This window comes from Cynocephalus volans, chromosome 11 (genome assembly GCF_027409185.1).
Source record: "Cynocephalus volans isolate mCynVol1 chromosome 11, mCynVol1.pri, whole genome shotgun sequence".
NCBI lineage: Eukaryota > Metazoa > Chordata > Mammalia > Dermoptera > Cynocephalidae > Cynocephalus > Cynocephalus volans.
Window position 1 is genome coordinate 89,022,631 of NC_084470.1, and position 72,089 is coordinate 89,094,719.

The 72,089-nt window shown below is 37.5% G+C and overlaps 1 pseudogene; it reads right to left on the reverse strand.

Annotated features, from left to right (window-relative positions):
* Nucleotides 1-7,577: 7,577 nt before the first annotated feature.
* On the reverse strand, nucleotides 7,578-14,382 carry LOC134390140 (ret finger protein-like 3; annotated as a pseudogene).
* Between the last annotated feature and the right edge of the window lie 57,707 nt (nucleotides 14,383-72,089).

Here is a 72,089-nt window from a genome sequence, read left to right on the forward strand (position 1 = left end):
TTTGCAATTCTGAATTAGTAAGAAAGGTGATAACCCCCTCAGGCAAGTTAAAAGGGAGGTTGAGGATAAGCGTGGAAGGAATGAAGTTAAGGTTAAGGTTAAGGTTAATCCTTGTAGAAAAATCATAGCCAACTAAGACGGGGGTAGGAGCTGTTCCTTGGAGTTTCATCTTTTTAATTCTACATACGTCTGTTATAAATCTTATTTAGTGACTCACGATTAGATCTATGAAACTGTACCTGAGGGTCAGATATGCATCAGATATCTCTTTAGAGTTGCTCAGTATAGAGACTTGATGAATGTTGACTAAGTCTTTATTAGAAAAATTGTCTATAAATTCTGATGCATTTTTAACAACTTACTGAAGTGATTTCAAAATAAAACCAAGGATTACGAATTAAACATGTAATTTCTCAAAATTTTAGCACTTATCAGCTTTTATTTTCCTTCGACTCTTCTAGACAGACTAAATAAATCTAAATTTGACTTTCATCTTTGTTAATTTGTCTTAAATCAATTTTTGATTGAATCATTAGTTATTAATGTCACTGCAATTTCCTCTTCTGTTCAGATGCCAATTTGGAACAAAAATCTCTATTCTATGTTTGTCTTCAATTGTTTGAACATTTGATTTTTTAATAAATGCTTGTATACAAGGAGAATGAACTCTTAAACAAATGCAAATAAAAACCCAAGCAAAACTACCTATCTGAAAATAAGCTGCTAATTTGTATGTATTGCAAGCTATAGACAATAATTTACCTTAGTTTATGCAAACAGTGCTTTTTTTAAGAAAAAAATTCACTGAAAGGATAGTTGCATTAAATAAATTCCCAGAGTAAAGGAGGTCTTTATAAAGGCAATGTCTTTGTTGATCCAACAGTTTTTTCCTGTAGTTAGTAGTTTTTCACTTAAAGAGACTTAATTTTTTGTCACATAGATTTAAGTAGATTTGAAAGGGGCCTATTTATTATATGATCAATTAATATTTTGTTGATTGCCTACTCAGTATGGAATGCTTTTGCAGTTGTAAAGACAGCAATCTTGTCCTCAGAAAGCATATACTCAAGAAGGGGAGAAAGTATAACTCAATTCATTATAACACAGAATGTGACATCACAGAAGATCACATCGCAGAAGATCAAGATCGCTCCTCCTTGACTTATGATGGGATTAAGTCCCGATAAACCCAGCAGAAATTGAAAATATTGTAAGTCAAAATGCATTTAATACATCTAACCTACAGAACATCACAGCTTAGCTTAGCCTAACTTAAACATGCTCAGCACACTTACATTAGCCTAAAGTTAGGAAAACCATCTAACACAAAGCCTATTTTATGATAGAGTGTTGAATATCTCATGTAATTTATTTAATACTGTACTGAAAGTGAAAAACAGAATGGTTGTATGGGTACTTGAAGGACAGTTTCTATTGAGTATGCATTGCTCAGCTGAAAAATCTTTAAGGTGAACCATAATAAGTCAACTTATATTCCAGTCAACTTATATTCCAGTATGCAGAGATGATCCAGATAAAGTCTCAATCACATTGATTGAGGTAATCAGAAATGAATTCTTGAAAAAATCTGTATTTGAAACGATCCTTAAAGGATGGGTAGGTTTTGCACCATCAGAAAAAGAGGAATAGGTGACCTAGGAAGAGAATATAAAACATGCCCTCTTTTGACAGTTGTAGCCTTCCTGGTGTCACTAGGGTAAGGGTAGACATGAAGACATTTAAAGGTATTTCAAGTCAGCTTTACTTGCCACTTGCCTAGCATGTGTAAGGCAATAGATTTTAGTATCACAACATCATCACCATCTTCATCTCCAAAGTTTGTGTGCATTAAATTGGGTACATATGAACAAACAGATTTTTCCTATTGTTGCCACAAATTCCTATTCTTTCTTTCTGAAGTCGGAAAACTGAGGACACTGTTCAGGGAAGAAGAAAATAAGTCACTTGAATTAGAACATACAGAATGTTTTAAAAAAATAATTAAAGGAAAGCTGGAATTCTTTTATTGGACAAAAGCATTGTTAAACCTTTTGCCAAATGAATCTGCCATGTCCCTGGAATGTTGGGGGCAGATTCATGTTAAGATTTGTGATTCAGGAAGATTCATTTATTACCAAAATGTAGGTTGTATTGAAGAGGAACAATAATGGAGATGGTTAATATTTGATGTGGTTCCATTTAGAGAATGTCAAAACATTAAGCATCCAGGCTCCATAACACAGACTTAATTTTTTATAGCATATTACAGTTTGTAATAAATTTTCCCACTTATTTTCTTATTTCATTCTCACAATATTTTAAGGTGGTAGGTAGGAGAGATAGTTTGCTCTCCTCTAAAATGAAAGTATTGCTGAAACTTGAAAATAAAAAGAATTGACCTAAAGTCACTCAATTAGATAACAGTGGGGGCGAGTTGTTAAATTGCAAATCTAGTTGTGTTTCTACTGTTCTCTGTTATGATGTCCTATAAAGTTTAACATTTCTCATTATATCCATGATAATTACTGTCTCCCCCAACACTTCCCTTGTCCTGAATAAAAAATAATTTTGAGGTGTTTATTTAAAATTATAGAATAGGTAACATATGCATATTGTACACTTTGAAAATATAAAAAAATGTGGAGTGAAATGTAGGTCTCCCTTCTTCCCCTCTCCACAGAGTCACTCAGTTTCCTTCCTACACAAATAAGTTGCTAGTATCTTGTGTATTCCTCCAGAAATATTCCATATCTTTACGGTCATATTGATGTGTCTTTAAATATTTTTACACACAAGCAGACACACACAAAAAGCACCTTGCTTTTTTTCATTTGGCAATACCTGGGAGGTTGTTCTATAATATTCCATCCTTTTAAATGACTGAATAGCTTGCCATTGTTCAGGTGTACCATGATTTATATAACCAGTCCCCTGTGACCACATTTATGGTTTTGCCAGCTTTTTGCTAAAATAATCAAAGATGAAATAAATATTTATTTACCCATGTCATTTTTGCACATGAACTAGTCTATCAATAGGTGAGAATTATTTTTAAAGTGCAAGTTCTGCAGGCCCCATTAGTTGAAGGTTTTCAGCTAAGTAAGTCGCTGATTTTTAAGCTGCACCTTAGTAGAAATAAATAAATACATGGCGAGTAAGGCATTTTTACCTGAAAATTACTATTTTTTGTTGTGTTCAGCTTGCAGATGAAAGTGGTCATCATGTTAGTTACTTAGGTCATTCTAGCCTCTTTCTACAAGGGATTGGGGTGTGTTATTTCATGCTTCTCAAATGTTAATGTATATGGGAATCATCTAGGGGTCTTGTTAAAATGAGCACTCCGCATTTGTAGATCTGGTGTGGAGCCTGAGAGCCCATGTTTCTGACAAGTTGCAAAGTGATAGCAACACTGCTGCACTGAGCACTATGAGAGGATGAACCGGGGAAGGGCACGAGAGAGGGGCTAGTGAGGAAGTCAGTGGGTCAGAAACAAAAAGAGCTAAGGTTTAGATATAACTTTCCCAATAATTATTTAAACTATAACTTCTCCAATTAGCCACTGAAGGCTGTTTAATCATCTGTTAAATTGGTATAAAAATTCTAATTTATCCTACCCACATCAGAGTTGAGTTGAAACTTCACTGATGTAAGCTCAGTTTGTGACACGTGAGAGAGTTAAAAGAATGTGCAGAGGCAATACTACTGATTTCATACAGTAACTTGTTTCTGGAAAGAGATTAGGTGATCAGAAACTCCCAAAGCTTAACCTGCTTTAATTAATGGGAAAAAAATGTAATAGCATACACAGGTGTGTATAGAGCAAGAGCACAACTACGTAGATATGAGTGCATAGAAAAAATTGGAGGAAAAACTCTTAATAGTATTGTCTCAGGGAGAAAGAATGACACTTGCAGGTTTTCCTCTTATTCTTCATGATAGTTCTTCAGTTCTATGTATTCTATAAAAGAGTGTATATCACTTTTACGAAGAGAAAAAAACAATTAAAAGGTAAGTAGACTAAAAATTTGTTTACTCTCCTTTGTATAGATTTGGGATACATTGCAAACTTGCATCATTGTAAGAGAAAGAGACAATAATGAGCTATTTATGGACTTCTTACTATATACCAAACACTGGGTCCAATCCTTCACATATGTGAGCTCTTCAGTGTAGCCCTGTACATTAGCCACATAATGATACCCGATGCATCAGGAAAAAGTCTTTTTAACATACGGATAAGATCTCATTTCTCCCCTGTGAGAGATCCTCCAATAATCTCCCACCTCTTCATAGTCTACAAGGTCTAGTGGAAGCTAACCTCAGCCTGTGTCCCACCCTGTCCCTTCTTGCTAGCTCTGTTCCAGCTACAGTGGCCTTGTTTCTGTTCCTAAAATCCATCAGCTCCATTCTCACCTCAGAGCCTTTGAACTAGCCACTGAATGTGCTGGAATAACTTACCTCCCCAACATGCACAACTTACAACCATCCTCAGTTGTGGCTCTGCCAAAAACAAACTTCAATGACCTTACTTTTTAATATAGCATCCCACTTTCATTGGTATTCTTAATTTTTCTTACAGGGGCTGGAACTATTTAAAATTAAATCATGTATCTGTTTACTGTAATATCTTCATACTCCACTAGAATATGAACTTCTGGAAGGCAGGGACTTTGTCTTAGTTCTAGCTAATGACCTGATAGAGAACATGTGGTGAATTTGTGAATTTAGAGCCCATTCTGGTTCTTGCTTATCATAGATTCCAATTAGCTCAGGACCTGGATTTACATGAATGTATGTGTGTGCATTTGGAGCAGTTTTTGGTAGTTCTCAGTGTGTCCTTTCCAACGAGAACACATTCCTCAGGATCAAGGTGGTAGACGAAAGGGAAGGAGCTAATTTCACTCTCCCAAATGTTGTATCCCAATATCACTGGGGTGTAGGGAAAGAAAAGTAGTATAAAAAGAGTACATAGTGTAAATACCTCTTCACATTCACCTTGCCATGCTTGAATCAGGAATAGATGAGTTATGAATGCTTCCATGGGTAAAAGCAAATTTAAAAAATTTAAAAAATTGCTTATGATTGACACTTGAAATACCTTCAGGCTGAATGAGTCAATAAATCCATTTGCCTTTAAATTTAGAATATTCTTCTCTTACCCTTCTCTATATTCTGAATACCATACAATTTAAAATTGTATATAAAAATTCTACTCTGGTTGTGGACAGACTCAACAGACAGTTTTTTTTATGAAAAAGCTATCAAAAAAAGAGAGACTTTTATGTTCAAAAAAACACATTGCTTATTAGCTTTCCTGGGCTTCTGGGATGCTCTAGAATGGAAATAATTCCTTCAAAACCTTATGGTATACAGAGTCAGGACACTGATGAAATTTTAATATCAAAAGGGCTTTGCAAATGTTTTTTAGATGATGACTCTATTATTTATAAGTCTTGAAGTGAGTTGACCAGGGGAAGAATTTCTGTGACTATATTTAAATCTGTGGTTTGAAGTAGGATATTGAGGAAGAAAAGTTTAAAGAAAAGATGTGGAGGAAAAATTATAGGTCAGAAGGATGAATAAGAAACTATAGGACTATGTCCTTGAAACTCAGAAAGCTCCCAACAAAAGGCGTCAAGTACTAGACACCACCTTTACATTCATTTTGGCATCTTCTGTCATGGGAATAGCTGTTAATTTCATTAAAAAGTGATTTTTCAACTGGTATTTTTATTATATTCATTTAGCAGTCTCAAAAAAGATGAGCACAAAAACATTTATTTAGCAAGAAGAGATAGACTTGCTATCCAAAACATACCAAAGAGTGGACTCCACAGTCCAGGACTGAATGATAAATATTTTTTAGTATGTATCACGCTGTCAAAATTTCCTTTGGTTTAGCAAATTGCCTGAACAATTACAGATTACTTTTATCATGACGGGATGAATCTTCTAGACAGTTCTTAAAATCTTCACAGTTCATAAACCACAATAAAACTCTTATTTATCTTCCTGAAAATGATCCCATTAATTCAGCAGACCTTTCTCATAGTCTTTGAAACATCTAGCAAGATGTTAGTGGTTGTTCACAGCCTTGAAAATAAGCCATTCGTATTAGCCCACCTCAGTCTGTGGCTAGTACAGCTTCTGTTGAAAATATACAAATTAGAATGCAAGATAATTGTTTTCTAGCCTATTCAGCAAAATAAAGTTTTAAATTTTAATGAAACTTGTAGATAGGTCCTGTCTTTACAGCTACTCTCCAAACAAGGTTTTTAAAGAATATATTTACTGCAAGTGTCAGAGATAACAGTCTTGTCTTCCTCTTAGTGCTTTTACAACATTCAGTGAAATAGAATAAGTATATCAGTTGGAATTGCCTTCAATTTAAAACAATGGAAAACCAGATTAATTGTGGTTTACACATAGAACTTGATTTTCTCAGATAACAAGACATCAAGCAGGATGACTGCTGTAGGTGCCCATGACACCATAAGGGACTCAGCTCTCCTACCTCCTCTGCCATCCAAAATAACCTTGGCTTTTGACTTCAATCTGATTTATACTTTGGGAGTCTACTTACAATTTTATTTGAAGAAAGGCTTCTGGTACCCTTGGAAAAAAATTTTAATACTCTAAGAAGCAAGTCTTTAATTTAGTCATATGTTTCTTGATAAAACTTGTCCCAGTGACCAAGGTTTTGCAAAATTTGGCAATCTCATAAAACCAATGTTTTGCATACCTGATCGAAAGTCCTATAACAGGGTTTAACAAAGGGCCAGACGATAAATATTTTAGGCTTTGTGGACTAAAAAGTCTCTCTGTCACAACTACCCAGCTCTGCCTTTTTAGTGAATTAAGCAGCACAGAAAATATGCAAATGAAGGGTGTGGCTGTGTTCCAATAAAACTTTATTTACATAAACAGTTGGAGGACATGGTTTAGTCTAAAGAAATAGTGTACAGGTAGCTGTTAACCACATTAAAAACTGTAGGGAAATTTTGTGATGTGATATCATGACCCCTCTCATCTCAGGTACTATGCCCATGCTGCTGTCCTGTGGAAAATTTTCACCTCTCCTCTACTATGGCTAATTATTGCTTATTTTTAATTTCTCCACTTAAGCATCACAATCCCGGAAAAGGTTCCTTGATTAGGTCAATTCTTGAACTGCATGATTTAATCTCATACTCTTAGAATTTATAACAATCATATATTTATATCATTAGTTGATTAATTCTTTCTTTTCCCACATCCAAATTTTTCTTTAATTCATAACCTCCACAATACATGAAGTCGAACTTACAGAAAGAAAAAGTAAAACATTTGGAAACCAAGCTAAGAAAACATGACATATCTATAGGAAACAAAATGTAAACACAAAAGTCAACGAATCTTACAGTTTCAATAATCAACACTTGAAACTCAATTTATATTCTAATGAATGTAATTAGGTTAATTACATCATGGAACATTCTATATTTTTCTGCTGTGACTTTGTATAATATTTATAACAAGCAGAAAGTTCCTAGGTCTAACCACTAAATAATTTTCTATTCATGTTTCTCTGCAGTGGTTTACTTGTCCTCCACAGGGTGGACTGGAGATTTGGCAGTGGCTGTGTTCATCACAGGACAGATGCTCAGGACACTCTGATCACCATTAGGTGGAATTGATGGGCTCAGTGACTCAGCAGCAGAAATTCTCGTGAATGTAAAGATGTGGGAAACACCTTCAATGTTGAAAAAGGAAGCGTTTCCCATGCCCATATCCAGGAAAATCCCCACTTGGTGTAACTCAGGGTCCACACAGAGAGCAGTTGGATGCCTTGTGCTGGCATAGAAGTAGCCTCCACCCCTCAAACTCACAGTCCAGAATCCAAGCTCTGGAATCAGTTAGATCTGTCCTTGTCAATGAACAAATTCTTTACAAACTCCCAGGTCCTATTTTGAGCTTGTCCCCATGTCCACCTCCCAGGAATGGCAGCCAGAGGTGAAAGAAGGGAAGTCCAGGACATGAGGTGTGTGTTGAATCTCTGAGCAAGCAATGGCAAGTTCTGCTTCAAACGTCCACATTGGATGCTCCTCAGGTCATTGGAAATCATGAGGCAGTTGTTGGCTGTGTCAACATCTAAGGTCACATCCACTTGGATCTTCCACGTCCTTGGGTTCATCTGTAGAATGTCTTTCAGATGAGGCTCCAGTTCATTGATGGTGGCAACCAGCTTCCCCAGCTGCCGAGTGGGCCTGATGTCATTCTTCGGAGAGGCCAAGGCATGGAAGTAGCAAAATAAATCCTCCCTACTGGGTTCTTTCTGCAGTGAATTGATGCAGTTGAGGCAGAGTATGCACCACACTTCAGGTACATTGGTTTGTCAAGGTAGGCTGGGCAGGCAGGGCATCTTTCCTCTTGTAAGAATTCAGCCTTGTCCATGCTTCTGTGCTAGAATCTCCTCTGTCCCCCAGCTGCTTCCAACAGTAAGTAGCTCAGGTGTTGTAAGAAAGGGACATACAGAGGCCTTTAATTGATGAGTCTCTCTCCTTCCTCTTAATCACACCCTGCCATGCCTCTTTAACTGAGTCAGATTTTGGTTTAGGTTATAGTAGGAATTAAGGTTTTCATAGGTGATACATCTCCAATAACAGTAACCTTAATAAAATCCTTAATCCTGACTATATATTTTCCTCAATATGAAGATAAGATTAAATTGCCATCACTTAATATTAGATTAGACCTAATGTACTAATTTCACAAGTTTATTTTAGAGATTATTCTATCAATTGTCAGTAGGGATGTTTCCTCTGATGTGTGTTATACACTCAAGCTTTGCTTGTAATCCTAAAATAGATTATTCAGTATAATCACATTTAGGATTTTACAAAAATGCATAAATTTATTTATATACAACAGAACCAAAAGTAATTGGTGTATGCATCACATTGGGGAAATTGTAGGTAGTTCTAATATACTTCCATTTGTTTATTTCTGGTATAAAGAAAAATTGATAATTCCTGAAATAATTTATAATCGTGAAAAATGATCATGAAACTCTTCATGGGTTTTAGGCACTTCACAGAGTGTTAGTATGAAATTCAGAGACAAAACACAGGGAACATTTTTTTGTAGTACTTATGTTCTCAAATAGAAATTAACAGTAAAGTTAGTTGTACTTTCTTTCATATGTACTAATCCTGAACATTTTCCTTTTAATCCCTTTCTGTGTATTGAGATCTTCACAGATTTGTTTTTAAATTTCAAATAATTAGAAAATAATCTTATTATTTTTCCTACCTCACACTTTATCACATACTAAATAAATTTTCTCTTTTTGCATACTTTAAAAAAACAAAACACCTAATTTAGGACCATTTTAAACATGATTGCAGATGGGATTAGATGACTCAGAGAGATTCATGTCTTCAGTAAAAGAGATGGTGAATCTGCAGATGTCATGGAAATGGCTAGGTTAAGTGACTAAATTAATTTGTATTGAATTCATAAAATAATAGCTTTGTTTTCAAATTTCAAACAACTTGAATATAATCTTACTATTTCCTCCACCTAAAAGTATGTAAAATATTTAATAATTTTTTCTATATATACATTTTAAAATTATTTTTAATTTACACATAACAAGCATACATATTTATGGATTGCAGAGAGATATTTTGATACATAAATATGGAATGATCAAATCAGGGTAGATGGCATATTCAAATCAGGGTGGATAGCATACTCATCACCTAACACACTTAGCATTTCTTTGTGTTGGGAACATACAAAAGCCTCCTTTCCAGCCGTTTGAAAGAATGCAAAGCATTCATTCTAAAGATTATTGATCAATGATCATCTTCTAGGATGTAAGTCATTGAGGATGGGGACAATTCCTGTTTTGCTTTGTTGTTGTTTGCTAGTCAATTGGTTTTGTTTGGCCTTTTTACTCACTGCTTCATCTGCAGCCTGCCAAGGTACCTGGCATCTACTAGGCACTCCAATATTTGTTGAATGGATTAGTTGATTACTTTATATATATTACATTGGATATGTAAAAAATAAGACAGAATTTCATAAGATATGGCTAATGAACTCGTAAACTTGTAAGCTGGAATAAGTTACTTTTCTAGTCCATTGTCTCTTAAATGCCACTAAAACCAGAGCCTAAGAAATATGGTATAAAACCTACTTGTTAGCATCCTAAATGTTTAGCTGATGTCATTGGGGATGTTCTAATTTACTGTCATATTTGAAAATTGTTTAAAACTTGAGTAATGAAGTAGCTAGATATCAGCGACTGATATGTGAGTTAAATCATTTGTGTTCCTTTCCCCAGGAACTTTGGCTTATTTCTTGTGTTATTCAGGACACAGTGAAAATTCTATAGAGCAGCCCATAAAGTCCCTAATATCTGTTCACAATATATTACTCCAGTCATTAACCATTTATATTGTTATTCTACTACACAAATCTACTTTTGTCTACCTGGTTTATTTGTTTTTTGGACCTTATCTTCAGGTTTTCCTAACTCTGTAACTGTCTCTATTCTGGACTTTTAAGTGAATTTATTGTCTCATTTACCTTGCACTTTCTAAGTTAATTCAACTGCTTATTTTTCATGAAACTATTTTCCAACTAAAATACAAATTAATTTCGTAAAATTATTTTATTGCTTAACTCATATTTTTGCCACAATCTCTTAGGGAATATATGAGATATCGTGGATACTTAATGAAAATATTTTGAATATTGAGGAGGAAGGTCCAGATGATAAAGAAAAATTTTTATAGCTCCCATTTGCCATATATATGATAAATATTTCTTACCAACGTGGACCACCCTACAATTAAAATATAATTTAACTGGAATGAGTCTGTCATTCACCTTAACTTGTATAAATGTCTATCTGCTAATTTTCATTATTTTAGTTAAAGTTGTCTATGATTGAATGTTATTAACTTTGAAGGGATAAAACATCTGTGAAGGTAGAACTTCTATGGTTTATCTACTTAAGATCTGGTGTTTATGTGATGAGGGATGATTAAGATATTTCTTTAAAATAAAGTTTGTTTGTTTAGAACCAAGAAACATATCAAAATGAGCAGAAAAGGTCAGCCTCATTAAACTAAACTCAATCTAAATGAGCTGGTTTCACTTTCTACAACATTCATTCTTCTTTAATGACTAGAAAAATAAAAAAAGTATTTCTTGTTGCAGCCTAATGGAATGTGGAGAAAGAAAGGGAGACCAAACTCAGAGCAGCTTATTTTCATGTTTATCCATTCGGATGAGGTGATCCATCTGTGGCTTAAGCTACTTTTCTGATTGGGGAGGGGAGGGGAGAAGATATATGGCTTTTTGAGTTATTCTAAAATAATTTAAACTTTATTGAATTCTGATTTCAGAAGTTCACTTCATTTTTGTTCACTTGGATTCTGTATCTAAGGAGAAATTAAGGCAGTGTTTTGAGCTGATTTTCAAGTCAAAGCAGTAGCTAGTGAGGACAGTATCCTCTTAAGGTAACTGACAACTCTCTCCTTGTACAATCATGTGCTGCCTAGCAATGTTTCCATCAATGATGGACCACATATACAATGGTGGTCCCATAAGATTATAATACCATATTTTTGCTATGCCTTCTCTATGTCTACATACATTTAGATACAAAAACACCATGGTGTTACAATTGCCTACAGTATTCAGTACAATAACATGCTGTATGGGTTTGTAGCCTAGGAACCATAGACTATACCATGTAGCCTAGGTGTGTTGTAGGCTGTACCACCTAGGTTTGTGTAAGTGCACTCTGTGATGTTCAGACAATGACAAAATTGCCTCATAACCCACTTCTCTGAACACATTACCATCATTAAGCAATGAATGATTGTTTTCAAAGATTAACCTTAATAGGGTATATATATATATATATATGTGTGTGTGTGTGTGTGTTTGTGTGTGTGTGTATGTTTACATTATGTATACATAAATTTGTGTGCTATTCTATGGCCTTTATTCTTATATATATCCTAAAATGGATGCCATTGTAAATTGCTTTAGAGAATGGTAAACAAAGACTAGAAGTTAAGATTTTAAATCACTGTTTCAGAGCACAGTGATAAAAATAACCTAGTAAGACTTCAGCTTATGAGGTGGGCAGCAGAGGGAGACGACCCTGGATGGTTTGGATTGGACTACACCATGAAAAGTACTGATGCAAAAGTGAAGAATTCTAGTTGGTGGGGAGTTGCAAATTAAGAATGGTGGTTGGGAAGGACAGTGCCATCGTGGGATCTTTCTTTTAGCTTGATTAATCTGAGGGTGGCCCACATAGTAACATGATGGGAAGGCCCTGGGGATGAGTGTAACAGCAGGTAAGCTCTCAGTGTGGTCTACCAATGGTAAGGAAGAGGAATGATTGAACTAAGCAACATCTGGAAGAAAGACATGAAGTCTTGGCTATTAAATGGTGAGAATAAAGAAGCCCACAAACAGGACACGACTGGTCTTTCAATAGCTAGAGTGACAAGTAAATTGCCAAGCAAGCAAGGCATACTGTTCAGTCAATCAAAGCCCTCTGATATCAACACAAAATACACTTCTAAAGCCACCATGCCTCTCCCTCCCACACTTCCACACCGTAGTTCACCCTTACTCAAATAAACAGTGTTTGGCTTTTTAGTTTCGGATTATGAGTGTGGTCTCTTTTCTTGGTGATGGTTCCCCCATTTTATCAATGCCTTCTCTCAACCCTCCAATATCCCTTGGCTTTCTGTCTTGTCTCCTTCTGCTTAATTACTCAGCTTCTCAAAAGAGTGATTTTATGTTGATGCCTTTATTTTCTTAATGTCTCTTTCCTCCCGAGTTGTGACAATGGAGCTGCCTAAGGGGGATTAGTGAGAAATTAATTAAGGGTCACAAAGATTGATTATGTTTTGTAAACATGAGTACACTAATTATCCTAATTTGATCACCACACATTGCACACATGTATTGATATTCAAATCTGTACCCCACAAATATATATAATCAATTATGTTTCAATAAAAAAAGATTCAATATATAATAAATAAAAAAATAATAAATGAATGAATGAATGAACAACCCCTTCTTCCGAAGAAGTATAAATAACAATTGTATTAGTCTGCGTGGGCTGCCATAACAAATTCTACAGGCTGGATGGCTTCAACATCAGAAATTTATTTTTTCCACATTTCTGGAGGTGAGAAGTCCAAGATCAAGGTGCTGGCAGGGTTGTTTTCCTCAGAGGCCTCTCTCCTTGGTTTGTAGGTGGCCACCTCTTTCTGCCTCTTACACGGTCATCCCTCTGTGCACATGCACTTTCAATGTCTTTCTGTGTGTCCTAATCTCCTCTTCTTATAAGGACACCAATTATATTAGATCGGGGGCTACCCTAACAACCTCATTTTAACCTCATTACCTGTTTAAAGGACTTATCTCCAAATATAGTTGCATTCTGAGGCACTGAAAGTTAGAGCTTCCAACCTATGAGTTTTGGGGTACACAGTTCAACCCGTAACAACACTTGCATTAAATCACTGAGCATGTAGTTTAATGGAAAAAAACACAATTTGCCAAAAGCAAACCTCTCTTACACACACATAAAAATATGGAGGCTACATAGTATTGGTAACATGATTTTAAAGATCATTTCTGATGAAACTATTATCTAATAACCCCTTCATTTTATGGTATACATTACAAAACCAAAATTATCACAAAAAGCATAAAATAAATGGATCCCCATAAAAATCTCACTCATTGTTCTTATTTTTGTCATTGCTGTATGTCAGTGAGAACTTAATCATAGACTGGCTCTGGTCATCTGAAAACCACTGATTTATAGTACTCATTTTATCTTCATGTTTATATATATTTTTTTTCTGTCTTTATACATTTATATTTTCTGGGGTCGTCAAGCTGGCACCTGCTTCTGAAGTCCATAATCCATCCCATAGCTTCAGACCTCAAGCCAAGTTCAGGCTACTTTCTCAGGATTTCCTTTTCTGACACCTTTGCCAACACATCCGGGCTTCTTAACACCCTCCATCCCTAATTGCTGAAACTGAGAGACAAAGCTAGAATCTTATTTTTGAACTCCCCACCTCTCTCTTCTATTTCTCTTTCTGAACCTTCTCTCTGGGGCTCATTCTCTGTATCTTCCTAGGAGATATTCTTCTTCCCATCCATGGGATAAATATAGCATCAGAACATAAAGGAATGTTAATTATTTTACAATTAACAGTACAGAAGAGTTTGATGTCCTCACCTTCGCTGCACATCCCTGGAAGCTGTGACCACTGATGTGTGCTTCTCACACTCTCCAACATCATCATGACACCTTGCAGGAAGCAGGAGCTCAACTAACATCGGTTAAGTCGAGGATGGCAAGAATGACTGAAAGGGAATGATATTTGACTTTTTGGGTCAAAAATCTCAAACACAGTATTAATATAACTATATGCTGCCTGAGAAAATAAATTCCTATTTTCCTTATTTTTGCAATGGGAGTAACAACTGTACACAAGGTTTTGCGAGAAAGAAATGAAATACATATATGAATGTGCTTCTAAACTATAACTTGCTATTCAAACTTTCATACCCACATGAAGGAAATGAAATAGAACAAATATCAAATAATCACATTAAAAGATCACACGAATGAATTTTATTTGGGCAATAGCTTAGAGTTTTACAGTTTACAAAACAATTATTTCAAAGAAAATGAAAGGTTTTATTTTGTATCCATTCTCATTTGGCATATTTTTGGCAGTTTTCAAGAGGCTAAAATGGCACATTTTGTGTTGATATAGCCTGGGAAGAAAACTTAAGTCTAGTGGCCAAAAAGAATTAGGTGTTGAGGCAAGAATAAAATACTGATGCTTCCTTTTATATTTTCCCATTGAAGCTATTTTTTCAAAACTCTATAAGCCATTTTTCACATGTCACTAAAATTTAAACTGCTACTGGGTATAGAACTTAAAATAAATGGCTTTTTGAAAACTCAAAATAGTGCAGGTTTGGCTTAGTTGGACCCAAAATGGATTTTTAAACATTGGTTGGAAAATTGACTTCTCATCCTAGTGCTATTATTACATGTGTTTTAATAGGTTGTCTTTAAAAATTTACTCTGAAATAATGTTTATTAATCTTTCACACTGAAAATCTTTTAAAATTATTGTTATTACTATTATTAGTACTTTGGCACATATCTATACTGTACGTAGATTTGTTGGGATGAGTAGATGTATTACTCAGGATTCTCCAGAGAAAAATAACCAATTTTATATATATACATACACACACACACACACACACACACACACACGTATGTGCTTGTGTGTGTATGTACACATACACATATATAAAGATATAAGGAATTGACCCACTTGACTAGGAAAGATAACAAGGCCAAAACCTACAGGGTGGTCCAGAAGGCTGGAGACCCAGGAGGGTCAATGTTCCAGTTTGAGTCTGAAGGCAGGTCTGCTGGAGAATTATCTCTTGTTCAGAGGATGCTGGTCTTTTTGTTTTATTCAGGACTTCAACTGATTGGATGAGGCCCACTCACATTACGGAGAGCAATCTGCTTTACTCAAAGTCACAAACTTAATGTTAATCTCATCTAAAAATACCCTCACAAAAACATTCTGAATAATGTTTGAGCAAATATCTGGGCACTCCATGGCTCAGCCAAGTTGACACATAAAATTAACCACAGTAGGTTATGAATGATTTTGCAAGTGCATGTTACGTGTCTGCCAAAAAAGCTATGAAATATTTTATTTTATAGCACCACAATTCATAAATCTCGTTCCAAATGACACAAAATCTTGTTTTGAATGGTAGTCTTGTTCAGAAGAATGAATTCTTTTTGAAAAGAAAATGATGGCAATTTTGTCTATCTAGCATGTGATGGTTTTTGAGGCACTTTCACATGCATTAGCATTTCTTATCTATCAGCACCATTTTCTTCAAAGCCTTGGCTTCAGGTCTTGCCACCAAGTTATTGACTATGTCTAACACAAGAGAAGTGAAGTCAAAGGTCAAACAATTATGCAATAAAGCAGCATGAACAATATTTGCCAAGTACAATCCTATCTTTAATTGAAACTTCTTCAGCCTTAGTTATGTACACAATGCCTCAGCTTGCCTAGCCATGTTGCACAAGATTGTGATGTCCATATTGGAGCAGCTTTTATTCATCTTTGAATCTCCAGCATCTGTAGTTGTTATTGGAACATAGGAGTGAAATAAAGGTGTTACAGGTGAGAGTGAATCAATTTATGATCAAATTATCTCAAGAACTTTCTTCTTCCTTCTTCTCTTTAAGCAAGCTCTAGACCTAAAATAATACTAATTCTAGATGAATTAGTAGATGTGTGCACCTGTTCGCTTTTTGCTACATTGCCAAAGTGCTGGCTCCTTCTCCTGTCTCACATTTAATTCCTTGCTCAACCTTTTCCAATTTGGTTTGACCCAACTACTCTTTTAGAATGACCCATGATTTTCTAATGTTTAATTAAGTGGCTTCTTTTTATTTATTTTTATTAATTTACATCTCCAAATGTAGACCTTCATATCTGTTTCCTTGAAGAATACTTCTAAATGTATATGTCCATGCCCGTAATATTCAAGAAGACTGCATCAGAAAATAATAATCTTCACAAAAAAAGTGTGTTTTTCTCTTACATTCCCCATTTCCAGCACAGATATGTGACGCCTTCATTAACAGAAAGTCAGAAACATCTCTTGTTCCCTTCTGAACAATAGTTCAGTTTATATCCGTTATATTTCAAATCCAATGTCTCTCTGCTTCTAGGTTTTCTCACTCTTAATTCATTCTGCATACTGCTTCAATAGACATCTTTCTAAAGCATTAAAGTCCCACTCAAAATATTTCACAGATTTTTGAAAAAATAATACTGTGGTATGAGATAGGGACAAATTCACAGAAATAGGGCATAAATCCTGTTACCAATAATGAACACAAAGTTAGAACAAATTTGACTTGATAATGAGTCCCTGAACTGTTGACCTCAAAATCCTTATGTTGTATGTGGCTAAGGACAGGACATATCCCAGGGCCTGAGTTAAAAATATTTAGAAGTAAGGGATCAGCTCACCCCCAGTTAGGGGTATGAGAATTCTGGAGCATAAGGATTCTCAAAATCCTTGTGTTGTATGTGGCTAAGGACAGGACATATCCCAGGGCCTGAGTTAAAAATATTTAGAAGTAAGTGATCAACTCACCCCCAGTTAGGGGTATGAGAATTCTGGAGCAGAAGTAAAGAATGGCGTTATATTTATGTGGTACAATCTGATCACTAGTGATGTGTGCTAGTGCTGACCTACCATATTGAAGTATATTGTGGACTGATATTTGAACATGACAATGTTTGTGAGTGACGTTATCACTCTCTTTGCCAAGTCCCTCTGTAGTTTCTTGAGTTAATGCAAATACTAAAAGATTTTATTCTTTTCTATTTGTAATTGTACATATTGTGGGGTACAGTGTGTTGTTTCAATACATCCATATATTGTACAATTATTCACTTAAGGTAAATAGCATATTTATCACTTAAACAATGATTTTCTTTGTGGTTATTACATTAAAGATCCTCTTTTCCAGCTATTTAGACATATGAAATATTATTAGATATATTCATCCTAGAACACTGGAACTTACTTTTCCTATCTATCTGTACCTTTATATCCATTAATCCACCTCTTTCCCTTTCCCCTTCTCTCTCTTCTCAGCCTCTGGTAACCATTATTCTACTCTCTACTTCTCTGAGAACCACTGTTTCATTATTATTGTTGTTGTTCTTGTTTTTATTGTTTTTGATTCCCATACAAGTGAAATCTTGTGGTATTTGTCTTTCTGTGTTTTTGTGCCTGGCTTATGTCACTTAACATGATGGTCTCCAGTTCCATCCATGTTACTGTCAATGACAGTATTTCATTCTTCTTTATGGCTGATTATTCCTGTGTGTGTGTGTGTGTGTGTGTGAGCGTGCGCGCACACATGTGTGTGTATGTGTGTGTGTGTCTATCACATTTTTTTTATCCATTCATTCATTGATGGGAATTCTAGCAAACATTTAAAGAAGAACTAATATGAATTCTTCTCAAACTCTTCTAAAAAAATTAAATGATTATATTGGCCCTTGGATTATATTGCACATACTGTAATGAGATATCATCAAAGCTAATTGGTAGTTAGTTTTGGCCAAAACGAAGTCAGTGGAGAATTTATAATCACCAAAATCATTATTACTTCTCAATTATATTCTTAATTTTGATCTACTCCCCATCTGTAAATAGAACCATGGAAGAATAACTTCATGTGTTTTATGTCAGCTACCATTAGTCCTAGAATACTTATTTGTTCTTGTAAACTATTGTTACTTGCTGTCTTTAGCATCTGCTCTGATCACGTAGGAGCTGTCATTTTAGCGTAACATTCTCTATTTCTCTCTGCCCTACCTATATTCAGCCTCAATAAAAATCCTTCATGTTAACGAGGCAAAAATCCAGAAGGTGATCACTTGCTGCTCGGTGAGGAAATGAACAGCAACATTTTGTGGCCCTGACCCCTGTGGCTTAAATACTTTTTCAGCTCCCCTAGAGCCATTCGTACATTAAAACTAGCTTTTTAGAATTCAGCCAGTTCGGACTTAGCCTCATTTTCTAACATTTAGAAAGTCAAGTATCTTACTTGTTCAAGTATTTAGCATGGAATGCCAGCAAGCCAAACACCAGGTCAGTGCAGTAAGAATATGGTACGGCAACCAAGAGGGGGAAAAAAAAAATACCCCAACAGTTTTTCAAGAGACACTAAAGTTGTCCCCTAAGTTTATTCTTGCAATTGATCACATTTATGAAAGTAACAGTTATAATGCAAGGAAGATGGTTACAGAATAATGTAAAGAAATCTCTCCATATACCATTTGACAACTTTATTTCCACTACAAACTGGTGTTATAGTGCACATAAGTTATCCTGTTGCAGAATACCACTGGTGGATTATGTTACCGTATGTTATTCATTACAAAAATCGCAATAATGTTGCAGACTATTTATTGACGTATCTAAACACAACTAGAAAAAATGACTTCCTCTGCTAGACCAGCTGTATTTTCTATACTCATCTTGACCATTACTTCTCATAAGGCTTCTTGAAAGATTATTCTCCAGCTGACAGGCTTTCAGAACTGTAATTTGGAGAATAAAATCAGATAACAAATGACTACATTTAAATGTTGGAGCACAGAGTCCATTCTCTTCGTTTCATAAGGTAAATTTTCTCTTCCAGTAAAAAAGATTCTTCTAGCCTCACATTCTATTCCTGTTCTGGTTCTACTGGAAACCTTATGAGTAGATATTTAAACTTTGTAACATAAACATAACAAACACTACTTCTTGATGATGCTGAAAACTGTTACTGAGTTTTTGAGTTTTTATTACATTAACTTTTGTGTATTTTCTTATTCAATTTTCATAACAACCAGATGAGCAAATAGACTTAGAGCCTTACCCACAATTTCAGTGAGTTATATCTGAGCCCAATATGTCTAAATTCAAAGATCTCCCACTGAATTACTTCCATTCTTATTGGTTAGTCCAAACCATTAGGACTATCTTCTGCATGGGATTACCTATTAGAAGTTACTAAGGCCGACATCTTGTGAGCAGAGATCTTTGCCCCTTGAGAGAGAAGACTTACAGGTGGATTGCCCACAGGTTGTCGCCTCTCCCAGGGTGATGGAGACACAAAGGATGACTCAAAGCCCATTTCACCAGAGCAATGAGAGGCCCAGAAGGGGTTAATCCCAGAAGCAATTCCTTCAAGAGAGAAGAATTCCTCGGAATAACCCTGAATCAGACTTTCTCTCAGTTTTTATTGTCCAGGCAAGAAAGTTACAGAAAAGGAACACAGGTGGTTACAAAAAGAACAATGAGATAATTGTTAAGGCAACACTTAGTTACCCAAGTAACTCAAAGAAACAGCTGGAGGCGAGATGTAGAACATACCCCAACCATCAACCTTGAAGCCTTTAGCGCACATACTTTCCCATCATTAGGTTTAGCTGTACCAAGGACAACTGCCCTTAGAGCAAGCATTTTTGCTGTGTTACAATTTTTTATCTACAACAGAAACTTTAGTCCTGGGAAAGTTTTCTGTTTTTCCCAAGCTTAGCATTTCTATGTGCAATACTAAAAAGTTAGGTTATTCCTAAAACTACAGGGCTTTAGCCCTGCTAGAACTAAGGGCTGTTGCCCCACTAAGCTACAACCTGTGGTAAAGGGATTTGGCCCCTCTGAAAACTAAGGACTGTGGTCCTACCAAGCTATAAGTTAGGCCCTGTGAAATACATATGCTTATTAATGTTAGTATCCTCCACAACAGGTGATATAGGAAACAACTAATCAGCAAATATAAATTGCCAGTGGTATATCTGGCTATATAGAGTAAGCAACTACATATCACTGAGTCTTTTTTCTAATAATGGCATTTCATGTGGGTGTTCCATAAATAAGTAAGGTTATGGAAGCCAGTGAGAGACCAACCAAACCTAGAGTACAGATGCATGTAAGAGCAGGTATTTATTGATATTTTATATCAGTCATATGTGAGGCCAATTTTAGAGTTAGTTCTGATGTTCAACTGTCTCCTTATTATAGGAAAGTTTAATTCTGATACCTATTAACTCTTCACAATCCAGTCTGAGCCTCCTAATTCTGTTTTCTTCTTCTGTATTCAACCTACTTATTTTCCGCAACGGCCTATTTCAGCTTTCAGAAACATAGTTATGTGTCATCAGAGATCACTGGTGATGTTGAACAACACTATGCATTGTGCATCTATGCATGTGTGACAGAAGTCTAGAGACTTAAAGTCTATGAAAGTGCTTTGAGAAAAATGCATGCTTTGCATTTTTAAACTGTAGATGTCATGCAGACTCTTACTGATATTCAGGTAGTTTGGAAAAAGTATGAAGAAATGAGGACACACAAAAATAAAATTGAAGCCAAAGAAGAGAAGAAATGTACACTAGATAAAAAAAATTCTATTTCATTTTGATGAAGTGTTTCCAAAGGCCTAAGGAGACTTTTTCTTTTAAGGTCCTATGTTCTTTTTATCTCCTGTGCTTCTGATGTAACTAAGAAAAAAAAAAAAAAAAAAAAAAAAAGAGGGGGAGAACAGAGATATATTTTTCTTTTCTCCTTGAAGTCTGTTTCTTGGTACATATAAATGTAGCACAATGGCCAAAGGAATCGTCACATTTTAAAGGCAAGTATATTTTAAAAGAAAAGCTAACTAGCTTCTTTCTCAAGCTGTATTTCCATCTCATCAATAGTAAAGTAGGTTTCTAAAAGGAGGTCTGAATAAAATAGGAAATTATTGAAACAGTGCATGGATGCTTTTAAGAATGCATACTATTGTTACACTTTGAGACCTCATAGTATTTAAAACGTGACTTTTTTATTATGTCTTTGTCTTGCAAACTTAGCCTAAAATTTAGCTTAAAATAATCATATGGTATTACAGTATACAATTAAAAGGATTTCTATGGTGGTGTGAAAATTTTAACATTGTTTAAATATCTGCTTTTGAGGAAATGTATCATTTCTTTTTCCAGATATAATATGTATAAAACATCTCATCTGGGCCGAATGCCAGGAAGGCACCATGCTTAAGTAATAAGCCCAATTATCTTACTAATAAACAGCAACTAGAAATTGAACCCCTGTTGGCAGATATATAGGCTACTTAAACACTAAGTGGGATTAATTAAACTCTAAAAAGAATTACATTACAAACAAATATAATAATAAATCATTATACAAATACTAAGTATAGCAATTATCTCATTTTCCCCACTTTTTTGCTACTGAAGTTTATGGTTTTGAACTATCATGAGAAAAGTGTATTAAGAACAGTGGAGAGCTTACTTCCAAAGATCATCTGAGATACAAATGTCATATTCCAAACTGATAAAAGATGAATGTGATGATAAATATTTCACTTCAATGCCAAGGGCTATGAACAAGATATTCTCAAGAATGGTATAGGTATTAGGTAAATATTTATACTATAAGGTGTCATGCAGAATCTTTGGGGAGGCTGTAGTGGAGGGCATTTGAAATGATTCAGGTTGAGCACATATAAGAATAAGTTTATGATCAATGTAACATATTTACTTAAAAAGCATTGTTGACTTTGTACAATTTGTTTTCTAATTAATTCAAAGCAATTACACAAGTGCAAACTTTCTATATGATAAAATAAGATTTTTTTTCTTATACAGTGCAGCTCATTTTGTTGAGGTCATTTTAGAATTTTCTGAGATTATTATAATCAAAAAGGAGCTTTAATTTCTAACAACAAATGGTGTACAGAATCTGAGTTTCCACTCTTCTTTTCTCAATAATATTTAATGAAATAGGAGGGATGAGGTAACCCCTCTCCTACTATTAAAAACAAACATAAGGGCCGAGCCGGTGGCGCACTCGGGAGAGTGCGGCGCTGGGAGCGCAGGCAGCGACGCTCCCGCCGCGGGTTCGGACCCTATATAGGACTGGCCAGTGCACTCACTGGCTGAGTGCCGGCCACGAAAAAGACAAAAAAAAAAAAAAAAAAACCTAAACACAAACAAGTAAACAAATATAAAAAATAGCACTAACCAAGCAAGAAGTAGGGAAGGGTCTTATATCATAAATTTCAAAAAAGGTGACCAAAGAAATAAAGGAAATTTCAGAGCAACAACGTGCTGTATTTAGTCATGACATGTTTTATATCTGTACTGATAATTGTAAAATCCTGAAAATTCTAATAATCTTTAATCTCAAAAGAGGAAAACATTATTTCTTTCCTTTTTGTTATATAGAGTGTTGGGGGATTAGTATAAACTACTGATGAGAAGTATGAAAATAGATGTCAATAAGAGGATCTGAATGTTTCTGATACAGTCCTACACTCTGAAGTTAGTGAGAGCTTTGGATGATAGAAAAGGGTCGGGAGAGTGGGTTTCCTCTCCCAAGAGCAGAGCTACCATCAGTTAAAGCAAGTGCTGTCAGAAGTTTTCTAAATCATCAGAAAAAAGAATAGAGATCTGGTCTCCCCACAAAAAATGCCCAAGGTGCCAGCTGAGTTCTTAACTTTCTTCTATCCCCTATCTGCCCTACATACTACAAAAAAGTGAACCGATTACAATCCTTATTTATTAAATTGTAACTTAGAGAAGACAAACAAGTACCACTTAAGTTATAAATGTAGTAAACAAAAATAATCTGAACAAAATTAATTAGAAGAAATAGAAATCTGGACAAAGCCATCCATGTTAGGCAGGAAAAAAATGAAAGGTCACAGAAACTAAGCAAATATGATCTGGTGAAGGTTGGCGGGAGGGGATAAAAACAACACAGTCTGCCAAAAACACGTAAAGATTTCAGTCTGGAATAAAATACAACCCAAGGAGTTAAAAAACATTCCTGTGAGTGTTTAACACCGGGGTAAAACTTCAGTAGAAGGTATTTTCTACTTAAATGGAAGGTATTTTCAGTAAAATGATATTTAAAAATGAGATGACATAGTAATAGCTAATAGAATGGTTACTATGTTCCCAAAAGCAACTTAGAGATATTGATTTACTTTATCTTCACAATAGCCCTGTAAGGTAGGCTTTGTCCCCAACTTATGGATGAGGAAACTGAATCACAAAGACTTTTAGCATAAGGCACAATGTCTTACAGTGAGTAAGTGGTGAAGTCGGAATTTAAATTTAAGCAGTTTGTCCCCAGAGTCTGTGCTCTTAAGTAGTATGATATAATGCCCATTAACACAAAATTATGTGAAAAGGTGTATTGCAGATGTAAGAAAACTAAAGTGATAAAAAAAAAAAGAAAAAGAAAAAGAAAACTAAAGTGATGGGTAAAAAGAACTAATACACAAAGTTAAAACTGAAAAAAGTAGAAAAGTAGAAGCTAATCACCTTTAAGTTGAAAAGTAAAAGTTATCGCTTCCGGCATAACAAACCACCCCCAAAGGTTAGGGACTTAAAAGAGGATCATTCTATTGCTTGTAGTTCTGTGGGACAGTAGTTCAGGATTGATTATGGGCCCTCCCTGTTCAGCATGGTATCAGTTGGGGTTAGAGGATCCAAAATGGCCTCACTTACGTGTGTTGGACCTTAATGGCTACTTAGGTGACTTCTTTCTTTACAGGATTTCTCATAATTTAGTAATTCACTGACTAGATTCTAACAGAATAAAACAAAAATTTGAGAATTAAGTTCAGCCACATATTTTTTTAAATTTTCATATGTTCGTTTTAATAAGAAAAAGAAATAGAGACCATTCGTATTAGTTAGTTTTCTATCACTGATAACAGAATACCCCCAATTGGGTAATTTTTAAAGAAACAGAATTTATTTCTTACAGTTTTGGAGCCCACAACATCCCAGGTCCAGGGGGCACACCTGGTGAGAGTCTTCTTCGTGGGGAGTCCCTGAGGCACATGTAACATCACATGGCAAGGAATGAGAAGGAGCCTTCTTACATGCTTTCTTCCTCTCCTTCTAAAGCCCCCTGACGACTCACTGATAACCCATTAAACCATTAACCCATTAGTCCAGGAATGGATTAATCCATTCACTCGGCATGGTCCTCACAATCCAATTTCCTCTTAAAGGCCCCACCTTTCAAATACCATGTGGGGATTAAGTTCCATGTGAGCTTTGGAGAGGAGAAACATTAGCGTCATAGCACCACTTAAATGTTTATCAATAAAAGAATGCCCAAAACACTTATTAACAATTCCATAGAATACCTAACACAGCCATTATAAAGAAATAAATATTTTGTATATTTACATTTAAATTAATTACTGATAAATTTGAGATTATATCAACCATCTTACTTTTTTCCTGCACTTTGACCTAACTAGTCTCTGCTGGTAATTTGTCACATTGCTGCCTTACTTCAGAAGACATTCTTCCAAAATTAAGAAGGAACCCAATTTTGAAAAGGAATATTAATTCCAGGAATAATTCATCTGTGCAATGACTAGGATATGAGACATATCCTAGGAAAACCATTTAGTTAAAGTTTAAAGAGAGAGTTTTTTTTAGCCACCTAGGCAACAAAAGCAAACCACCTGTAAGGAGAAACATGAGGTTGGCTTAAGACATCTTCAAAGCAGTATTCCATGCTAGAGGACAACGGAACAATGCCATACCTTTCTAGGTATCAGAAAATGCAGTGCAAAACATAGCCAGCCCAAAGGTTTTCCACTATGCAGAGACAAACAGAAATGATCAAACCCAAAAAACACTGGGAAAGCTACAACCGTGAGTTTTTCTAGGGAAAAAAATAAAAGAAACTCAGTAAGAAAAACCAGCCATAAAGATTCAAATCAAAAAGGACCTCAGAAAAGGAAGAACTTGAAGTTGTTGTATTCAAATGAAACACTAAAGGTAAGTAAAATGCCTGTAGAAATATAACAGAATAAATTTGTGCAGGAGTTTATAATAGCAAATATTAAGTAATAAATATGAACGTTGGTAATGAAAAAGAAGTGGGAGTTGATAACACGAGGGATCTTCAGAAGATTCATGAAAGGATTTGCATTATCTTATAATTCGACTTATCCACAAACTCTCTGAAGTACTCTAGTATAAGAGAAGGTCATTGTTGCTTTTTGGGTACAGGGATCTCTCCAAGCCATATGCCAACACAGGTTTTGTTTGTTTCTTTTTCAATTGTTGCATCAAGGGTTACTTTATTTGGGAAAAATTACCTCCTGGGGATATCACAGAAATTCAGAAGTGACTTGTGAATGAGAAGTAATAAGTATTTTTTAAAACTATTTGTTAGATTATATATTAAGCTTTATTTATATTAAATCATAATTTTCACAATAGTAGTGCAAATAAAATAATAATATTCTCATTCTCACTAGGTATATGATTATTTTTAATGGAATATTATACCAAGAGATAGCTTATAATGTCTCCCCAAATTTTCCTATACCTTAAAATCTATAGGTGTTATTTTTTAACTTTCAAACTTTATTTTACCTGAATATCATAAGTTTCGATGGCATAAGGAAAAAATTCAAATGTGTATGTGTGTGTGTCTGTGTGTGTGCAATTTGCTTCTTTTGAAATGGATAAGCATTTTTCATTTACTATGTATTGAATAGTTATTATTTTCTTTCTGGTTGAAAGTTAGCCCGTGTTTTATAAGATAGTTCAGATGGATAGCTAGATGGACAGATAGATTTTGATAAGTAAACTCATTCCATTTTTTGTTATACTGAGCTCCATGTCTGTGGATTTATGGCTACTTTCACTCTTAGTTATTGTAGTTTTATAGGTTTTTGTTACTTATTGGGCATACATTCTTTTTAATATTCTTGATGAAAATGGTACATAAATTTTTTTAGAAGTCAACTCTAAACTGAATTTGCTAAATTCTCCCACTGTAATCCCACTGAGATTTTGATCAAAAGATCATTTAATTCATAAATAAATTTGAAAAGAAATTACATTCCTACAATGTTTAGGATTATGATATGCCTAACAAAATTCACATACCATTGCTTTATATTGGTTTGAATATTGTGTGGTTAATTTTAATTCTGTGTTTTTTGAAGTTCTATTTGCCATTTGAATAATAGCTTTTTTTCCAGGACGTGAATTTTCATTTTTTATTGCTGTTTGATAGAAAAGATATTGCTTTTGTAAATGGCTTTTCAAAACAGCTAACTTACTGTACACTTATCAACATTAGCACATTTTTCAATTATTCTTATGGACTTAGTGTACTTAATTTGAAAATACTTTGTGTTCTTATATTACATATATTACAATATATATTCATTCTTCAGTTTTGCATTTGCTAGTCATGCAAGAATAATCTTGAACAAAAATAATAATAGAATCTGTGTTCACCACTTTTAGATTAATGTTTTTCCATTGAAATTTATATATTTTATTGGTTTTGTATGAATACTATTAATTGCAGTTTTATTCTATGTTTAGTCAAGTCAATAGCAAATGCTGAATTTTGTAAATTATTTCACTGTTTTTAAAAAGAAAATGCTGGATGTCTTTCCTCCTTTTCTTTATTAAGAAGATGGTCTGTATTAATTGATTTCCTAATATAGACTCATCCTTGCATTCCTGGAACAAACCTTATGCATGGCATTTCATTCTTTAGTGTTTATTTTTTTTTATTGTATTTATATATGGTTTTCATTTATACTCCTGGGTGAAATAAGCATTATTTTTTTAGTATAATTTTTGTCAATTGGTGATATTATAATTTTCAAAGACTTAGAATATAATTTGAGATCTTTTCTATCTTTTAATATAACCTTAATGCTTACCATTTATATGTCTCTAATAATTTGAGTAGGCATTTCTATGAAATATAGAGTGAATCCAAAATAGAAGGTAGCATCTGGATACAAAAAAAAAAAAAAAAAAAAAAAAAGACACTGGCTATATTCAGAAAAGCATTTCAGGTTTTTGATTTTTGAGTTTCAGCTGCAACATTCGAAGAATGTGGAAGTTATTGCTCCCATCTTCACAACAGGAAAGAAAAAAGCTGAACAAACCAAAAATCAATGCTTTTCCTTAGATTCATCGGAGAACTAATGTCACAGAGCAAGCCACCACCCTGAAATCTGGAGAGACAGGTGAACATAGAATATGAGAGCTTGGATAAGCTTACCCAGAACCACTGGATGCTCAAACAGTAATTGGCAAATTGATGGAGGCTGAATGTGGGCTAGATTGAAAGTGAAAAACATCTGGGGACCTGGTTCTTGGGGGAGGGGGTACCTGACACTTATCTGGGTTTTACCTCCAGCCATTCCACCCAGTTCGTATGGTGAAGAAATGAGAAAAATACCTTTCTGTTTCAGACAGAGGGAGAGGGAAAGTAATGATCTGAAATATCCCCAGGGAGAAATTTATCATTTTGAAATATTGTCAGAACATTCTCCCTAACAAAGGCCTGCTGTCCAAGGGAAACTAAGTTCCCCGATCTTTATCTGACTAGGGAGAAGAGTAGTTACATAGCGTCAGCATCCTCTAGCCTTGTGGTCTCATATAAAAAAGGGAGGAAAAGGCTAAAAAATGCTCCTGAGTTTTCTGGATTGACATTGGTAGGATGGTGGACTGGTAAGCCCAGGCCCTTGTTTCCCCATAGAAATGTGAAAACAAACAAACAAATTGAAACAACTGGAAACTCTCTAAAATAACCTTGTAGGAGCCATGGAATACAGTTAAAGGTCTATGGCAACCAATCAAATGCCCAATTAAGAAAAAGCCATATTGAAACAGTAGAAAATTTTGTGGAGTTTTTAATAGTGGCCATTGTCCCCCACCCCTGTGGTGCAGCCTGGCCCAGTCTGGGGCGAGTAGCAGCACAATTTCCTATTCCCTCCCTTGAACTGGAGAGAGCAAAAAGGATCTTACTTGCACTGTTATTACCTTTCTGGGGCTGCCTCATTTGGAGAAAACATGCATAACTTGGGTCTCAGGCTGTAGAAAGCTGTGGGAAGTAGCTTTTGAAAACCTCAGAGGGTATACACACCCATAGATGCCTGGGCAAGATTTTACGTGTAGAGAAATACAATACAATATCTAAGGCATCAGTGAGGAGCAGGGGTGAGACAGTGTGGGAAATTAAAATATTTAATAGTTGTGTATGGGATAAATTTTAAAAAGTACACTTACAGGCTTAGGAAATACACATGCCCAGAAAAGAACTGAGAAGACTTTAAAGCCTTCATGCTGGACAGATGTCAAGTTTCACAGAACAACCTCACCAGCATGTCCCTCAGACCTGCAATAGGGTCCTCAGCCATGAGAGCCTAGTCGCCTGATGGGGTGACCCTGGTCTTGGGGGCCTGGACACTGTCTCCTCAGAGACCACTGGCTCCCTTCCTCTGGGGGTCCTCAGACAGGGCCTCCTTTATTTTGCACTCAGCAACTGTTTATTGAGCACCTGCTATGTGCCAGAAACTGTTGCCGGCATGGGGCAAATCAGCGACCAAGAAATGAGGTTCCTTGAACTCATGGTACTTGGGTCCTACTGAAGGGAGACAATCAGCACACACACACACACACACACACACACACACACACACACACACACACACACACACACACACTCACACACACACACACACACACACAGATAGATGAGTGAGATGGTTTAGGAGAGGGAGAAGTTCTGTGAGGCCTCGACAGGATGTGGCAGTGAGAGACTATGGGGTAAAGTTGACTGGGCATTCAGAGAAACTAAACTGAGAAATACTTAGAATTGTATTATTGGCCATGGGAAAAGTTTGGGGAAGCAAGTTACAGACAGAGGGAACTGCAAGGGCAAAGGCTCTGAGGTGGGAACCAGCTTGTTTCGTTGGAAGGACCAGAAGAAAACTGGCCAGTGCGACCTAGACCAAGTGCAAGGAGATGCAACTGGAGACAAGCAGGGGCTGGACAAGCCAGGGCCTTGTGAGGCTCAGGTAGGGTCTGGGCTCCTGGGTCTTGTTCTTAGGACAATGGAAAGCTCTTGGACAGTTTTATGTACCTATTTAAGAGGTCACACAGCTGTGGTGTAGAGAATGGGTTAGAGGTGGTAAGAGAGGCATCGCGGGGACAAGGGGTGATGATGGGCTGCAGTAGGTGGTGATGCGAGAAGGAGTCAGAGTCAGATGCAGGATGTGTGTGAAAGGGTGTAATGATGGTGTGAATGTCAGGGTGAACAGGCAAATGCAAGATGACCCCTAACTTTGTGGCTTACACCATGGGTGCATGAAGGGGTCATCGGTTAAGATGGGGCAGACAAGCCTGTGAGGAAGATCCAAAGTCCAGTTTTTGACGTGCTATGTCTGATCTCTTCAGTCAGGTCCAAATAGGGATACAGAAACCACAGTGAGTGTTTCAACAGAAGGAACTTGGTGCAGGGAATCGGTAGTGCCAGTAAGGGAAGCAGCTGAGAGGGGACAGGTGGGCCAGGGAGACAGCCCAGAAGTGAGCAAGAGCAGGAAGCTGCTGTTGTCACCCCTAGGCTGAAGGGACAAAGCTCAGTGGTGGTGTTAACTGACCCTGGGACCAGGGTCAGCCGGTGAACCTGAAATGACAGGGGCCTGTTCAGAGGGAGCATCAGAGGTGACAACAGCTCTGCCTGAGATGCTGCCCCAGGTGGGTGTGAGGCATCAACATGAGGCGATACCAAGTTTTGTGAAAGAAATGCTGAAGTCACCAAAGTACAGCTCTTTTCCAGACAGTGCTTCCTTGAAGAGTTCTGGCCTCTCCCCAGGGGTGTCTCTTCACCAAGACACCTCCTTGGACTTCTCAGCAAATTCAGCCCTTGGGGATGCCCTCCCCCTAAAGCTAGCCATCTTCTTGAACTTGAGATCCTCATTCTTTCTTAAGACTTCAACCTCCAGCTGCTTTTTTTGGTCCTTTGGCTGGCTGAGCCCTGCATCTTCCCCTTGCTGGAGGCCTCAGTCTGGCAGTCCCTGCCAATGTGTGCATGTCAGAGGTGGCAGGGGCCATGTCCGAAGAGGAGGGGAGCCACTGAATCAACAACTAAAGAGTGTGGGGGAAAAAAAGAAAAAAGAAAAACAGATGTCAGGGCTCAGAACATTCTCTGCTAATTACTGGAAGGTCTTTCCTGACAGTCTGAAAAGAGAGGGAGAGGTGGCTGTGTTTTCAAATGCCCAGTTTTCAATAAAAGATCACAGGCATGCAAAGAAACAGGAAAAGATTATGCACTCAAAGGAAAAAAATAAATCTTCATAAACCATCTCTGAAGAGACCCAGAAATTGGACATTCTAGAGAAAAACTTTAAAACAACTGTCTTAAAACTGCTCAAAGAGCAAAAGGAAAACACAGTCCAAGAAACAAAGGAAATCAGAAAATTATATATGAAAAAAATTAAAACATCAACAAAAAGATAGAAATTATGAAAAGGAATCAAACAGGAATTCTGGAGCTAAAAACACAATAATCAAATTCATCCAAGGGATTCAACCAGTACTCAAACAGGCAGAATAAGGAATCAGCAAACTTGAAAACCAGTAGTTTGAATTAATGAGTCTGAGGAACAAAAGGAAAAAAGAATGAAGAAAAGTGAACAGAGCCTTAAGGAAATTATGCAACACCATCAAATGAATCAATATATATACCACAGGAATCTCAGAAGAAGACAAGAGAGAAAAAGGCAGAGAGACTATTTGAAGAAACAAAGGTGAAAAACTCAAATTGGAAAAAAGAAATGGATATGCAATTTCAAGAAACTCAATGATGTCTAACTCAGATAAACCCAAAGAGACCCACTCTGAGACATATTATAATGAAACTGTTGAAATCAAAAGACAAAGAAAGAATCTTGAAAATGCTAAGAGAAAAGTGGCTTATGAGGTACAAGCGATTCTTAATAAAATCATCAGTATATTTCTCAGAAGAAACGTTGGAGGGCAGAAGACAGAAGCATGATATATCTGAAGGGCTGAAAGAAGACAAAAAACCTGTCAAATGAAAATTCTGTCTCTGGCAATAAATCACTTTTTCCAAAATAAGGAAGAAATTCCCAGATAAACAAAAGTTAAGGGAGTTCATTATAATTAGTCCTGCACTACAAGAAATGCTAAATGGATAGTCATTTTAACAAATGGCGTGGAACAACTGGACATTCATATGCAAAAAAATTTAGACACAGACATTATACATTTCACAAAAACTAACTCAAAATGGATCATAGATATAAATGCAAAACACAAAGCCATACAACTTCTAGAAGGTACCATAGGAGAAAATCTAGATGAACTTGGGCTTGGTCTTTTTTGATACAAAACCAAAAGTACATTTCATGAAAGAAAAAATTGATAACTTGGACTTTATCAAAATTAAAAACTTCTGCTCTGCAAAGGACACTATTAGGGAGTGTGAAAAGACAAGTCCAAACTGTGTGAAAATATTTCCACAGCACTATCTGATTAAGGACCTGTATATAAAATATACAAAGAACTATTAAAACTAACCATAAAAAGATAAACAACAACAACAACAATAAAAAATCTCTGGTATATCCATGCAATAAAATAATATTCAGTGATGAAACAAATGAATTATCAAACAACAAGAAGACAAGGAGGAAACTTAAATGCATACTGCTATATTAAAGAAGTCAGCCTGAAAGGCTACATACCATATGATTCCAATTATATCACGTTTTGGAAAAGGCAAAACAATACAGACAGTGAAAAGATCAGTGTTTGCCAGAGCTGGAGGTGGGAAGGGGAAGGAATGAGTATGGGAAGCACAGATGTTTTGGGCAGTGATACAATTCTGTATGTTACCATAATGGTGGATACATGATGTTATTCATTTGTCAAAACTCGTAGAACTTAACCTTACTGTAATCTATGGACTTTAGCATTAGTTAATAATCATGTACCAATATTGGTTTATTAATTGTAACAAAAGTACTATACTAATGCAACATGTTAATAATAGGGGGAATTTGTTAGGGGTGTGAGAGAAATATATGGGAAACCTCTCTACTATCTGCACAATTTTTCTGTAAATCAAAAACTGTTCTAAAAAATAAAGTCTATTAATTTACATAAAAGGCACCAGGGATGATAGAATAAAAATGAGCAAGACACTTTGTGGTTAACTGATTATCAAAATGTTCACAAGAAACATTTTAAAACTTTGTCTTAATGAATAGACAAAATACCCCATGAATATGATTCTCTGCTGATGAAAGCACTTAGAGCTGAACAGTACAATTTCCCACAAACTTATATGATCTCTTCAATGTCACTTTGGCTTTTCTGATTGTCTTCTGGTCCATTGGTCTCTGGGGACAGCAAATACACTGGCGACTAAGAAGCAGAACGATCTCTACTGGAACAATGAATGCTCCACATTTAATAGAATAAGAGCCAGTTCTTGGAAATACAAAAGTACTTTTTGGAGATCCATTTTGAGTTCATTTTTGTGTATGGTGGGAGGCTATTGTCAAGGATTATATTTTCCCATACAGATGCCTGGTTGTTCCATCATTTGATGAAAAGTATTATCATATCCTATTGAATTACCATAATACATTGTCAAATATCACTTGACCATATGTATGTAGGTATATTTTTGGTCTCTCTTTTTTCCCCTGTTGATCTTTTAGGTATATTATTATGCCAATATCACCCTCTCGTGATTACTGCATCTTTATAGTATGTCTTGAGGTTGGATACTCTAAGTAATCTAAATGTATGCTTTTGTTTCAAAATTCATTTGACTATTTTTGTTCTTTTGAATTTTTATATATAAATTAGAGAATCAGTTTGCCAAATGCCCTGCTGGGATTTTGAATGAAATTGTAATTGAATCTAAATATCACTTTGCAGATAATTGACATGTTAACAGTAATGAATAATTCCAATCCATGAACACAATATATCTTTATATATTTACATCTTTAATTTATCTAAGCAGTGTTTGCAGTTTTCTGTGTACAAATGTGTTAAATATTTTATTGAAATTATTCCTAAGTATTTCTTGATTTTTAATGATACTATAGATGGAATATTTTTAAATTTTACCTTGTCATCGATCATTGTTTCTGTATATAAATATAATTGTTTTTCATAGCTGTAGCTTATCTCCTGTGACCATGCTAAACTCACTTATTTTTCTTAGTGAGGTTTTATTTTTTGTATATTTCATAGGACTTTTTTATGTACATGATCATGTCACCTATAGAGACAATATTATTTTTTTCTTTCTAATTGGTATGACTTTTTTGTTTTGTTTTGTTTTGTTTTGTTTGTGACCGGTAAGGGGATCGTAACCCTTGGCGTGGTGTCGTCTGCACTGTGCTCAGCCAATGAGAGCACCGGCCATCCCTATATAGGATCCGAACCCACAGCCTCGGTGCTCCCAGCACCACTGCGCTCCCAGCGCCGCACTCTCCCGAGTGAGCCACAGGGTCGGCCTGGTATGACTTTTTTTTATTCTTGCCTTATTGTACTGGTCTTTACTAGTATAACGTTACAACGTTGAATATAAATTTCAATGTTGGATAGAAGCTGTATATATCGACATCATTATGTTGTTCAGTATTTTAGGAATAAAATGTTCATTTTCATCTTTAAAAATGGCTTTAACTGTAGGTTCTCTTGTAGGTATCCTTTTTCAGTTTGAGGAAGGCAACTTCTCTGTAGTTTGTTAAGTTTTTTACATCATAAGTGGACATTGAATTTTGCTATTTATTTCTTCTACTGAGAGATAATAATGGGTTTTCTTTTTTATTTTTTTAATACTATAAATTACATTATTGACTTCTCGTGTTTATTGAATTTTACATTCTTGGGATAAATCCTACTTTAGTACTATGTAATATCGTTTCTTATATTGTTGGATTAGATTAGCTAATATATTGATGAATATTTTTGTGACAATGTTAATGATAATTCAGTTCTGTTCTATTCTTTTTTTGGAATATCTTTTTCCAGGTTTAGTATGAGGATTATACTCATATCATAAGATGAATTGCAAAGTGTTTCCTTCTCTATTTTCTAAAAATGTTTTTTTTTTTTTCAAAATGAATATAACTTCTTCACATATCATTCACAGAAATCAACAATAAAACCACCTGAGCTTGTTTTTGGCAGTAAAGATTTCGATCAATTAAAATTCTTTAATCAACACAAAAGGTATTTAGATTTTTTTTTGTCTTCTTGAGGCAAGTTTACTAAGGGTATTTTTTGAGAAATTTAGTGAGTTCATCTATATCGTCAAATTTATTGATATAAAGTTATGCATAATTTTATTGTATTATCATTTCAGTATCTGTTGGATCTGTGGTACTATGTCTCTTTCATTTCCATATAGGTAATTTGTAATTTGTAATTTTCTCTTTCTTTCTTTGATTAGTCTTTTTAGGAATTTATCAATTTTATTGTTCATTGAAAACATATAACTTTTGTCTTCATTGGTTTTCCCTATTATTTATCTTTTTCAATTTATTTTGTTAATTTTCGTTTGTATCATTGTTATTAACTTCCTTCTGCCTATGTTATAGCTTAAGTTTGAAATTTAAATGATCAATTTTTACTTTTTTATTTCTAAGCATTTAAAGTCAAATTTTATTGTAAGCACAGATTTAACTGCATTTTACAAATTTTGATATCTTGTTAGCACAAGATTGTTATTGTTTACATTAAGTTCAAAATATTTTTCTAATTTCCATGATGATGTATTTTTGACCTATTGGTTTTTTTGTAATGTACTGCTCGTTTAGATATTTTTTTTTCAAGTTCTCATTATTTGGTGCTTTTTTGAATATCTAATTTTCATTGATTCTTAATTTAATACATTGTGGGCAGAAAATATACCCTGTAAGACTTTATTCTTTACAAATTTATTGAGATTTATTTTATAGGAAAGCACGTGGTCTATCTTAGTGAAATTTTAAGTGCATAAAAAGCACGCATAAATTTTGCTACTCTTGAATGGAGTATTCTAAATGTATGTGTCAGGTCAATTAGATTGATGTTGTTTAAATCTTCTATATACTTACTTATCTTCTGATTACTTATCCATTTGATATTCAAGTTTTTAAAACACTTACCTATTTTCTATCTGCTTTTTATATTAATTATTGAGAAGAGAGTGTTGAAAGATCTAACTATGGTTACAGATTTATCTGTTGCTTTTTTAAAATTTCGTCTGGTTTTCCTAACTATGTTTGTGCACACACATTTAGAATTACGTCTCATTGATAATTTGACACTTCTCTTATTATGAAATATCCCTCTTTACCTATGGTAATATTCTTTGTCCTGAAATCTGTTTTGTTTGATATTTACACAGCCCTCACTTACATGCTGTATCTTATATCTGTCTGTCTACTTTTAATACATCTTTGTTTTTATATTTAAAGTTCCTTTTTTGTAAACAATATATAGCTCCGTCTTACCCTTTTATCTGGTCTTATAATGTTATATACTTGGAACATTTAGACTCCTTAAATATAATTATTGATATGGGTGGTTTTACTTTTATTTTAAAAGCTTTGTGTCTTTAATTTATATGAGATCTCCAAGGACATCTCTCTGAAGAGGTGACATTTTAGACAAGGTGTGAATATTAAAATAAATCCAGCCATGTGAAGATAAGAGGCAAGAGTATTCCAAGCAAAAACAAAAAAATGGCATCTGTAAGGGACTTTGCCTTTGATTAGTTATTGTGTTCTAGGTCCAGGGAAATTGTATAAAATGTTTCAGGAAGACAAAAGAATCAGTCTTAGATTGTTAACCAAGGATGAGTTGATTAGATGAGTTCTATATGAAATGGGAACCACATCCATCCAGTTAACAATTACCTATTGATCACCTAGCATCTGGCAGACACTATTGTGGGCAGTGGAAGTAGTAATGTCTAAAATAAGCAAAGACCATTCTTTCATGGGCCTTATATTCTAGTGTGAAGAGACAGATTTACGAAAATACATGAATGTGTTAGGGCAAATTAGTAAGTGCTTTGGATACAAATTTATCAAGGTTTGGGCAATATGGCCTGTGGGAGATGCTATTTCACATAAAGTGGATAAGAAAGGCCTCACCCAGATGACATTTGAACAGAGACCCAAAGGAAGTGAATTAAAGTGGCTTGCTGATATCTGGAGGAAGAGTGACCCTGGCAGAGGAAGCACATGTAAATGTCCTGAGGCAAGATAAAGCTCCCTGTGAGCAAGCAATATTCAAGGAGGCTGCTGTGGCTGAAGATGTTGCTGTCAGTGATTACAGTGGGTCTTCCCAGTTATAGTAGCTGTAGTGCAATCCTTGCTTGCTAATTCTGACAGAGTGTAGGTTGGGAGTGGTAAACGACAAGGTCAGAGGTATCATTAGGGGAAAATGATGTAGGGCCTTGAGATGATTTGTCTAAATGACTTTGGATGCCATTAGCTGTTTCTAGCTGTTGTGAAATGATTGGGCTCACTTTTATTTTTATAGAGTCAGTCTGTGTGATGTGTTGAGAAAAGATAGTTGGGCATTAACAGTGGAAAAGAGGATGTTGGTTTAGAGACATATAATGATCATGGTTAGAGTTAATGGTGACTCAGACCAAGGTAGGAATGGTGAGAATAGACTAGGTCCAGATGTGTTTCTGAAAGAGAATTCATGGTATTTGCTGATAGGCTGGCTACAGATCATGAGAGAAAGAGAGGAATCGAGGATTACACCAATGATTTGGCCTGATGTACCTGAATGATGGGGTAGTGACTTGAGGAAGGCTGCAGGTGGAGGTGGCTTGACAGGCTTGGGAATCTTGTTTTGGATATTTGAGATGCCTGTTAGACCTCCAAATGGACATGTGCATTAGGCAGTTGGCTACATAGGTCTGAAGTTCAGGGAAGCATATCTAAATTATTTTTTCAGGGCAGGCTTTGACTGCTGTGTGTCCCATTGGTTGTAGGGTAGAAATAACAACTGCCTGTTAGAAATGTATTTTATTGCAATTATAGTATCTTGTATTGACATGTTCAGGATTGTGGAATCTGCTGTTTCTCCAGCCAAAGACATGGGCCCGACAGCAGAGAGGCCTATCAAGGGAACTCTGGACAGTAGTGGGGATGGAGCTGGGGCTGGGCCAGGCCCTAGAGTGCTCAGCAGTGTGGTCTCCAAGTCTGCATAGGGGAGGGGGCAGCCTGAGGCTCATGCCTTGTCTCCAGAAGGAGCCTGTCCTGGTCGCTCAGCAGGGTGGGGCCACAGGGCAAGGAAGCAGGTGGTCCAGCCTATGAGAAGCTGTCCAGCAGGCCTCCCAGGGCTACGGGGGCTCAGCCAAGTAGCACATGGGTACAAGTGTCAGTGACAGTACATGGATACATGGATCAGTGAGGGGTGTGGCCATGGGATGAGAAAAGGAGCCAGGACTGGCCTGGCGACCTTAGGGGAAGCGATGGGGACAGGCAGAGTCTGTAGCAGAAGGCCACCTGACCTCTTGTCAGCTGCTGGGAGGTGATCTGGGGCTTTGTGGGGAGGAGCCCAGCCTGGATTCTGTCCCCACAATGGTCACAGGATGGAGACTGGGGCAGGTGGGCTGCGGGTTACCAGATGGCACAGGAGGCTTGGGGGTGCATCTGGATGGAGCAGGACTGAGGTGGAGGTGAAGGAGCTGAGCCAGGGGTCTGCTCCAGGGTTCTGACAGGACAAAGGTAGAAGAAGGACCAGAGTGGACGAGGAGACAGCACAGGATCTGGGCCTGAGAGGATGGAGTGACATCTGGAGAACAGGTGGACTTGGTAGCCAGGGTGCAGGGAGAGGCAGGTAGGCACTGGACAGAGAAGTGGGGGCACCAGGTGGAACAGCTCCAGGGTGCACCCTCACTGCACTAAGAAGTTCTCAGGCCAGGCCCCTGGACCCCAGCTGAGTAAGGAGTCACTATCTGCAGGGCTTCTCTCAGGTCCCAGCCCACCCACCCCCAGGAAGCACCATCCCTTCAGGACTGGATTTTCTAGCTCTGGCAGAGGGTACTGCCTGCAGCCAGGTAGGGGCAGCAAGGTTGTGTGGACGGATCTCCCAATGGACCCCAAGCAGCCCTGCCCAGCTCTGCACTCTGGTATGGGTGGTTTTAAAATCTCATCTTGTACACAATAATTAACACAAATGGATTACAGATGTGAGTTTAAGAGATGGAAGGAAACACAGGAGCAAATCTTAGTGACCTTCAGTTTGGCAAAGATTTCTTAAAATATGACATAAATGGCAAAAATGACAATAGAAAAAAATCAATAAATTGAGCCTACTGAGCTTCTATAGAATCAAAAACTTTAGTTCTTCGAGTCAGTTACATAAATGAAAAGGCAAGATACAGACAGAAAATATTTGTAAAATGGATATCTGACAAATGACTTGTCTTGGATTATATAAAGACTCTTAAACTTCAATATAATGCACACAAGCCAATAAAAAGTGGATGAGAGATCTGAATAGACATTTCACAAAAGATAATATAAGTGGCACGTAAGCAAAGGAAAATATGCTCAATATCATTGAAAAAATACAAATTAAAACCACAGCGAGTAGTCATTGTAAACCCATTAGAATGTCTAAAATTTTAGAAAAGACCAATCAAAGTAAGTTTTGTGGAAGATACAGCACAAATGGAATTCTCTTACACTGCTGGTAGGAGCATAACATTTTACAGCCACATTGGAAACAGCTTAATAATTTCTTAAAACATTAAATTTACACCTACTGTTCATTTAGCCATTATACTCAGATATTTAACCATGAGAAAGGAAAGCATGCATTTATACAAAGACTTGCTCACGAATATTCGTCATAGCTTTATTTATAACACAAACTGAAAACAGCCCAAATAGCAATCAACAGACAAATGGATAAACCAATTGTGAAGTACACATTACTGGAATACTAACCAGAAGTTTTTTTTTTTTTGATTGAGCTACTAATCTATGCAAGAACATGACAGAATACATACATAGTTGCATTTTTTTACAATGTCTCCTAACCCTTTTGGAGGTGACTGCAGACATTTGAGTAAATCTAGCTAAGCACAGAAGAACCATCCACCTGAGCCCAGACTAAATCGCTGACCTTTAGAATTGTTGACAAAATATATTTTTAAAGTCACTAAGTTTTAGTATGCTTTGTCACACAACAATAGCTAACTTTCACAGTTGCATGCTAAAATCTAGAGCAAACCATCTATTCTCTCTGAGCAAAATTTTTCTAATTTTCAAAATGGAGATGGGAAAAGTTGTACCATCTGTACATGTCACGTAACTTTAGCTTTTAGTAAGGATCAAATTAACAAATGTGAATGTCCACTGAAAATTATAAGATTTTTAAAAATTGTTTTGTAAATCTACATTATTTTCCTAGTATACGACATTTCATGGAATACTTATCAATAGTGTGGTTAAAAATACATTGGAGTTTAGGTTCTGAAATTTGGGAATCACATTTTATTGACTTTACTTTGAGCCTTTTTTATAAATTATGAGACATGAGATCATACAGCAAGCTAGAATAATCAAAGAATTTTAAATTGTTAATAGAGACATAACTATTGTTCTATTTTATGTAAGAAGTGCTAATAATAATATAACCAATTATGCAGTGTTGTATTACTAGAAGATAATTTAATTTAATAATTAGAACCCTTTTAGTTAGATTAAAGAGAAAAGTATAAAAACTATGAATATTACTGGTGAAACTGAACACAGAATTTTCATCAAATTTATCTTCAATGGAGCAAACACTTGCCTAGAAAAGTTCTTATATATGAGCCCATATGAGATAACAAAGTTTTGATTTCAAATACAAATTTAATTTTTCACTTGTTACTTATTTTATTTCTAAGACAACTTTAGGCAAGATTTAATCCCTATTTTTTCTACATAAATAATGAACATGATATGGTATGCAGTCTTTCTGTTTTGGTTCAAAGATAATGAGTTTATGTATCCTAGTTCTAAACTAAGTTTAAAAGAATATATAGCATTCACATAGTCTAAACTATTTAAAAACATGCTTTAACCCTAAAATTCATTAATTTGTTATAATTTATTGACAATAAAAGAACCTGTTGATGGGGGAAAAAATGAGGTCAGGCACATTTACTTCCTCAATGATACAAAGGGAGTAAAATTTGTTCAAGAAATTAATTTAAGCCCAGGCATATTGATTACTCTGAATTCTGTCTTTGCCAGCAAGCTGAGTATGTGCTCTTCCTATACTCATCTTGACCGATTATTCAACAGAACTTGTTAAGCTTGTAATACAAGCATTATACATTTGTGTTCTGAATGGTAAGTAGCAGACAGAATCGGGGTCCCTGAAGTCAAGAAGATCCACATCTTGATGGGGATGGGGGCAAAGGGAGGGCAACATGAGAAGTCAAGCAGGGATGTTACAGAGTAGGAGAAGGGCTGGATGCTCTGCAAAATTATCGGCTCTCCCTGGACTCAGGGACAGTGATGATCCCATATCCCCTTGCATCTAGTTGGGGTCAGGTGACCAGTTCTGGATATTAAAATGTCATCATTAAGTGACAAGTGCCACTTCTGCCTAGAGAATTCAAGAGAAGAAGTGCCTTTATTCTTTCCCGCTCTCTACCATTGGCCAAATAGATATCAGTTCCTAAAATAAATGTGAAAATGACAGGCTCTCTGCCACCCCTGCTAACCTGCATCGGACTGTGATAACAAGTCAAGAATAATCTCTGGGGATAAGCCACTGGTATTTTGGGATGATTTATTATTTCTTCTGATCTACCCTAGCTTCTTAAATTTACTTTATTCACTCAATAGATATCTACTAAGCACCTACTAAGTGATACGCACTGTACTAAGAACCCAGAGGTACAAGAGACATTAAAAAAACATACACTTAAATAATGGAAATAGTTATGATTATGGTAAAGCATGTAATAAGTAGACAAGTTATATGACTTAGTGTAAGTGAGGTCTCTTTTGAATGGAGTGGTCAGAGCCTGCCTGTAGGAGATGATGATGAAGCTGAGACCTAAATAATGAAAGGAAGCAGTAAGGCAAAACATTCTGGAGAAAGGGCTCTCACAGGGGGAAATTTGGGCACAAAGACGCTGCATCTGGATGAACTTAGCATGTTCTGGATGTTGAGAGAGACTTGTACGACTCAAGCATAGGAAAAGGGAGAATGATAGATTGAGATTGGAGAAGGAGGCATGGCTTGCTCATGTAGAATTTGGGGGGTGAAGGGCATTTATTTCTTTACTTTTATGTTTATCCTAAATGCAACAGAAATACATGAAAAAGTCGTAAGCAAGGGGATGATATGGCTTAGTTTAACTGGAATGATAAATATGTGGAAATTGTGTAGATAAGTTAAGAGATATACATATGAGGAGACTTCAAAAAGTTCATTCAAAGATTCATATTATTTTTGAATTCCATTTTTCCATGGACTTCTTGAAGTCCCTCATATAATATATCTATATCTATGTTTATATAGATAGATAGATATAAATGTTAGTAGTAGTAGTAGTAGTAGTAGTAACTCCTGTCATTACTGAAAATATAGCACTGCATAGTGGTGGATGTATGGGCTGGGTATAGAAGCAAGAAGGAAATTGGAGAGACCAATTAAGAAGCTGTTGTGGTGGTTCAGATGATGACAGTGGTTTGACGTAAGGTGATGGAAGAGGAGATAGAGAAAGTGGATAGATTCTAGATATACATTGGCAGTGAACGTGAGCAAGAGAAGGAAGAAGTGAGGAGTGCCTCCTCGATTTCTGGCATTACTGTCAAGAGGATGGTGGTATTTTGGGGTGGGGGTGGGGGATAGTATAGAAATGGAGTAGGAAATGAAGATTCCGTTTTAGACATATTCCACTTGAGATGCCAGTGAGACATCCTAATGGAGAGGTCAAACAGTCAGGGAATACTTAAACCTGGAGCTCAGAGGAGAGGTCTGGGGTGGAGACATTTACTTGAAAGGGGTTCGTAAAAGATAACCTTAAAGCCGGAAGATGAAATGAAGTCACTAAATAAAGAATATGGATAGAAAAGAAAACTAGCCCTTAAGAAAACCAAGATTTAGAGGTCTGGAATAAAAGAAGCAAACATTAAAACTAAACTCTGTCCTTCAGTTCATGTCTACACAAATTCTAACTACTGTAAGTTTCTGAAACAAGCTAAGCCTAAGCAGCCCCACAGCTCTTCAGTACTCCATTCCATCTGTCCACAATTCCTTACCCATCCATACCTGTTTTTATTCTCAGCCACTCCCTGTGGATTTATAGAACTCTTTCTAGCCTTTCTCTGTTTCTCGGTGTCTTTTTTTCTTCTTGCTGTTCCTGACTGTGCAGTGTTCTCTGCTCTCCAGTCAAGATCCCAGAGGGAATTAATCTATTTATTTGGCTAACCTAATTCCCATTGTTCTGGTTATAGGAGAGAGTTCTCCATGACAGTCACTTTTGAATTATCAAACAGCGTATGGACGGTAATCATTCTGTTTTAAACCATGTTCAAGTTTGTGCATTAGAGTAGCCCACTATCTATTGACTGAATGAATGGACTCTTTGGCTAGAGGGGACTTTGAACATAAAATGTTAGTGACAAGTCTAGTAAAATAAATATTTATCGAATTGAAATTATTGAATTACCTCTAAATGAGCGACCATTCCATCTGTACCAAATCACAGCTCTCAGACGTTTTCTGTTCTTCTCTTTTTACCTTTATCACCATTCTTACAAGTGATTAGTGAGCATTTTTCAGAAGTCTTACAGAGATGTGGAAAGAAGTTGCAGGGGAACTATGTGTAAGGAACCTGCTAGAAAATAAAAAAAGCTTTGTCCTTTTTGCCAAACTTTCTCAGTTCCGCAAATATTTGCAATTACTGTCTCAGGGCTTGGCTAAAATGGAGAAATGAAGGCAGAAATACATACTTTAATTTTGTGGTTACAGACAGAGAAAAAAATAAATGTGGCCCCATTTATGAGGTGGAAGAATTATCTCTTACTTTTATTTTTAACCATAAAGTTTTAAATTTGTTTAGTTTATTATATTTATTTTATTTTCATTGCTATTTATTTTTTACCACTTATACCCTGTGCTTTGGGGGACTTTCATCTGAACTGCCTGGAATTAAAAAAAAAAAAAAAAAAGAAATTGTTAGAGATGGGAATGATTTTGTTTCTCTGATTCTGGGTGAATAGTGGCCTAAAAATTATCTTGTATTTGAAAAATTATGTTTATAAAGCCAGTGACTGTCATCATAGGACCATGGAATTTGAATGCAGATTTCATTTTTAAGTGCCATTTTGTGAGAAGAAGAAAAACATTACGGCATTGCTGGTTACAGTTGGTGGTTCTTCCTTAGAAAATTATTTTACTAGTTTCTCCTTCATAAAATTATTTTACTGGTTAGTTCAGAACCAAGTCATTGACTTTACTGTCAGAAAATCATGCACTGCTTATAAGAATTTTTTATCATTTTTTTCTCTGACAGTAGTGTTATATTAACACTAAGTTCAGAAAAACAAAATTTTTATTAGTTTAAATCCTTACAATATTGGGATAAAACATTGCAGTCCTCCAAATAAAGAATATTATCACCTCTCTTGGGAAGTGTGTTCTATTTTTCTGGTCATGTATGAATATTTATTCAGGAATATTTGATAGTTTCAATGTATTTTGAGTGCTCATTAAATGCTCATAAATTGTGCATTCGTTGTGATATATGTAATACAGGTACATGTAAAAATCAATACTACTTTCAATTGAAGTAAACTACCTGCAGATCTCATCCAGAAGTTTTGGTTTTGCAGATTGCCAGTTTAAGAGGAAAAATCTCAGGCTGCTTGTAGATTCATGAATGTCATCAATTTCACTGGGAAGAACTCTTCAAGTGCCTCTGCCTGTGGAGTTAATGGTCTGCCTACTCCTCGACTCCTGCAGTGCCAACCCCTACAGACTGCAGGCAACTGTGTTCACAGAGCGGGTCTTTATGGAACGTGTAAGTTACCCTGAGCTCTTGCTGTGGGCAGTCTTGTAACACAAAAGCTCTTCCTCGGCTCAACAAAAGACACTAAGAGGAAAGGTGTTAAGAGGTAGGGGACCGTGGAGTGTGATAGGGTAGTAAAGCTCTTTGGATGGTGGTCATGGCGTTTTTTTCTTTTGTTTGGATTGCTTGTTTATTCTAACATCATAACAAAATTCCTTGTTTTCTTTTGGTAACTACTCTTCCACCTCATATTCATGCAGTTTACGTGTGATTGACACCCACATCCCTGTCCCTCCCCCACTGGCTTCATAGCTAGCCACGTGACTCAGGCCTGGACAAAATAAAGCACCATAGTGCACTGCCCATGGTGGTTAATCCTGGGAGTTTAATCCAAGGAAAACTATCGAGAACCTAGAGAATAGAGGGGTTTGGGGATTTTTTTCTGGAATTACTAGAAAACACACTGAATCTCTTTGCTGAAGTCACTAGCTGTAAGGATCACTTAAATCCAGGAGGCAGTGGGGACCATCTTTGTTATGACAAGGACTACAAGCATCTGAAAGAACAAAGATGACAATGGATTCGAGAGAGAGACAGAGACAAATTTCTGTGATATAGCTGGAATCTCTAAATCCAAAGTTCCAGAAGCTGCTCCTGTCCCCTACCATTTCCATTTATTGTGTAAGCTCATTTGAGTTTCTGGCTGTTCCCTGCAATCAAATGAAGGCTCACTCACGCAGAAATGTTTTGTTACTTCATCTTGAAACAGGATTGGAAATACAGGAGTGTTTTATCTTCTGTTTTAGATTTTTTTTTTCTATTTCAGAATTGTATTAGTCAGGGTTCTCCAGAGAGACAGAATCAACAGGATATGTTATAAATATATGAGAGGGGGATATACTAGGGGAGTTAGCTCACGTGATTGTGAAGAGAAGTCCCCCAATAGACCGTCTGGATGCTGGTAGCATGGCTCAGTCCAAGTCTGAAGGCCTCAAAACCAGGGAAGCCAATTGTATCCTTGGTGTAAGTCCTGGAACCCAAAAGCTGAAGAGTCTCGAGTTCTAATGTTCACAGACAGGAGGGCAGAGTGTACCCCAGCTCCAGTGGATAGAAAGAGAGATTCACCTTTTCCCTCCATCTTTTGTTCACTCTGGGCCCCCACCAGATTGGATGGCTCCCACTCACATTGAGGGCGGGTCTTTCCCACCCAGTCCACTCAGGATCTCATGCTAATCTCTGCTGGAAACACCTTCACCGACCCATTAAAAGATTTCTTTTACCAGGTTTCTCAGCATTCTTTCATCTAATCAAGTTGACATCTAGGATTAACCTTCACAAGAACAGTTTCAAATTTACCAAATTTGCAATAATAAAAATTCACAATAATACACTGAACTTTCAAAAGGACAACTGAGGTTACTAGAAGACAGAAAGGAGGGAGGAAGGAGGAATGGGCAAAGGGGAACAAATAGCAATGGTAGTGTATATTATTGAATATAATATTTATTCTGATGTGAGCATCACATATTGCACACAACTCTGTACTCCACAGATATGTACAACCGACTTTATTATAACAAATAAAAAGAAAAAACAGTGTGTGAAGAAAAATTATGTACAGTTTACTGAGATTCACCTTTGTTAACATTCTAGCTCATTTGCTTTATCTTCTGTTCTCTCTCTCCTCTCCTTCTCTTCACTCCCCCAATACACACACGTTAATAATTATATGTACACATATATACATATAATTATTTTTGAAATATTTTAGGGTAAGTTGTGCATGTAGTTGTGACCCTTTATTCCTGAATATCTCAGTGTGCATTTCCTAATAGGGGTATTCTCTTACATTATCACATCATAGTACAGTTGTCAACTTTACAAATTTACATGGATACACTCATTTTATTTAATCTACAGCCATATTTCAATTTCATCAGTTACCCAGTAATGTCCTTTATCCTCCCCAGCTCACTCCAGTCTAGAATCAGGTATTACACTTACTTGCTATGTCTCTTTAGACTCCTTTAACCTGAAACATTTCCAATGCCTTTGTTTTTTACACAACAATTTTTAGCAATGCCGTCCCCTTTCTTTCTTTCTTTGTTTTGTTTTGTTTTGTAATCAAACATTTCTCATTTTTTGTTTGTCTGCTGTTTCCTCATGATTAGATTGAGTTTGCACATTCTCAGCTGGAATAGTAGTGCATGGAAGTACTGTGTCCTTCTCAGAGAATTATCTCTCACATCCAGAGCCACATAGTATCTATCAGAGACTCATTGTCCATGATCATTTTGATCACCCAGTCAATAAGATGCTGCCTGATTTCTCCAATATCAACCTTTTTTTTTTTCTGCCTTGTAATTAATAGTCAGTCTTGCAGGAGGCACTTTGTGACCGTGAAGATATCCTGCTTCTCATCAAAATTTCCCAGAAAGAACTGGCCAGTTGGCTCACTTGGTTAGAGGATGGTTTTGGTAACACCAAGGTCAAGGGTTCAGATCTCCTTATCAGCCAGCTGCCAAAAAAATTAAATATTAAGGCTATAATATGGTCATGGTTGGTTTCAGCTAAGATGTTACTGTATTCTTCATTCAGTAAATAAATAAATGAAATAAAATTTCCCAGTATATTTAGTATCCATGAATGGCTTTTGCCTCACTTCCTTCATGTTTACTAATCAGATTTCAACATGCAAGTAGATTACTTTTGTACTTAAATTTTTATTTTGAAATAACTGTAAATTAACATGAAGTAGCAAGAAATAATGAAAGGGATCCCATGTAGGTTTACCCAGTTTTCCCCAATGTTAACATCTTTCAAAATGATAGTAAATATAACTGGATATTGGCATTAATAAAATCAACATACCGGGCATTTCCTTCACCATGAAAGACGTCCCATGTTGCTTTTTTATAGCCATACCCATTTGGTTCCCATCTCCACACTATCCTTAACTCCCGGAAATGATTAATCCGTTCCCTATTTATATAATTTGGCCATTTCAAGAACGTTCTGTAAACGTTAACGTGCAATATGTAACCTTTTGGGATGGGCATTTCTACTCAGCATAATTCATATGGCTGAGTAGGATTGCATGCCATGGGTGTAACAGAGTTTACCTTATCATTTCCCCATTGAAGGACATCTAGGCTGTTTTTGGGTTTTTACTGTTACAAAGAAAGCTGCTATTACCACTTCTATGTGGGTTTTTGTGTGAACATAAGTCTTCATTCCTCTGAGAAAAATGCTCAGGAAAGCAATTGCTGGTTTATATGGTAGTCGCATGTTTATTTTGTAAATAAACTGCCAACCTCTTCTGAGAGGGGCCATTCCATTTTACATTCCCACAGCAAGGCATGAGAGATCAAGTTTCAGGGCTAGATCATTACTAGCATTTGGTGTGGTCACTATTTTTATTGTAGCCATTCTAATAACTGTGTCTTTTGCCAATGCTCTAATTAGATTGGTTTTTACTCTTGGGTTTTGAGAGTTCTTTACATATTCTAAACAGTAGTCCTTTGTTGAATATATGGCCTGTAAGTATTTTCTCTTATTCTGTAACTTGTCTTTTCATCTCTGACAGGAATTTTCACTGGCAAAATATTTTAACTTTGCTGAAGTCCAATTCATCAATTTTTCCTCTAATGGGTCATGCTTTTGATGTCAAGTCTAAGAAGTTTTTGCCTAGCTCTACATCATGAAAAATTTCTCTTATAATTTTTTTCTAAATGTTCTATAGTTTTATATTTTACTTTTAAATCTGCGACCTATTTTAGTTTACTTAAAAAGTTACTGTGATTAAAAAAACATAAAATTTGCCATCTTAACTATTTTTAAGTGTACAGTTCAGTAGAGTTAAGTATATTTACACTGTTGTGCAGCAGATCTCCAGAACTTTTTATCTTGCAAATCTAAAACTCTACACACACATTAAACAACTACCTTTTAACCCCTCCCTCAATCCCTGGTAACCAAAATTCTAATTTACATTTTTAGTTTTTAGGATTTTGACAACTTTCAATACCTTCAAAAAGTATCTAAATACTTTTAGATAGCTTTAGATAACTTTAAAATGTAATAGTACAGTATTTGTCCTTTAATACAAAAGACCGACTTATTTCACTTAATATAATGTCTTTTTTTTTTTTTTTTGTATAAGGTGTGAAGCTTTGATAGAGGTTCTTTCCTTTTTTTCTTTTTTTTAATTTTTCTGGCCTCTAGATGTTGTCCAATTTAACCTGTGCCATTTGTTGAAAAGACTATTTTTCCTGCATCATCATTTAGTTATTTTTGCACCTTTGTCAGGTACTATTTGGGCATCTTTGAATGGACATATTTCTGAGTTGTGGGCTTTTGCATTGAAATTCATAAAATATATTGGTCTGTAATTTGTTTTGTACTGTGTTTGTCTTCTTTTGATCTCAGGGTAATTTGAACTTCATAACATAAATTGAGAAATGTCCCTCCTTCCCTATTTTCTGGAAGAGATTGTGAAGAATTGGTGTTAATTATGCTTTAAAAATTTGGTAGAACATTTGGGGGGCAGTTTTTAAATTACAAATTCTGTCCCCTTAATAGTTATAAGGTTATTCAAATTACCTATTTCATATTGAGCGAGTCACATTAGTTTGGGTTTCTTTGGGCAATTGTCCTTTTCATCTAAGTTGTCAAATTTATGCATATAGATTCCATCTTGATGCTTTTACATCTGTTGGTCCTATAGACATATCTTCTGTTTTATTATTGATATTGGTAATTTATTTCTTCTCTCTCTTTTTTTTTGTTAGTCTTGCTAGAGAGTTGCCAATTTTATTAATCTTTTTAAAAGACCAGCTCTTTGTTCTGTTGAATTCCTTTATTGTTTATGTGTTTTCAATTTTATTGATTACTGTTCTGAGCTTTCTCATGTTCTTCCATCTGTTTATTTTGGTTATTCTGGCTTTGTGAAGCGGTTGGTTAGATTATTGATTTGAAGCTTTGTCTATTATCTCAGGTAAGTATTTAGTGTTATAAATTTTCTTCTCCCCATTCCTTTAGCTATGTTCCAGAGTCTTTACCTTTTGATTACTGTGCATAGACAATTTTTATTTAATGTAATTATTTGTATGTTAGGGCTGAATTTTATTATTTGTTTAGTGTTTGTTTTCCCATTATTATTTATTTTTTAATTTCTTTGTTTGTTTTTTCCTGCCTTACTTTAGTGGTTTGTGCAGTTATTTGTGTAGTAAAAACTTAACCTTACTCAAAGAGAGGTCTGGCCTTTTCCCTAAGATTCAAGTTGATGTTGAGGCTCCTGGAGTGTCATACCTGATAAGATTTTTTTTGCTTATTTGAGGTCCTAAGCAACACCAGATTATATAAGCATGTAATTTAGGGTGAAGACTTTGGGCCACACCAAATAGTCTAATAATGTGACTTAGAGTAGGAGCTTTGGGTCAGAAGGTGAAGGAAGTGCTTTTTACAAGGGTATAGGGAAAATACAGCCAAAAAGTCAAGTTAAGAAACAAGGGGAACAGAGTCAAACAGGATATCTGTGGTTATGCACCTGGGCCCCGGCCCGAGGCAAAGGGCGGATAGTTCCCAGAAATAGACAAGTCAGTTAAAGTTTCAAGAGTGCCCCTCAGCTGTTTCAAGGACTCCCACTTGACCGAAGTTCACCCCTGGCTTGATTTAAACTAACCAATTACCTTGCTTCTCGCTTCTGTACCCGCGCTTTTTGCTATAAAAAGGACCCAGGAGCTCTACTCGGCGCGCCAGTCTTTCGAAAGACTGAGTCGCCCGGGTACCTGTGTGTTCAATAAACCTCTTGTTTTTGCATCCGAAGCCGTGGTCTCGCTGTTCCTTGGGAGGGTCTCCCTGAACTGACTGACTACCCACTGCGGGAGTCTTTCATTTGGGGGCTCGTCCGGGATCGGAGACCCCCACCCAGGGACCACCGACCCACCAACGGGAGGTAAGCTGGCCAGCAGTCGTTCTGTGTCTCGTTTCTGTGTCTCGTCTCTGTGTCTGACTCAGTGATTTCGACTGTCTTTTCTGAGCGCGCGCATTTTGGTTTCAGTTTGTTCCGGGTTAGTCGCTCTGGGAGCGAAGTGCGGGTAGCGAACAGACGTGTTCGGGGGCTCGCCACCCGGCAATCCTGGGAGACGTCCCAGGATCAGGGGAGGACCAGGGACGCCTGGTGGACCCCTTGGCAGAGGATTATTGTGTTTTGGTCTCACCGCGTCTCGGGAGGCGCGCTCTGCCATCGGACTCTTTCTTCTATTTCTACGGCACTCGGTCTCGTCGCCGTTTCTGGTTTCTTTTTGTCTTAGTTGTGATAGGTCTTTGCGTCGTCGTTCCCCTATTGGAAATTTTCGAGATGGGGCAAAGTGCCCTTACGCCCCTCTCCCTTACTCTAGATCATTGGAAAGATGTCAAAGCCAGGGCTCACAATCTGTCCATGGAGATCAAAAAAGGAAAATGGCAGACTTTCTGTTCGTCTGAGTGGCCCACATTCGGCGTAGGTTGGCCGCCAGAGGGAACCTTTGATCTTATTGTCATTTTTGCAGTTAAAAAGATTGTTTTTCAGGAGACCGGAGGACACCCGGACCAGGTTGCCTGTGTCGTGGTATGGCAAGACCTCGCCCAGAATCCCCCTCCCTGGGTGCCACCCTCCAGCAAAGTCGCTGTTGTTTCGGGATCAGAAAATACTCAAAGGCCACCTACAAGGAAGCCTTCCGCCCCTCCCCAACCCCCCGTCCTCCCGACACCAGACGACTCGCTCCTTCTCTCTGAGCCCCCGCCCTACCCGGCGGCCCTGCCGCCTCCTCTGGCCCCTCAGGCGATCGGACCGGTGCCGGGCCAGGCGCCCGATAGTTCCGATCCTGAGGGACCAGCCGCTAGGACCAGGAGTCGCCGTGCCCGCAGTCCGGCAGACGACTCAGGTCCTGACTCCACTGAGATTTTACCCCTCCGAGCCATAGGACCCCCAGCCGAGCCCAACGGCCTGGTCCCTCTACAGTATTGGCCTTTTTCCTCAGCAGATCTTTACAATTGGAAGTCTAACCACCCGTCTTTTTCTGAAAAACCAGCAGGACTCACGGGACTTCTTGAGTCCCTTATGTTCTCTCACCAGCCCACTTGGGACGATTGCCAACAGCTACTCCAGATCCTCTTCACCACTGAAGAGCGAGAAAGGATTCTTCTGGAGGCCCGCAAGAACGTTCTCGGGGACAACGGGGCCCCTACACAACTCGAGAACCTCATTAATGAGGCCTTCCCCCTCAATCGACCTCAATGGGATTACAACACGGCCGAAGGTAGGGAGCGTCTTCTGGTCTACCGCCGGACTCTAGTGGCAGGTCTCAAAGGGGCAGCCCGGCGCCCCACCAATTTGGCTAAGGTAAGAGAGGTCTTGCAGGGACCGGTAGAACCCCCCTCGGTTTTCTTGGAACGCCTGATGGAGGCATATAGGAGATACACTCCGTTTGACCCCTCTTCTGAGGGACAGCAGGCGGCAGTTGCCATGGCCTTTATCGGCCAGTCAGCCCCAGATATCAAGAAAAAGTTACAAAGACTAGAGGGGCTCCAAGACTTTTCCTTACAAGACTTAGTAAAGGAGGCAGAAAAGGTGTACCACAAGAGAGAAACAGAAGAAGAAAGACAGGAAAGAGAAAAAAAAGAGACAGAAGAGAGAGAGAGACGGCGCGATAGGCGCCAAGAAAAAAACTTGACTAGGATTTTGGCCGCAGTGGTAGGTGAAAGAGGGTCTAGAGATAGGCAGACAGGGAACCTGAGCAACCGGGCAAAGAAAACACCTAGGGATGGAAGACCCCCTCTAGACAAAGACCAATGCGCGTACTGTAAAGAGAAGGGTCACTGGGCAAGAGAATGTCCCCGGAAAAAGAACATCAGAGAAGCCAAGGTTCTATCCCTAGATGACTAGGGGAGTCGGGGTTCGGACCCCCTCCCCGAACCTAGGGTAACACTGACTGTGGAGGGGACCCCCATCGAGTTTCTGGTCGATACCGGGGCTGAACATTCGGTACTGACCCAACCCATGGGGAAGGTAGGGTCCAGGCGGACAGTCGTAGTAGGAGCGACCGGCAGCAAAGTCTACCCCTGGACCACACAGAGACTTTTAAGGGTCGGACATAAGCAAGTGACCCATTCCTTTTTGGTCATACCTGAGTGCCCTACTCCTCTGTTGGGCCGGGACATCCTGACCAAACTAAAAGCTCAAATCCAGTTTTCTACAGAGGGCCCACAAGTAACATGGGGAGATCACTCTACCATGTGCCTGGTCCTAAACCTAGAAGAAGAATACCGGCTGTATGAAAAGCCGGCCTCTCCCTCCATCGACCCATCCTGGCTCCAACTTTTTCCCACCGTATGGGCAGAAAAGACAGGTATGGGACTGGCCAATAACGTCCCACCAGTAGTAGTAGAGCTGAAATCGGGTGCCTCACCGGTGGCCGTCCGACAGTATCCAATGACTAAAGAAGCCCGGGAAGGCATCAGACCCCACATCCAAAGGTTCTTAGACCTAGGGGTCTTAGTGCCCTGCCAGTCGCCCTGGAACACCCCTCTGCTACCAGTAAAAAAGCCAGGGACCAATGACTATCGGCCAGTCCAAGACTTGAGAGAAATTAACAAAAGGGTGCAAGACATTCATCCCTCAGTCCCAAACCCATACAGCCTCCTGAGTTCCCTTCCGCCTAGTCACACTTGGTACTCAGTCTTGGATCTCAAGGATGCCTTTTTTTGCCTCAAACTACACCCCAACAGCCAGCCACTGTTCGCGTTCGAGTGGAGAGACCCAGAAAAAGGTAACGCTGGTCAGCTGACCTGGACACGGCTGCCACAGGGGTTCAAGAACTCACCGGGATTTAACTCCTTTTAGGGCTCTCAACCCCCAGGTCATATTACTCTAATATGTGGACGACCTCCTAGTGGCAGCTCCCACATATGAAGGCTGCAAAAGAGGGACACAAAAGCTCTTGCAGGAACTGAGTAAGTTGGGGTACCGGGTATCAGCTAAAAAGGCCCAGTTATGCCAGAAAGAGGTCACCTATTTGGGGTACCTGCTCAAGGAGGGAAAAAGATGGCTGACCCCGGCCCGGAAAGCTACAGTTATGAAGATCCCTACTCCCACAACCCCCAGGCAGGTCCGCGAATTTCTGGGTACTGCCGGATTCTGCAGGCTCTGGATTCCTGGGTTTGCTTCCCTGGCTGCACCCTTGTACCCCCTGACAAGGGAAAACATTCCTTTTACCTGGACTGAGGAGCATCAAAAGGCTTTTGACCACATAAAAAAAGCCTTGCTGTCTGCCCCCGCCTTGGCTCTCCCAGACCTCACCAAACCATTTACTCTATACGTAGATGAAAGAGCCGGTGTAGCCCGAGGAGTGCTTACTCAGACCCTAGGACCATGGCGACGGCCAGTAGCTTATCTATCAAAAAAACTGGATCCAGTGGCCAGTGGGTGGCCAACCTGCCTAAAAGCGGTTGCTGCAGTGGCACTCCTCCTCAAAGACGCTGATAAGTTAACCTTGGGGCAAAATGTGACTGTGATTGCTTCCCACAGCCTCGAAAGTATTGTGCGGCAGCCCCCCCAATCGGTGGATGACCAATGCCAGAATGACTCATTACCAGAGTTTGCTGCTAAACGAAAGGATATCTTTCGCGCCCCCTGCTGTCCTGAACCCAGCTACCCTACTACCAGTCGAGTCAGAATCCACCCCAGTACACCAATGCTCAGAAATCCTTGCTGAAGAAGCTGGGACTCGACGGGACCTGAAGGACCAGCCATTGCCCGGAGTGCCTGCCTGGTATACAGACGGTAGCAGCTTCATTGTGGAAGGTAAGCGGAGAGCAGGGGCCGCCATCGTAGATGGCAAACGGACGGTATGGGCAAGCAGCCTGCCAGAAGGGACATCAGCCCAGAAGGCCGAGCTAATCGCCTTGACGCAGGCATTACGCCTAGCCGAAGGAAAAAACATCAACATCTACACGGACAGCAGGTCGCCATTATCCACTGCCCGGGCCACCAGAGAGGAAATAACCCTGTGGCGGCCGGGAACCGGAGGGCCGACGAGGCTGCAAAACAAGCCGCCCTGTCGGTCAGGGTGCTAGCAGAAACTATAAAGCTTCAAGAGCCAATCGAGCCTGCTCAAGCTAGGACCAAGCCAAGAGAGCTCACTCCTGACCAGGGAAAAGAATTCATTTAGCGGTTACATCAGCTAACACACTTAGGACCAGAAAAGCTCCTTCAACTAACGAGCCGCACCAGCCTCTCCATCCCGAATCTCCGGTCCACCGTTCAAGAAGTCGCCAATCGGTGTCCGGCTTGTGCCATGACTAATGCGACTACCACCTACCGAGAGACCGGAAAAAGACAACGGGGAGATCGACCCGGCGTATACTGGGAAGTAGACTTTACAGAGGTAAAGCCTGGCCGGTATGGGAACAGGTATCTGCTAGTATTTGTAGATACTTTCTCTGGATGGGTAGAAGCTTTCCCTACCAAAACTGAAACGGCCCTGACTGTATGTAAAAAGATACTAGAAGAAATCCTGCCCCGTTTCGGGATCCCTAAGGTGATCGGGTCAGATAATGGCCCAGCCTTTGTTGCTCAGGTAAGCCAGGGACTGGCCACACAACTGGGAATAAATTGGAAATTACATTGTGCGTATAGGCCCCAGAGCTCAGGTCAAGTAGAGAGAATGAATAGAACCATCAAAGAGACCTTAACTAAATTGGCCTTAGAGACCGGTGGAAAAGACTGGGTGGCCCTCCTTCCCTTAGCGCTGTTCAGAGCCAGGAATACCCCTGGCCAGCTTGGTCTGACCCCTTATGAAATCCTCCACGGGGGACCCCCCCCCATACTTGAGTTGGGAGGAACACTGGGTCCCGATGATAACTTTCTTCCTGTCTTATTTACTCACTTAAAGGCTTTAGAAGTTGTAAAAACCCAGATCTGGGACCAGATCAAGGAGGTATACGAGCCAGGTGCCGTGGCCATCCCTCATCCGTTCCAGGTCGGAGACCAAGTGCTGGTCAGACGCCATCGACCCAGCAACCTTGAGCCTCGGTGGAAAGGCCCGTATCTGGTATTGCTGACCACCCCGACCGCAGTAAAAGTTGATGGCATTGCAGCCTGGGTACATGCTTCTCACCTCAAGCCTGCGCCACCCTCCGTACCAGATGAATCCTGGGAGCTGGAGAGGACTGATAATCCTCTTAAGTTGCGCATTCGGCGGCGGCGGAGCAAGCCTACCAAGTAATAACCCTAACCAGCCCAACACCCTCACCTGGCAGGTACTGTCCCAAACTGGAAAGGTTGTCTGGTTCAAGACAGAAGTCCACCCCCTTTGGACTTGGTGGCCCTCCCTTACCCCTGATATATGTGCCCTGGCGGCGGGTCTCGAGGCTTGGGATATTCCAGAAATTGATGCACCGGCCTCTAAAAGAGTCAGGCCTCCTGACTCAAACTATGAAAATGCTTATAACCAGATCAAATAACTCCCCTTGGTTGACCACCCTACTGTCAACCATCGCCGGGCCCCTATTACTCCTCCTTCTGTTGTTCACCCTTGGGCCCTACGTCATCAATAGACTAGTCCAATTCATCAATGATAGGGTAAGTGCAGTTAAGATTCTGGTCCTTAGGCAAAAATACCAAACCTTAAATGGCGAAGATAACATTTAATTCCGCTCTAAGATTAGAGCGATCCACAAGAGAAATGGGGGAATGAAGGAAGTGCTTTTTACAAGGGTATAGGGAAAATACAGCCAAAAAGTCAAGTTAAGAAACAAGGGGAACAGAGTCAAACAGGATATCTGTGGTTATGCACCTGGGCCCCGGCCCGAGGCAAAGGGCGGATAGTTCCCAGAAATAGACAAGTCAGTTAAAGTTTCAAGAGTGCCCCTCAGCTGTTTCAAGGACTCCCACTTGACCGAAGTTCACCCCTGGCTTGATTTAAACTAACCAATTACCTTGCTTCTCGCTTCTGTACCCGCGCTTTTTGCTATAAAAAGGACCCAGGAGCTCTACTCGGCGCGCCAGTCTTTCGAAAGACTGAGTCGCCCGGGTACCTGTGTGTTCAATAAACCTCTTGTTTTTGCATCCGAAGCCGTGGTCTCGCTGTTCCTTGGGAGGGTCTCCCTGAACTGACTGACTACCCACTGCGGGAGTCTTTCAAAGGTATAAGCATAGCTCTGTTGGAGTCTGAGATTAGCTATGTGAGCAGCTAACCAGATCTATGGGACTGAGGGCCAATAAAAACTTTGGAAATCAAGGCTCAGGTGAGCTTCCCTGAATGGTAATGCTTCATGTCTATTGTCACTCATCATTGACGGGATGGGCTCACACTGTCCATGACACCATTAGGAAAAACACAACTGGAAGATGTAGGTTTGGAAACCTCCTAGACTCAACTCTTTGCAACTTTTCCCTTGGCTGATTTTAATCTGTATCCTTTTGCTGCAATAAACCACAACCATGAGAATATCAGCTTTCAGGGGGTTCTGTGGGTTTTTCTAGCAAATTATCAAAGTTGAGGTAGTCTTGGGACCCAGATCTAATAATTGGTATCAGAAGTGAGGGTGGTTTTGGGGATGCCTGGACTCTGTAGATGGTGACAGAAGAGCAGTCTTGTGGGCAGATTCTTATCTTCATAACATCACATATTATATACGTAAGTTGTCACAATCTGCTGAGGTCATCATTTTACCAGATTAAGTGTAGAAACTTTCACATCCTTTATGATCCTTTACCCTCCCTCATTTATAATATAATTGTCTTAAGTATTTACTCTCTATACATTTACAAACACATCAGTCAGTGTTTTAATTTTGCTTCAACCATAAAACATGATTTAGAAATTCAAGGAAAGTGAAACCTACTGTGAACTGAATTTAAGGCTATTGAAGCAAAAGCATTTTAGAGAATTCATTAGGAGCCAAATATAAGGACCAACCTGGGAAACACAAACCAACAGGGTTGGAAAGTGCTCTGAAGTCTATTACAAGCTGATAGGATATTATAGAAAAGTTTACATGAGGAGGGGGATGCCTCATTCCAGAGTGGTCCCATTTTCATTGGTGTGGTAAAACTACAGAAGTTATAATCATTGATTACAAGTTACACCGTAAAAGTAAAAATGTCTACATGCATTTTCCACATTTTTTTGACCTTTCCTTCTTAGCAAACTATATATTAGTTACTGAATCACAGTCTAAAACCACACTATTCTTACCTAAAACTCATACTGTTCTTATCTATGGAACAAGATGTTGACTCTGAGATTGAGAGTCAACCCAAGTCAAGGTTTATTTTAGAAAACTATTTTGTCTTCCTCATCACTATTGTATTTAGGCATATTTTTGCTTATGATGTTCTTTCGTTCTTCCTGATGTTCCAGGTTTAATTTCCTTGTCTATTCTTGAAGGGTAGGTTTACCAGTGACAAGTTTACTTGATTTCTTTTGTCTGAGAATGTCACGGTTTTCCCTTTTACCCTTAAGGATATTTTCAATGGTATAAAATTCTGGACGACAGTGTTTTCTTTTTTTTTCTTTCAGGATTTGAAAAATTTTGTGCCTCTTCCTCGGCCTCTGTGTTTTCAAATGAGAAATTTGTGGTCATTTAATTGTTTTTTTCCCTAAAATTATAGTATTGATTTTCTTTGGATGCTTTCAAATTTTTTTCTTTTTCTTTAGTTTTCAGTTTAATTATGAATTGTCTTGGATGTAGTTATTTGGCTTTATCCTATTTGTTGTTTGCTCATTTCTTGAATTTGTAGTTTTATCTTTTGCCAAAATTGATGTTTTTAGCCCTTATTTCTAAAATATTTTTTCAGTTTAACATTTTTCTCATCCCTCCGTGATTCTGATGGCATGCACAGTGTATCTTTTGTTATAGTGTCATAAGTCTCTGAGGGTCTGTTCATTTGTTTTTCCAATCTGTTTTCTTTGATCTCAGACTGAGTATTTGTTGCTTTATGATCTTCTAATTTTCAGATTCTTTCCTCTGTCCTTTCCATTCTGCTGTTGATTTCATATACTGAGTTTTTTATTTCAGTTATTGTAATTCTTAGTTGTAATATTTCTATTCAGCTCTTCCCAATATTATCTTCTCTTTGCTTATGTTTTTTGTTTCTTTGCCCAGACTCTCTATTCCATCAGTTGTTTCAGGAGTGTTTGTATTTGCTCATTGAAACATTTTTGTCATGACTACTTTAAAATCTCTGCCAGATAATGCTAGTATCTCTGTCATCTTGGTATTTGCATCTGTCAGTTGTCTTTTTTTCACTCAAAATAATTTATTTTTCTTGCTATGATGAATTATTATTTTGTTGTTGTTGTTGTTTATTTGTTTTAAATGTGGATGTTTTTGTATTGTTAGGAGTCTTTGGGTCTTATTTAAACCTTCAGCTTTAACTGAATTTTTGGACACTGCTCCATCAGGGAAAAGGTGAATGGGTACTGTTTCATTACCATCTTGTGAAGGAACAAGTCCAGGTTTCTCATTTAATCTCTGTTGACACCTGAGAAGGGTGCTCCTTCTTACTGCTGGAGTGGAGATTGGAGTTGGCCTTCCCTGTGGTCTCCACTGAGATTGTACTGGACGTCACCTTGTTACTTCTGGGTGACAGTGAAAGTTCCCACTCTCCTTTAGTTTGCCCTTGATACTATCACAGCAGGGAGGGAATGGGTGGAGGTCCAGACTCTCCATGTGTTCTCCACTGACATGCAAAGGGAGATGCTCTTTACTGACCAGCCCCCCTACTTGACCTTCTCTGAAACTGCCCTCACAGGGATGCTGGGGCACTTCATAAGACTTTCATTAAGGTGAAGTCTGGCTCCCCACTTGTCCTTTGCTAATGTGGATATGGATGGGGCCATAGTTTTTTTCTGTGGTGCTTAATTAAAGTGAAGCACTGCTTGTCTAGAAGTTTACAGTCTTGCAGGCTTTTCCTTTTTTCATCCTTTGACTAGATGGACAGGTTTTGTATGAGAGTATTTTTTGTCTCTGCCTGTTGGTATTTCTGAGTTATCACCTTCTTTGGCTCCAGATTTAGGGTATGCAGAGTAAAAAGATAACCCAGGAGAGTTGCCACTGTAGCTTTCCAGCTAGGCTCTTAGGCCACTAGCTGGTCTAACTTTCAGAGTCTTCTTATTTTTGTTTTACATATATTGTCCAGGATTTTTAGATGTATTCAATAGGAGGAATAGAGCGAATGTGTCCACTTCATTTTCCCATAAGTGGAAGTATCCAAGTGGATTATTTTTAAATGTGTTCCCAAGGTTCACCTTTCCAGTTGGGTCTAATTAGCACTGTGCAGTAGAGAATTTGTTGAGTGTCCTTTGGGCTTTCTTATATATAATAGGACTTTCCATAGAAGAAAGAAGGAATGGGTGAATATTAGGGGCAAGATTTGTTCAGGTTGCTTTGTATTTGCTGTTAAGTTCCAAGACAGAAGAGAACTTCTCTCTCGTTTTCATTTCGGAAAAAAGACAATAATTCCTAGCTGGTTTGAACCTGACCCCAACTATCAATTTTGGCTGGTGATACCTCAACTACCCTTGAAAGGTCATAAACTTAAATTTAGTTACACTGAAATTGCCTTTAATGGGTAGGTTCCATAATTAAATTGATTTTTCTAATTTCAAATAAAAGATTATTCTAGAAAACGTAAATTTTTTAATGAGGATATTTTAATAGTCATTTCCCCAAAATATGAAAACATGCAGCATATGATCTGCTCCACTGGGGAACTTAGAAGTTTGGGGGAGAAACTTTTTGGGGGGAACTTAGCAGTTTGGGGATAAACTTTTTGGGTGAAGCTTTTATTACTTCATTGCTGATATCTTCCTAACTTAAGAGATAGTAGGATATAAGGAAGAGTAATTAGATATGATAAGACATGCTGTGTTTAAATCAATTTCTGCTTCACTAACCACCCTCGGAGACTTTTCACAGAGTAAGATTGAAAGCAATTGAGAAGTAGCTAATTTTTTTACATAGTGAATCCTGCTAGAAGGGAAGGAAATACTACTAAGAGGAATAGCATTCTGAAAAATGATTCAAACAAATGTGCTTTTAGAAACATGCAATTAAAATAAATTAAAATGGTGAGTGAGCATGTGATGTTTATTTCTTTCAATTTCATCTATGAGCAACCATACTTTGAGACCCATAAAAAGATTAAATTGGTTTTCTTTCTATTTGCTTAAATCTGTAATTCTTTGGGAAACACACAAACACACACTTCCTTGCTCATATCCTGTCAATTTCGAGAAAGAGTAAAAATAATGGCTCAAAAATATTTTCCATCTTTGTTGGAGTCATCAATCCTGTTGATTGCTTGTTTACAACAAATAGTGATGAGCTGTGAACTCTGAAGTGTTCCATGCCATATTTCCTAAGCACTCTCCTTGTAACTACCAGAATCAGATCCTTTCTATCTGCTTTTGTATTTTTAATCATTAGTTTGCAATCTTAATATCATCCATTTAGCTCTCAACAAGGTATACGAGGGTTGTTCTGTTTCTGTTTTTGTTTTTCATAAGGAAGAACAATGGACATTTTGTATTTTTAAATTGCATTTAATAATTTAAAACCACATGTGAGCTTTTATTCTTAGAAACTGCAACCAAACCCCATATCAGTAGATTTGATTATTGAAAGCACAGGATAAAAGTTGCACTGCCGTGTATAAAGATGCTGACAAAGAGCCATGGGATGCTTTGTGGTGCATCTTTGATTTACAGATCAACTCGGGTGGCCTGTTTTTGATCTTAACCTGTAAATTATTGAAACCCTTAGATCAATGAAATGGTTTTCTTTCAGGTCATCTCAATTTGCACTTCCTTAAAAAAAATGAAAATTTTATTGGTAGGGGCTTCTTCATCTGACCTACCTGAAACAATGGTTCAAATCATGTTAAAAGAGAATTCTACCACATCATGATATTTAGGAAAATAAAAAATGCTGGCTTGGAAGGACAGTCTTTCCCATCAATGCAGCAGTTCTTGCTCCTGTGTATCAGATTCCTGAAGAGTCCTGATTCTTTTATAGTGTCTTAGCCCTTATCATGTACATGCCTTTTTCACTCTCCTAGACCATTTGACAGTAGGACATCTCCTTTTCTGCTTTTTGTTTTCTTGTATTCTGATATGACCAAATTGTCAGCTGACAATTAAAACCATCCTTATATCTCTCACCCAGAATCAAAAATTTGAAACCACTTTTGAGTACGCTCTTCCCTTCACTCTTCATATCGATTATCAATTATGTTGATAGTTGCCCTGTAATATCTCATCTATCAATTTCGTCTTGTTCTAACAGTCATGACCATAATTACACACTGTAATAACAGCCTGTTTTCACTGTCTCCAGTCTCGGCTCTCTATAATCCAAAGTGTTCTTCACCTCTAAACTTTAAAGATTAAGACCCTGAAGTTGAATGAAAAGTGGGAATTTCCAATTAAAAACAATTAAGTATTTTTGCTGTAAATAATTTTCTGGCACATTGTGTTAAATATTTGTAAGTCATTCTGTAAAAGGTTATTATGAATATCCACAGTGAACAGCTCATCTGTGCAAAATAATATTTTATCCTAAATCACAGAACAATTACAACTCTTAGTATGTAAATATTTTAAAAGTTATATTTTAACAGTTATCTTCTTTCTATCCAAAATATTCAGTTAAACTAAATGCCAATCAGCCAGAGACTCGTTAAATCTGTAAGGCCATATCAGTAAAGTGGAATACTGTGTAGCCATTAAAGCAAATGAGGTCAGATTTACCTGGCTTAAGACAGAAAAAATACCCAGATTGGGTTGTTAATTAAAAAAGCAAGCTTAGGAGGATTTTCTTTTCTTTCTTTTTTTTTTTTTAACTTCTCAGTATACATTGCAGTTGATTTTCATGCCCCTTTACCCATTCCTTTAAGAGGATTTTAGAGTAGATTCACAGTTTTGTTGAAAAATAAGTATTTGTATACATATGTGTATATGTACATATAGGTAAAGTTTAGAAGACCATACCCAAATTATCAAAGTGGTTACCCTTTAGAAATAAATGTAAAAAGATTTTTAAAAAATTGTTATGCATTTAATTATTGGTTGACTTTTCACAAGGATCATGTTCCCTTTTACGTATAATATTGAGACGAAAATATGACATCTACATTGAGTCTTCGTAAACTGTAAGTTTGCAAACAAGTAAGTCTGAAACTAATATTCAAGGCTCCTCACCATTTGTCCCCTGCTGATCTTTCCACCATTATCACTCTCTTTGTTGGGGGAGTGTGAGACAAGATGACCTCCTCCAAGGCTAATTACAAGTTGCTCTTATGATTGACTAACTCTGTTTTAGCAAAGTGTTCTCCCTTTTTCCTGAATGTGCCTCATGTGAGTATTCCCTGTTCTCTCTGATCCTGTCCCCACTGGCAGGGGTGAATCCTAACCTCCTTTAAAGACCAGCATGTGCTTTCCATCTTCCATCACATTTTCACATATCCAGCACTTCTGCCTATCCATACCAAAAGCAGAGTTTACTGAACTTCAGAGGGAGTGAGCCAATTTCATGCAGGAACTGAAACATTACATAATTTATTTAAATTGCCCCATATTTTCCTTTATGTTTTTATAAGGATCACTTTATACAATTAAATCTAAACAGTGAAACCACAGGCAAAATGGGTCAGTTTTGAATTCACTGAAATGGCTATTAAGAATCAAAAAACTATTGAAATATCTCACATACGAATACTATGAGTGGTAGTTGCTCACTGGTCTTGGATAGAATATCCTTTTGCACAGATGAGGTATCTACTCTGAACATCCGTACAGCCTTGAGTAGAATAACTTTAAAATGGTTATCTTAAAAAAATTAATGCCCCCTTTGCCCCATAGTAGTTTGAGTGCTTAAGGAGATGGCATTTTTATATGTATAGGTCTATTGACAACTTTTCATCACCTGACTTAAGCTTTCTGTAACTCATTCTTCATCTAGTTATAGTAATAGTTTATATGTAATAGAATTGCTATAGATTAAATGGGATAATGATATTTACAATGGGCTTGGCACATAAAAGTGATATGTCAATTCTCACTTGAGAGTTTAGCAGAAACCATTCAAACATAGCACTTAAAAGAGTACCAAGCCCACAGTCAGTACTCAGATAGTATTTATTTCATAATGACCATGATGATGGTGATGTTGGTGATGATGATGATGATGACAATGACGATGTGATTGAAGAAGATGATTACTCCTAAAGCTAAAAAGCAAATGTCAAAGGTTTGGACAAACAGGAGCTGAAATCCAACCCACATTTGCTCACCAATTCATAGCCCTTGGGTGGGGCTTTATCACCCCTTAGAAAGGGGCACCTTTTATTAGAGATCACCCCTTTTTGTAATTTGCCTACCCAAACAAAAACATTTTCATTAAGTTTACAAGAAGGTGTCATATAAGTTAATGGTGTCCTTAGAAACATGACATTTGTAGCCCATTTAAACATATTTGAAGAATACCTTATGGAAATATCTCTTTTTTCTTTCTCCCTCCCCCCTGCTAAATTCTCCCTTGCCACATTTCACAAAATTGTAACACATTTCTTATGCTCTTTTTTGCTGCAAGGCATGTTTGTATTTCAAGGCAAACTGTAGAAGTTTCCTGCAAGACATTTTCCTCTCCTGGATTTTGTTTTCAAAAGACTGAATATCCTGAAAAGATGATACCAAAGTGCCCAGATTGAGTACCGGGGTTTAGAAAGAAGCTCAATGAGAAGGTGACAGGATTTGGGAGAAAACAGGGAGCTGTTTGGAGGTAGACATATAATGTTCCCAGTCTCAGCACACATTTCCAGGTATGTTCATGGCATAAAATCGAAAAGCTGCTAGATTACCGGCTTGTATATGAGGATGTCAGCTGTGGTCACAGCAGACTGCAACATGAAGCCCTTACCCTGTAAATGTCCTAAATTATGAAGCAACCTTGGAAAGGGATACATTCAATAAGAGCAAATACTGTCATTTCCACCAGCCCAATAGGCTTTTGAGGCTCAATTTAATTAGACTGAATGAAAATAAAATCATCAATACCTTCACACTTAACAAAACTAGATTCATAGAGTTTACCCAGAGAAGCTGGTTCCTTTTATCAGCTAACTTTGTCCCAGTCAAACTGAGATATGCACCACTAATCATCTAGAAGAGTTCAATATTTAATAATATGAGCTCCAAGACCCATCATTTGTTTTATAGCCGATCTTTGGAGAAGATGTGAATGACTTTTTACTAATATTTGTTCAAGGACAAGTCTTAAAAAGTTCTGAAAGCATAAACAGTGTGAAGTCCTTTGAGAATAATGCAGAACAAACACACACTAAATAGTAAACTAGAAGTAATCTGAAAGAGTGAATTGTGCCCATTTTAGCTAAAAATTCTGAACCCAGTGATGGACAGTAGAACAGCACATGAAACACCATCTAGTTGCCATAGCTTCCCTAACGTAACATAAACCTTCATTTAGTTGCAAGGATGAAAGTAAAAATATTCTTCCTTAATGGGAACACCAGACCAAAGGTGTTTAATCACCTGTTCCAAGTGTAAAATCACCAATGTTAAAATCACTTCATCATCCTTGTGAAGGTGAGGATCATTTACACAAACTTAACGTCACTCTTGAAAAACAGGCTCTTTGTTGGTTTCATTAAAGTTTCAGATTTTGCTCACCCAGCTCGCCTCAGGGTACACACACTTCATTTCCATGAGTATTCTGGGAGGACAGTTGGTGTCGTTTGCCAACATCCTGGCCAATAACCACATAATAAAATGCAACCACCATGGAACATGGGCTGAAAAATAATCCATCCAGTGTTTAATGAGTAACATTAGCATGCTCTTAAAAACACTAATAACAAGTTTAAGTACTGTTCATTTTAGTGTGGATGGCAGCTACCCAAAACCTAACTTCTAACTAAATATATTTTAGTGAAAGCAAAAAATAGTAAGTAAAATAAATAAATGTAATTGTAAGTTAATTCCAGAATTTAAACTTTTATTAACATAGCATTAACTCAGAAAAGAAAAACCATTTTAAGCTCTTTTTCCATATTACAATTTTCTTCTAGGAAACTCCTCCCCTCGTACTCTGACTTTCAATCTGATATTGTCTTCAAATTAGTTTTTATTGTTTTATTTTAAAACTGGTATATTTATATTTTATTGGAGTTTTAATTCCAAAGGAAAAGGTTTAAAAAGCATGTGGAGTTTTAAAAAATTATTAAAATATAGCAAAATGAGTAATAGCATGATTTAGAACAATACTAGTCATAGTTTGATTAGTGGAGAGCTGTTGGTCTAAGAACTGTCTGTTACCTGGCTGTGACTAGTAAGGACTAAAATAAACTGAGAGTCAGCATTAGGAATCTTTACAGCAATTTGATATTGACACAACATTTTTATTGTATTTTACAAACATTGTCAGACTGCTATGGACTAGAGGGGAAAAAAGATTTCTTAGCAAAGAAATTTTGAGAAGCACTGAATTTTAAAGAACACAGTGCTAAACTTCTTAAGTGGAACTTGTGATGACTGGGAGAGGTACTCTTTTAATGTGTATATTTGCATTGTATGTGATCCATGTCTTTTTCTGATTTTTTTTTCTTTAATAGAAATAGATATATACCTATTGAATAATCTTGATATTTCAAGCATCAAAAATTAGCCATTGATTCTTTAACCGTATGCCAAACATAACCTTTCTTACAAATTCATACGTGTGTGCTTCTTAAAGATTATTAGCCTGGTGTGGTTTCTCATACTTTATAATCACAATGATGGCACAGCTTTTTGATGAATAGTTGATGCATGGAATGAAGCATGAATGAACATTTGCTAAATTTATTTCACAAATTAAGGCAGAAAAAGCCAAAATTTAGGCCTGGTCGATAGACAGTAGAGAAACTGGGCAAGTTTCTGTGATATAGATGGGCCACTCAAGAGATTCAAGAGAGACATGCTGGTGTACAGAAAAGACAGGATATTTGAGTAGTATAAATCCCCTTTATTCAGTCTATGTGACTTGGTCACATAGTCATTTAAATGTTCATTCACTCAGTTTCTCACTTTAAATGAGAATAATGATTGTGGAGAGTCATTTGTATTATCTTTGCAACATCTATTCTGGCTGCTTTCTTGTGTGCCTTTCTCTACTTTTTAACCTTTTCAGCCTCTATAGTACATTCCCTGGCTCCCTTGCAGCTATGGTTCTGTGTGTGATTTTAGTTTTGCAAGTCTAACACACTCACTGGAGACTTGGGTTTGGAATTTGGAACTCCATTTCACTGGTGGAGATTCTGGCAGAGGTGGCTCATTTGGTTCTGGAGCTGTAGAGGGTTCTTCTGATTTGATGAGCAATTTCCTCACCATGGCAGAGACAGCAGCTGCCTTGGTATAGAGTCTATTTCTTCACCTCTCTATGATAATAAACTTTTTCTTCTTCAGGTACCTTGAAAAGATTCTATGCTCTACAGCTGAATCCTGAACAAAGCAGCACTAGGGCATATTTCATAGATTGCAATCATTCTGGTGATTAAATGAGATAATTTCATATAGTATGCATAGACCAATGCCTGGCATAGAGTAGGTGATAGGTGTTAACTTCTCTTTTTCACCTCATGATGCTTTATATACCTAGGGAAGTTCAATGTGGACTTGGCCAAAGATAGAAAAATTAAATCACTTTAATACACTTTAGTTATATGGTGGCTACATCTGACTCAATGTAGAAAGAAAGAGAGTGGATTATAACGATTAGGACAGAGAGCAGTGAACAATATTTAGAGTAAAATGATCTAAGTTCAACTCACAGAACTACTTATTTGGCCTCGAGCAAAGTTTTTTAGGATTTTTTTGTTCTATGTATAATTAGAGATAGACTAGGTTATTGCTAATGTGTGTCAAGTCTTTAAAATTCCAGGACTCATATTCCAGCTTCATTTACTTCTAATTTACAGTAATGATTGGAAGTACGCTGAATGTTCACTTCTTTTGGTGATTCATTGTTGAAGTGGTATGATGGCAAATTATAAATTTTTCCTTTTAAAGACTTGCCTAATGCCTGCAGTCAGAAAAGGTCAATTAAGCATTAATGTAAGGAGCAAATTGTTAGAGGTGAGGATGGTACATTATATACGTTTTTTGGTGGGGGAGTGGGCATTGAACCTCTTATAGTTTAGTTTGTCATATCGGGGGGGGGGGTTCTATGGTGACAACTGGTTATTATTCTAAGAATGTAAATCTTGATAAACCTGTTTGTTATTCTACTTTTGCTTTTTTACAATTAAAAGCCCTGAGTACAGTGTTACAATTTAGAAAATTTAGGAAAGGTACTGTATGGGATTGGAAAATATCTAAGACAATAGAATAATTCAAAGGTGCAAGAAGTACATACAATCTCTGGCAGAAAAAGAAGTGAATTTTACAAAAATATAACAGAAAAAGATAGCTGGACTTTTAAATACACCTAGCTAAAAGGGAAAAAAGTCATCAGAGGAGAGAAGTTATCTCCAAGTCTTGTGGTGTGTGTGCACATGCACACACACACACTAAGAAATGCTTTACATACCATAGGAGCATCAAAGCTGTCTTTTAGTCATTTAAATTGAGATTCTAAAAAAAATGGCATGGGTTGACATTCAAGTTGACATTCTTGACTTTTAATACAAATGATAGCAGTGGCAATATTTGAATCTGACCTATTTGATTACAAAGAAGAGGAATTGAGTAAGATTATTTCAGGGAAAGAATGGCTTTGCTATTGTTGTTATGGACATGTGGACTGTGACTGGAACTGGAAGCCTAGGCATGGAGGTAAACATTTCCCTGACTCGCTGAGTCATTGTTTCTCATGTCATTTACTCCATCCCTTTTTCCAACCAATGGAAATTGTCTCCTGTCCCTTGTTTTCTGTTTCTTCATTTTTCAGCTTATCCATTTGTGTATTTGACCATCTCTAGATGACCTTTGTCCCTGTTCTACATCACACATTTTCTCTCTAACTGGTATTTTAATCTCATACTTACAATAGGAATCTCATCTCTGTTAGAGAAAGAAAAGCATTTTTCTCTTCTCCTCAATATTTATTACCTTTTTATTGATGACAAAATCCCAAGTGGTTCTTGTATCATATAGGTTTTATGGTGATATGACTCAAATCTATTGTTTTGAATATCCAGTTCTCATATTTATGAAAAGTCTTCATTTAAGAGGATGTGACTGATAGGACCAAGAAATTTGAGACCAGGCCTGCTGAGCATTTGCCACTCATTCTTATTCTCTCCTTCTTTTGTTCTCATGCTCTTTCTGTTTCTTAATAGTTTAAGTTTAGAAGCAAAAACAGGAAACTTGATTTTTAATACCAAGTCATATTCTGGTTTTACTAGAAGAAGAGGTTGCTAAGTCATCTCTCTTGATTTCTATGTATATTTATCTACTGGCTCAGGATCCATGGGACTAGGATGGATCCACCCACTAGGGATGATTTTGCACCCCAGGAGACATTTGACAATGTCTCGGAACATTTTTTGTCATCAGGACTAGGGAGGAGGCACTTCTGGCATCTAGTGGGTAGAGTTCAGGGATACTGCTAAACATCCTATAATGCACTGACAATCCCTACAAAGAAAAAAGAATTACCTGGTCCAAAATGTCAGTAGTATCAAGGTTGAGTAACTGCTGTAGGGAAGTGAAAGGTTGGAGATTAATTATTGCCTTCAAACGCAAAAACTCTTTTATTACTTTCCCTTTCTAATTTCTCAATCAAGCCCTTCCAGTCCCCAGACGAGATATAATTGGTGAACCCCATTTCTGAGCCAGGCTCCACAGAGCATAGAATTTTGTCAATCCATGGATTCAAGTTCCTTAGCTTAGTCCAAACAGGTGTAGGGGAGAAAAAGTAATACATTTTCCTCATCCATTAGAAAGGTCATAGGTGACACCCTTATAACAAGGGGTATATTAATGAAATAAAAGCATAACTAATTTATTTAACAAAGTTTTATGGGACATGGAGACTTCAGAAATGAAGACCCAAAGATCCAGGAAAAACTATATTTTTACTGGTTAGGTTTGATGACAGTCATGTAGAAATGTGACAGGACAAAGAAAGGGGTATGACCTAGTGGTGATACACCAGAGGAAACCCAGCAACGTCTGTTTGTTGAGATTCTACTTGGCCTCTTTGCACAGCAGTTCTTTCTCCTGGATATGGAGCAGGACTCTTCTGGAATAAGGCTTTTATGACCTGCTTTCGGGGGAGGTAGGTCAGAGAATTCCTTCAAGACCAGGCTTCACACAGAAAGGCAAGATAAGATTGGCGTGATCTCCTTGCTTCTGCAGCTTTTACAATTGCCCAAAGTGTCATATTTTGGGGTATCATGTTCTGAGCCTCAATACAGATATGACCCATCACAGTGTTGACTGTGATGCATAAAACATGGAAATGTTAGCTCTCATCTCTAAAAAAGGTGGTGGGTGGAGTGACTTTTTAGAAGTGGGTGTGTTTAGGCAGAAATCATAAGGCATCTTTAGAGTAAAAACAAAGTATAATGACTTCAATATTTACTACCTTTTTATTGATGACAAAAACACAAGTGGTCGTGCAGCATGTATTTTTATGGTGATATAACTCAAATATATTGTTTTGAATATCCAGTTCTCATATTTGTGAAAACTCTTCATTTCTATTAGCTGTGAGAAAAAAGGAAAGACAAACAAATAAACAGCATCTTAGATGGATTTGCAACTTTCTTGTTCCTTAGGCACCCTGAAGGGCCATGACTCTCATTTCTAGGAACTCTTCCTACACTTTGTTCAGAAACATGTCTTGCAACAGGAATACAAGGGCACTTCAAGAAGTTTGTGGAAAAATAGAATTAAAAGATGATACGAATCTTTCCATGAGCTTTTTGAAGTACCCCAGTAGCAAGGAAGAACAGGCATCCTAGATGCTGATATTCACTAGAAGAGGAGCAGGGGGAACATTTTCCAGGGAGTGAAGTTTCCGACATGAATTCTGTATTTAATGGAACTTGCTGTGTGTTGTTCTCAGTTTGCTGAGTATTTGCCCCTGAGAATATAGTGATTAAAATGAATGATGATCTGGAATTAAAACCCTCTACTGTTTGGTACAATTTGTTGGGAAACACTTGCTGATTCTAGCGCTGGTTTCCCTTGGGATATAATTAGGAAGAGAGGAGCTACTTTAATGAGGAGACTGAGGTAACGGATGGTGTCCTGTCACAGAGTAAGCACATGAACTATGTGGAAGAGCCCAGAACACGAATCTGGAAAGGATCATTTTAGAATCCTCAGTTGCTCACATAGTCTTGGACTATCCAAATAGAGCAAGTCACTTAAGGATTTTGAGCCTCAATCTCAATGGCTTTATGTTAAAAACAGGACCTACTTTTCAGCATTGTGGTGAGACAGCTTCTATCACAGCTTCGGCACTTACTAATTCTGTGAATGCTGTTATGTTCTGTAATATTAACGTGCCTGTAGTAGACCAGCATATGTCACTCTGAAACATGACTGTAGGAGACCAGAATATCCCAAACCAAAATATGCTTTTGGTGCATAAAGATTATTTTCAGTGACTATTTTTGAGAAGCTGCAGACACAGGAGAAGCTCTGACAACAGAGTAGAAGTTACCCTTTTTTCAGGGAACTTTATATCTATAAAGGAAATCTCCATTTGTAAGGATATCTCCCTCTCTGTGCCAGGAAGAGAAGGATGACTCTAAATCACTAGAAACTTTCATCAATGCAAAAGACACCAACTTAAATCCACAATACAAACCTTTTCCTTGGGTACTGTGCTTTTTCTGGGCATCTCCTTATACTCAGCTTTCCTCACACCCTTCTTTGTTTCAGTGGACAATGGTATTTAAACCAGAATTCACAGCCATTTCTTTGAGATTTACTCATTTCTCTGGCTATCTTCCATATACAGATGAAGTATATATGTTATTAAACCTGTCTGTTTTTCTCTTTTTAATCTGTCTTTTGTTACAGGAACTCATCCCAACTAAGAACTAGGAAAGGTAGAGGAAAAATTATTTTTCTTCCCTACGTGCTTCAACTTTCTCATTTGTAAATTGGAGAAGATTGTTTCTACCTTTTGGGAATTTTTTTTTTTTTTTTTTTGAGAAGTAAATGAGTTAACACCTGTAAAACACTTGCAAAAGTGCCTATGGCAAGTGTTAGCTGTTATTATTAATGAATGTTGAACTTTTAGCACAGTGCTTGACACCTGGCAATCATTCAGTCAATGGCAACTATTTTTATACAAAGTTGGTTGTTATTATTGCTAGAAACAAAGAAAATATGGATCTATGGTAGGGGAAAATCTGATAAATGAGCTGTGAAGGTTTTCAGGTGCCTTAACAATCACATGCTTGGTGATAATGGTTAGGCTGGGTGGAAAGCTATCAGTCAAGCAGGAAGGAGAAAAATGAAGGC